This window comes from Sapajus apella, unplaced genomic scaffold (assembly GCF_009761245.1).
Source record: "Sapajus apella isolate SASKATOON/1434 unplaced genomic scaffold, GSC_monkey_1.0 scaffold43, whole genome shotgun sequence".
Taxonomy (NCBI): Eukaryota; Metazoa; Chordata; class Mammalia; order Primates; family Cebidae; genus Sapajus; species Sapajus apella.
In genome coordinates, this window is record NW_022436983.1 from 19,352,008 (window position 1) to 19,423,064 (window position 71,057).

The following is a 71,057-nucleotide window of genomic DNA, read 5'->3' on the forward strand; positions in this document are numbered from 1 at the left end:
AAAGAAACCTTGTCTCTACTAAAAATACAAAATTAGCCGGGCATGGTGGTGCATACCTGTAGTCCCAGCTACTCTGGAGGCTGAGTCAGGAGAATCGCTTGAACCCGGGAGGCAGAGGTTGCAGTGAGCCGAGATTGCATCATTGTACTCCAGCTTGGGCAACAAGAGCAAAACTCTGTCTCAAAAAAAAGAAAAAGGGAAAGGGAAAGGGGAAGGGGAAGGGGAAGGGGAAAGAAAGGAAAGGAAAGGAAAGGAAGAGAGAGAAAGAAAATGCAGGTTGATCACCTGAGGTCCAGAGTTCAAAACCAGCCTGGCCAACATGGTAAAACCCCATCTCTACTAAAAATATAAAAAATTAGCTGGGTGTGGATGAGCATGCCTGTAATCCCAGCTACTCAGGAGGCTGAGGCAGGAGAATCACTTGAACGTAGAAAGCAGACGTTGCAGTGAACTGAGATCACGCCACTGCAGTCCAGCCTGGGCAATAAAAGCGAAACTCCATCTCAAAAAAAATAAATAGTGGCCAGGAGCAGTGGCTCACGCCTGTAATCCCACCACTTTGGGAGGCCGAGACGGGCAGATCACAAGATCAAGAAATTGAGACTATCCTAGCCAAGATGGTGAAACCCAGTCTCTACTAAAAATACAAAAATTAGCTGGGCATGGTGGTGAGCGCCTGTAATCCCAGCTACTCGGGAGGCTGAGGAAGGAGAATCACTTGAACCTGGGAGGCAGAGGCTGTAGTGAGCCGAGATTGTGCCACTGCACCTAGCCTGGCGACAGAGCGAGACTCTGTCTCAAAAATAAATGAATAAATAAATAGAATAAAATAAAACACAAAAATTAACTGGGCATGGTGGTGCATGCTTGCAGTCTCAGCTACTCAGGAGGCTAAAGTGGGAGGATCTCTTGAGCCCAGGGGCAGAGGTTGCAGTGGCCGAGATTGTGCCGCTGTACTCCAGCCTAGGTGACAGAGCGAGACCCTGTCTCAAAAAAAAAAAATCTCATTTGCACACATCATTTAATTCCTTCCAAGGAGAAGCCTTGAAGCTTAAGCTAAGTCTACCTCTGTTCCACTCATTTCTGGAAGACAAGTTTGAGTTTGATTACTCTGGAAAGACCTCAGGTCTGCTGGCTGGCTGTCCTCGCCTTCTGCTTAAAAAAAAAAGAAAAAAGCAATTACTTAGGAAGTGGGGGCCCCGGCTCTGCGTGTGTGTGTGTGTGTGTGTGCACGCGCATGTCTGCACGTGTGCATTCTGCAATTTAAAGGGTTAAACCTCTGACCAAAGCTGAATCCAGCCACGTACAGGCTTCTCTGTTCATCTCACCAAAGGAGCCCTGATCTTTTCTGCTTCAAGTTCTTTACAAATTGTTCCCTCTGCCTGAAACACACCCTTAACACATACACAAACATACACACACCCCCTCTTCACCTCTTTTCCATGTTTTCTTTGGTCAAGATTTAGGTATCAGTATGTCTCTGTTTCAAAGTCAGTTTCTGGGGAAAGCTTTTTTCTGATCTCCTTTCCCTTAAATTAAATCACTGTAACTATTTGTTCACTGTAATCCTGCCCTGCTCGTGCCACAAGACCGGGAACCTCATTTGTCTGTGTGTCTGCCTTGTTCATGCCTGTATTTTTCCTGTCTGTGTCATGGTATCTCTTACATAATGGCACTCAAACAACATTTCAATGAATGAATGAATGAATGAATGAACAAAGGAACTTACTGATGGTGGATGAGAAAAAGGGTCATGTGGGGTAAGGGTGTCCCCTGCTGGATATTGAGAGTACCAGGGACTAAGGACATCCTCTCTGGGCTGGGAAGAATGACTTCGGTTGGTAAATTTCCTCCCCGAGGGGCAGCGTTGGGGAAACCCACCTTATGCCCAGACTCCTAATGCGTGCTTCTTCTTACCTCTATCAGCCCTTCCAGCCTTCAGAGCATCCATCCCCACCCCCAATGGCCTGACTCCTATACCCATCCTCCCCCGCACTGCAGACCATGTCAGCTAAGCTGTGGAGCTTCACAGCGACCAACCACTCCTACATCCTCTCCACAATGAATATCCCCCCGCTCTTGGAACTTTTGCTTTGAATAAGAATAGGCCCAGAGTCCTCCATCGATCCTCTTTTCCCCTCCTCCCAAATCAATCAATCAGTAGTGATTGGCTGGGGCACTGGGGTGGAGGTGGACAAGGAATGGTGGGTGAAGGGCACAGAAAGTTGGTGGGGTGGGGGTGGGGTAGGTGAGTGTCTTTCTGAAACAGGGTCCTGCTAAAAATATGGCAAAACAGTGGATTTCTCTGGAAGGGAATAATTGGTGAGAAGACACCTAGAATGAGGTTTTGTTTTTTGTTTTTTGTTTTTTGGGTTTTTTTGAGACGGAGTTTCGCTCTTGTTACCCAAGCTGGAGTGCAATGGCATGATCTCGGCTCACCGCAACCTCCACCTCCTGGGTTCAGGCAATTCTCCTGCCTCAGCCTCCTGAGTAGCTGGGATTACAGGCACGCGCCACCATGCCCAGCTACTTTTTGGAGTTTTAGTAGAGACGGGGTTTCACCGTGTTGACCAGGATGGTCTCGATCTCTTGACCTGGTGATCCACCCGCCTCGGCCTCCCAAAGTGCTGGGATTACAGGCGTGAGCCACCGCGCCCGGCCTTAGAATGAGGTATTTAGAAAGGTGAAGGAGGAATTCCTGACCACTGTCTCTTTTTTTCCGAGATAAAGTGTCCCTCTTGTTGCCCAGGCTGGAGTGCAATGGCTCGATCTTGGCTCACTGTAACCTTCGCCTCCTGGGTTCAAGCGATTCTCCTGCCTCAGCCTCCCAAGCAGCTGGCATTATAGGTGCCCGCCACCACACCTGACTAATTTTTTGTATTTTTAGTAGAGACAGGGTTTCATCATGTTGGCAAGGCTGGTCTCTTGAACTCCTGACCTCTGGTAATCCACCCACCTCGGCTTCCCAAAATTCTGGGATTACAGGAGTGAACCACCACACCCGGCCTCTGACTACTGTCTTGACTGACAAAGGGGTGAAATATCTCCAGTTTATATAAAGTGTAAGCACAATGGGAGGAGAGGGGGTTCATAGAAGATTGGACTAAGAGGAACATGGTGAGGAGCACAGGGATTCCATGAGGGGAGTCAGGGCTCAATGCTAAGGACATGGAGGGAGCAGAGAGGGCAGAAGGAAGCCTTCTTGGCCAAAGGTAAAAAGGGGTAGTGGGTGGGGGGGTCAATGAGAGATAGAGGTTACTCCTCCTCCAGTGAGGATGGGAAGAACCAGACCACACCTGTGACTCTCCATAAGGTTCCCATTCCTGGCCCCTCCCCAGCCATGTCCCAAAGTGGGGCCGGGGAAGAGTGACAGTTACTTAATGACCCTGGGTCCCGATAGCTCTTCTGGGCAGCCAGTGGTCACTGGGAGGCTAAAGGGGACTGAAGCCAAAGTCCAAGTTATTGATCTCTTGCCCCAAAGGTCAGCTTCAGGGGCAGAGGGAGTGGTGTTGCCATGGTGGGAGCCTCGAGGGACTCTACAACAGAAGGGCTATGCTGCAGCCCAGTTTTCATGTCTGTATCCTTGGCACCCCATGATCCTACACACACACACACACACACACACACCTCACACATCCATACACACACCCCCCCCATCCTGTCCTGCTTGAAATTTCTGCCTGGTAGAAATTTCAGACACAGCAGTCTCAGGACAGACTGCTGGGTGTCTAGCCTTATGGGTGTCTAGGGAGTATAAAAGGAGAGCCTTGGATGGAATTATTTATTTACTCCTACCTCCATCCCTAAGACAAAGCCCTGGGAGTCCATGAACTCTTTGGTGAATCCCATGAAAAAAGCACCAATCTGCTCATCAGGAAGAAAGGATGGCCACAATTTTGCTGTGTGGCCTTGGCAAAGCATTTAACTTCTATGAGTCTTAGTTCCCTTATCATAAAATGAAGGGATTGAATCAGATGAGCTCTAAGTTCCCTTCTGGATAAGCCACCTAAGATTCTAAGGAATTAGTAAGGACAGGGCTGACAGTAGGGGTTAGGAGTAGGAACTAGGTTAAGTTCAGGAGATTGTGAAAATTTCTTGATCAGGCACAGTGGCTCACAACTGTAATCGCAGGACTTTGGGAGGCTGAGGTGGGCAGATCATCTGAGGTCAGGAGCTCGAGACCACCCTGGCCAACGTGGAGAAATCCCATCTCTACTAAAAATACAAAATTAGCTGGGCATAGTGGTACATGCGTGTAATCCCAGCTACTTGGGAGGCTAAGGCAGGAGAATCACTTGAACCCAGGAGCTGGAGGTTGCAGTGAACCAAGATCATGCTACTGTACTCCAGCCTGGACGACAGAGCCAGACTCTGTCTAAAAAAAAAAAAAAAGAAGAAGAAGAAGAAAGAAAGAAAGAGAGAAAGAGAGGCGAGAAAGAGAGAAAGGGAGAAAGGAAGAAAGGAAGAAAAAAAGGAAAGAAAGAAAGAAAGAAAAAGAAAGAAAGAGAAAGAAAGGTAGGTAAAGGAAAGAAAAAAGGAAGGAAGGAAAATGAGGTGATGAGGTGGCTGGGCACAGTGGCTCACGCCCATAATCCCAGCACTTTGAGAGACTGAGGCATGCAGATCACCTGAGGTCAGGAGTTCAAGACCAGCCTGGCCAACATGGTGAAGCCCCATCTTTACTAAAAATACAAAAATTAGCCGGGTGGTAGCGGCACGCACCTGTAATCCTAGCTTCTCAGGAGGCTGAGGCAGGAGAATGGCTTGAGCCTGGGAGGCAGAGGTTCTGAGCCAATATCACGTCACTACACTCCAGTCTGGACAACAGAGTGATACCCTGTCTCAAAAAAAAATTAGTAATAATAAAAAAGAAAATGAGGCCTGGTTCAGTGGCTCACGCCTATAATCCCAGCACTTTGGGAGGTCGAGGCAGGCAGATCACTTGAGGCCAGGAGTTCAAGACCAGCCTGGCCAACATGATAAAACCTCATCTCTACTAAAAATACAAAAATTAGCCAGGCCTGGTGGCACATACCTGTAATCTCAGTTACTCAGGAGGCTGAGGTGGGAGGATTGCTTGAACCTATGAAGTGGAGGCTGCAGTGAGCCGTGACCATGCCATTTCTCTCCATCTTTTTTTTTTTTTTTTTTTGGGGGGGGGGACGGAGTTTCGCTCTTGTTACCCAGGCTGGAGTGCAATGGCACGATCTCGGCTCACCGCAACCTCCGCCTCCCGGGTTCAGGCGATTCTCCTGCCTCAGCCTCCCGAGTAGCTGGGATTACAGGCATGCGCCACCATGCCCAGCTAATTTTTTGTATTTTTAGTAGAGACGGGGTTTCACCGTGTTGACCAGGATGGTCTCGATCTTTTGACCTCGTGATCCACCCGCCTCGGCCTCCCAAAGTGCTGGGATTACAGGCTTGAGCCACCGCGCCCGGCCTGCTCTCCATGTTTGAAGACAGAGCAAGACTCCGTCTCCAAAATAAAAATTAAAAAAAAAAAAAAAGAGAATGAATAGTGATCAGCAAAGTGAAAGTAAGGGAAATGGTGCTTCAAGCAGAGGGGTAATTATGGAGAAAACTTAGGGAGAAAGAGAGTCAAGTTAATGGAGGCCCTAGAGTGTGCATTGTGACAGAAGTGAGAAGGGGAAGGACAAGGAGTACAAACTTGGCATTAAGGCTGGTACTGGGAGCAGAGACCTGCCTCATCTGCAAAAATTCAATAACTACGTGGCCACCTTATCTCTCTCTTTTCCTGGCAGCCTTGTTTTCCAGGGCCTAGTGATATAATGAACGGGAAAATACTTTGTGGTCTGAAAAAGCACTGTATAAAGTAGTACGTAGACTCCAGAAAAGAGCTGAGGAACACCAGGCGGATGCTGTAACCAGCACTTTGGGAGGTCAAGGCAGGCAGATCCCCTGAGGTCAGGATTTCGAGACCAGCCTGACCAACGTGAAAAAACCCTGCCTCTACTAAAAATACAAAATTAGCTGGGTGTGGTGGCGCACCCCTGTAATCCCAGCTACTTGGGAGGCTGAGGCAGGAGAATCACTTAAACACAGGAGGAGGCCGGGCGCGGTGGCTCAAGCCTGTAATCCCAGCACTTTGGGAGGCCGAGGCGGGTGGATCACGAGGTCAAGAGATCGAGACCATCCTGGTCAACATAGTGAAACCCCGTCTCTACTAAAAATACAAAAAATTAGCTGGGCATGGTGGCGCTTGCCTGTAATCCCAGCTACTCAGGAGGCTGAGGCAGGAGAATTGCCTGAACCCAGGAGACGGAGGTTGCGGTGAGCCGAGATTGCGCCATTGCACTCCAGCCTGGGTAACAAGAGCGAAACTCTGTCTCAAACAAACAAACAAACAAACAAACAAAAAAAAAAACATAGGAGGCAGAGGTTGCAGTGAGCAGAGATTGCGCTGTTGCACTCCAGCCTGGGCAACAGAGCTTAACCCTGCCTCAAAAAGAAAAAAAAGAAAAGAGCTGTGGATCGCTGAGGACCAAGCTGAGTAAATCTGGCTTTCGGCTAACTTCCAGAAAAACATTGGAAAATTAAACAAAATTGAGACATTGAGCCTCTAAAAACTTAGGTCACAAAACTAGAGAAGGACTTGAGTTTGAACAGAAAGCATGACCCCAGAGTCTTTGCAAAAGTGGAAGGGGACTTGTTCTATGGACCTCAGTGGATAGAAGCTACAGAGATTAGGTTGAATTCAATGGAAGAAAGAACTTTTTATTTATTTATTTATTTTTGAGGTGGAGTTTGTTGCTCAGGCTGGAGTGTAGTGGCATGATCTCCACTCACTGCAACCTTCGCCTTCTGGATTCAAGCAATTATCTTGCCTAAGCCTCTCCAGTAGCTGGGATTACAGGCATGAACCACTATGCCCAGCTGTGTGTGTGTGTGTGTGTGTGTGTGTGTGTGTGTGTTTGTGTATTTTTAGTAGAGATGGGGTTTTGCCATGTTAGCCAGGCTGGTCTATAATTCCTGACCTTAGGTGATCCGCCTGCCTTGGCGTCTCAGAGTGCTGGGATTACAGGTGTGAGCCACTGCACCTGGCCAGAAGAAAGAACTTTCTAACAATCCCAACTATCTGTGGATGGGCAAGGCATTCACAGCAGTAAGTTCCCTGTTGCTGGAAATTTGCAAGCTGATCTGGACAATGGTTGATGTCAAGCTTGGAGTATGACAGAGGGTCAGCAGACCTGCAAGGTCTATTTGACTTTGAGAGTCTTGGAATCAAGGATCTTGAAATGTCCATTTCCTTTGTTCCATTCTCTCTCCTTTAATAGAACAGGAGTGGAGGCTCTTTTCAGACCCTCACGATGCTGCTTGCATTCAGGAGAGGCTGGAAAGGAAAAGGGACAGCTCCATGCATCTGTCTTTCTGTCATTCTTCCTCCACCATGGCCGAACCACAGGGACCCAGTGGTAAGGAGCGGGAAGGGACAGACCCCTATCATTTGGAGGCCTTGAGTCCAGTATGGCTTATACAGTTTGGCGTCATCTCAGATGCTACTGCTGAAGTGCAGTGTACCCTAGTGGTTAGGAGCATGGACTGCAGCATGTGACTGACCTGGATGGGTCACTTCCTGTCAGTTACCTTGAGCAAATTAAATTGTTTAATCTCAGGCTATGTTAAAAGGATTTTAGTAACTTAAAATGTAATAATGGAAATGTGGAAAATATTGCAGGTAAAGGGAAATACCTCATTCTCTGAAGGTTTTGTAGAAGCACAATTAAACATTCTAAAATGGCTTTGTTACACCAGAGCCATCTGGTGTGAAAAACTCTATATTTGTATGTTGAAAGGGCATGGAATAATTGTATTTTGCTGGCAATAGACACATTCTTTATTATTTGCAGGTTCCTCATCAAATCTGTAATTATGCACAGTTTCTGTTATCAATAAAACAAAAGAATCCTGAAGTAAATAAATAAATAAATAGTTTAATCTCTGAGACTTTGTTTTCTCACTTTAAAAATGGAGACAATAATTCCCACATCAGGAAGTTTTGCAGAGGGATTACATGAGCTAAGGTAGGGTCTAGATACAATGTCTGTCACATAGTAGGCACTCATACATTTTAGCTGTTAACATGCTGAAAACATTTACATTAGCCTACAGTTGGACAAAATCATTTAACAGAGCCCATTTTATAATGAAGTGTTGACCGTTTCATGTAACTTATTGAATACTGGACTGAAAGTGAAAAACAGAATGATTGTATGGGTACTCAAAATACAGTGTCTACTGAATAGGTAGCATTTTGGTTCCATCGTAAAGTCAAAAAATGGTAAATTAAACCATCATAAGTCAGTGACTATCTGTATTTTATTGTTGTCACTTGCTGGGGAAATTTGAAGAAGTTATTTAAACACTCTGAACTTCAGTTTTCTCTTCTGTTAAATGGGGAGAATAACACCTCACTCATAAGGTAATTGGAGGGAGCTGTGTCCAGCACATCTGCCTCCTGGATTCAAGCGATTTTCCTGCCTCAGCTTCCTAACTGGGATTACAGGCACGTGCCACCATGCCCAGCTAATTTTGTATTTTTAGTAGAGATGGGTTTTCTCCATGTTGGTCAGGCTGGTCTCAAACTCCCGACCTCAGGTGATCTGCCCACCTTGGCATCCCAAAGTGCTGGGATTACAGGCAGGAGCCACTGCTCCCGGCCACCTAAACCTCTTCTAATTGAAGTGTAGATTATTGACTCTGAATGCTCATTCTAGAGTCAACCTACGAGACTTTGAATCCTATCACTTACTCTGCGACCTTGAGTAAGCTACTTAACCCGTCTGTGCCTCACCTTTACCTATAAAATGAGAATAGAAAACCATGCCTGTCTCATAAGAGTTGTAAGGATTTGAGCAAATAATTCATATATAAAGCACTTAGCACAGTACCTGGTGCACATGGTGAGCCTTGGAAAAGATTAAGCTATCATTATTTTTTATTATTTTTGTTCTATTAACTCCGTGTTCACAGCTCAGAATCTAGAAAAGATATCTCCAACTTTAATGTCCCCAAAGCAAGGTGAGAGTCTGTCTTCATTCTAGAAGGGTTCTACAGAGCAGAGTGATAAACAGCATGGGTCTGAAACCATCCAAAAATAGGGGCAAAACAATAATATGCTCAGACATGTGGGGTCCAGGAAATTGCACTCCTATTCACCCTTTCCTGGGCAGTTACTTGAAGATGTGCTTCTCAAGTGTGAAAAAAAATAAAGGTGTTGGCATGAGATCCAGAAAACAGTCTCCAACCTGGAAAGCACTGAGAAGGAAGCCTGAAGGTGACTCCTGGGAAGCAGGCCAGGAGAACATCCAGAATGGAAGGGGGTCTGGGAAAAGGGACTTAATGGAAAAGGTAATATGATGGAGGCTTTGAAAACAACTGAGGGAGGCCAGGTGCGGTGGCTCACACCTGTAAGTGCAGCACTTTGGGAGGCTGAGGCAGGCGGATCACCTGCGGTCAGGAGTTTGAGACCAGCCTGGCCAACATTGTGAAACCCTGTCTCTACTAAAAATACAAAAATTCGCTTGTTCTCTAATCTTGCCTTTAAATTAAAAAAAAAAAAAAATCACTAGGCATTGTAGTGGGTGCCTGTAATCCCAGCTACTCGAGAGGCTGAGGCAGGCAGAATTGCTTGGACCCAGGAGACAGAGGGTACAGTGAGCTGAGATTGAACCATTGCACTCCAGCCTGGGCAACAAGAGCAAAAACTCCAACTCAAACAAAAAAAGAAAAAAGAAAACAACAAAGGATATTATTTTAATGACAAACAAGACAGTAAAGGGAGAAAGGCAGTTGGAGAGTCCAGGGAAAATAGAAAGTGGTGGGAGAAAGGAAATTTTCCTGTAGTCCCAGCTACTAGGGAGGTCGAGGTGGGAGGATCACTTGAGCCCAGGGCTTTGAGGCCAGCATGGGAAACATAGCCAGACCCCATCCTCAAAAACAAAAGAAAGAAAGAAAGAAAATTTTCACCTAGTATACTACTTGGCAATGCAATGAACATTACCATAATCATGAGAGTGTAAACATTGGTTAATTTAGTTGAAAGTGAGTATTTAACTACATTGGGAGGAAGGGGATAGGGAACGCGGACCCTGTAAGAGAGGAAAGTCCTCATATACCGTAACAGGAAATCAATAGATAGTATCTAAAATTGATAAATCAAAGAACAGACATACATATTTATTATTTAGAGATATAAAAATGTCCTCCAGAAGAAATGGCCGAAAGAGTAGTTGCCTCATGAGAGTGGAGGGGGTGGAGAGGCCAGAGGACTGTTTTTATTATAATTATTTCAATATTAATTGAACTGCATGCATTAATTACTTTACAGTATTTTTTTCATTTTTAATTGTTGTGGGTATGTAGTTGGTATCCATATTTGTGAGGAACTACAGTATTTCTTAAAAAGTAAAGAAGAAGAATATTGGAGTGAGCTCTACCTGGGATCCACCCCTTGTGTTCCATAAGTTGAGACAAGTCACTTAACTTCAGTAAGTCTCAGTTTCCTCTCCAGTAAAATGGGGACCATATTAGGATGTTTGAGGACTGAAAGAGACAATACACACAAAGCACTTGATGCATGCCTGGTGTATAATCAGCACTCACGAAACAGTAGCTGCAGAACCATGGGAGAGTCAGTTAAAGGCCCAGACCAAAGTAGCATTGGGAAATGAAAGCATTTTGATATACCTGCCTCCCACCTCCATGGCACATGACAGCCATTGGATACAAACAAATGGGCACCAGGTGAATGACAGTTGTGTGGGTTGTGACCCACAAACCAGACTAGGGGATTGCTGGAAGGATCAGCAGTCGTGAGGAAATCACAGTTGTGTATCATGAGTTCCACTGCAAGAGGACACCTGGAGAGTTACAGTTCCTGGACAGTGAGCTATAGCGGGATCATCATTTTCTCTTCCTGCCTATGCCTTGTGGGGATATGTCAAAAGAAAAAGATTTGGAGGCTGTCAGGGTGAGGGTCGGAGGTCAGCTGGGGTCAGGAAGTCTATTTCACTGAGGTCACTCTCGTCTCCTTTCAATCTAATGAAGCCATTATTGGTGAAAGCAAGTGCTTGGCATCCTGCTCTGTGAAGCAGGACCAGCATGGGGAGCACTCTGAAAGAAGGGTGGGACTCCCTTAGCTTGTTCTCCTGCTGCTACCAACTCAATAGGCCTGAGAGGCAAGAGGCGCTAGTCCCTGAGTGGGATGAGGATGACAGCATGGGACGAAAACAGATTGTTTCTCTGTGTTATAGAAATGGAGGATCTCTCTCTCCTTCTCAAACACACACACACACTCACACTTACAGAAATCATATCATCTAAAAATGTCAATGTCAGAAATGGAAGAAGAAACATTTGTCTAACAGCAAATCCCACTCTCATTTTACCCTGAAAGGATACAACTGGGTGCTTTTTTTTTTTTTTTTTTTGAGATGGACTCTTGCTCTGTCACCTAGGATGGAGTGCAGGGGTGCAATCTTGGCTCACTGCAACCTCCACCTCTCAGGTTCAAGCAGTTCTCCTGCCTCAGCTTCCCAAGTACCTGAAATTACAGGCACATGCCACCACTCCCAGCTAATTGTTTTGTATTTTTAGTAAAGACAGGTTTTCACCATGTTGGCCAGACTGGTTTCAAACTCCTGATCTCAAGTGATTCACCTGCCTTGGACTCCCAAAGTGCTGGGATTACAGGCATGAGCTACCATGCTAAGCTTTTTTTTTGAAATGGAGTCTCGCTCTGTCACTAGGCTGGAGTGCAATGGCGTGATCTCAGCTAACTGCAACCTCTGCCTCCTCAGTTCAAGCGATCCTCCTGCCCCAGCCTCCCAAGTAGCTGGGACTGCAGGCACATGCCACCATGCCCAGCTGATTTTTGTATTTTTTTGTAGAGACAGGGTCTCACCATGTTGGCCAGGAGGATCTCTATCTCCTGACCTCGTGATCTGTCCACCTCCAACCCCCAAAATGCTGAGATTACAGGTGTGAGCCACTGTACCCAGCCAACTGGGTGCTTTTCTTGAGATCACAGAGCAAATCAGCAGGCTGGGACCGGGTGTGGTGGCTCAAGCCTGTTATCTCAGCACTTTGGGAGACCAAGGCAGAAGGATTGCTTGAGCCCAGGAGTTCAAGATCAGCTTGGACAGCATAGCAAGAACTTTCCACAAAGTTTTTTATTTTTTTAAATTTAGCTGGGCATGGTGGTACACACCTGCAGCCCCGGCTACTCAGGAATCTGAGGCAGGCAGGATTGCTTGAGACTGGGAGGTCAAGGCTGCAGGAAGCATGATTTTGAAACTGCACTCCAACTCAGACAACAGAGCAATGTCTCAAAAAAAAAAAAAAATTAGGCTGTAACACAAACAAAAATCAGGCTGGGGCCAGGCACAGTGGCTCATGCCTGTAATCCCAGCACTTTGGGAGGCTGGGGTGGGGGGGCGGATCATCTGAGGTCGGGAGTTCAAGACCAGCCTGACCAACATGGAGAAACCCCATCTCTACTAAAAATACAAAAAATGCTTGGCGTGGTGGTGTATACCTGTAATCCCAGCTACTCAGGAGGCTGAGGCAGGAAAATCGCTTGAATCCAGGAGGCAGAGGCTGCAGTGAGCCAAGATCAAGCCATTGCACTCTAGCTTAGGAAATAAGATCGAGGCCGGGCGCGGTGGCTCAAGCCTGTAATCCCAGCACTTTGGGAGGCCGAGGCGGGTGGATCACGAGGTCAAGAGATCGAGACCATCCTGGTCAACATGGTGAAACCCTGTCTCCACTAAAACTACAAAAGATCAGCTGGGCATGGTGGCGCATGCCTGTAATCCCAGCTACTCAGGAGGCTGAGGCAGGAGAATTGCCTGAACCCAGGAGGCGGAGGTTGCGGTGAGCCGAGATCGCGCCATTGCACTCCAGCCTGGGTAACAAGAGTGAAACTCTGTCTCAAAAAAAAAAAAGAGAAAAGAAAAAAAAAAAGGAAATAAGATCGAAACAACTCCATCTCAAAAAAGGAAAAAGTGCCTGTATTCCTGATAGATGCTTATTATTATTATCTAGAAGAATGCCCATTCTACAAAGGCAGGAAGTTTTGTTTGTATTGCTCTTTGATGTATTCTCAACAATTAAAACAATGTCTGCCACAGAAAAGTGCTCAACAAATATTTGTTAATTGTTGATTAAATTGTTATTATTACTAAGACCTCTTGCAGCTCTTTCATGAAGTTATGAACCTGCACAAAAGGAACTTAGCAAAATGCCTTAAGGAGAGGGATGTTCTTCATGTTGATACTAGACACCCATGTCTTCTCTAAAGAGTACATTTACCCTCCTTTTACCTAGATATTGTTACTCTCAGAAACTAGTACACAAGAAATCTACAATGCTTAGCTCTTTCAGTCCTGTCTCCCTTACTAGACTATAACTTCCTGGAAGGCAGGGAATGTTTTTTCTGTCCTTTTTTTATTTTTGTAAATCCTCAAACTACTTAGTGTGTACTCAGACTGGTGAACTAGCATAATGCCTGGATCATAGGTACCTAATAAGTTCCACTAAGACAGGGACTCAAGACAGGAAGAAGATTTGGTCAAGAGTCCCCACTGCCCACATGAGAAAACCCATTGAGGAAGAGGAATCAATTATGTTGGGAGCCATGCATCCCTTCCAAAATCATCCTCTGCCTCTGCCTAAGCAACTTAATGAGGCCTTGAACATTTCCTGGGTTGTTCTGGGAATAGATTTAAAAGAGGCAGCCTAGAAGAATAAGTATATTTTACTCATGTATATTATTCATATTAAAGCCTATTCAGGAAACTCTTTTTAGGGGACTTATGAGGTCCAGGCACCATACTAGGTACTGGGAAAGATGCTGGGGAAGATGCAGAAATAAAACACATGAATGGTGCCAGTCCTCAGGGAGCAAATGATCCTGTACGTTCTAGATCATAGAGACAAGCATGTGCACAATAGCTATAATAATAGTAATAGTTTACATCATTAAGAACTAACTACATGTCAACCGGGCATGGCGGCTCACGCCTATAATTGCAGCATTTTGGGAGGCCAAGGCGGGCAGATTACAAGGTCAGGAGTTTGAGACCAGCCTGGCCAATATGGTGAAACCCCATCTCTACTAAAAATACAAAAATTGGCCAGGCATGATGGTGCGTGCCTGTAATCCCGGCTACTCAGGAGGTTGAAGCAGAAGAATTGCCTGGGAGACAGAGGTTGCAGTGAGCCAAGATCGCACCATTGCACTCCAGCCTGGCTAACAGAGCGAGACTCCATCTCAAAAAAAAAAGAACTAAGTACATGTCAAGCACTGTCTCAAAAGCTTTACCTACATGATGTAACTTCATTTTCACATATCTCTGAGAGCTCAGTATTCTCATTACCCCCATTGGAGAGAGGAAGAAATGGAGACGTATAGAGGTTAAGGAAGAGCTGTAAATAGTAGAGCTGACATTCATACATGGGTAATCTTACTCTAACACCGTGTACTCATAAAAAGTGGTAATAATTAGGAAAATAAGGCTGGAGCAGTAGCTCATGCCTGTAATCCCAGCACTTTGGGAGGTCAAGGTGGATGGATCACCTGAGACCAGGAGTTTGATACCAACCTGACCAACACGGTGAAACCCCCCTCTCTACTAAAAATACAAAAATTAATCGGGGGGCGTGGTGGGCACCTGTAATCACAGCTACTCGGGAGGCTGAGGCAGGAGAATTGCTTCAACCCGGGAGGCAGAGGTTACAAGTGAGCTGAGATCATGCCACTGCACTCCAGCCTGGGCAGTAGAGTGAGACTCCATCTCTAAAAAAAATAATAATAATAAATAAAAAATAAATTAAAAACAGATTAGTTTTTCTTTTACTCTGGTCTTCTTTGACTCAAAAAATATCATTTCTTCTTTCCTAACCTTTTACAGCCATATGAGGAAGTAGATTTACCCATTTTTTCTGAAAAGGAGTTTGAGATATTGCACCACTCTCACAAAATCATATACTACTGGGAATGCCTCTCGTTCTCGCTCTTTGAGACAAGGCCTGGGTGAGTCTGTGACCCAGGCTAGAGTGCAATGGCACTATCTAATCATTGCAACCTCAGCCTCCTGGGCTCAAGCGATCCTCCCACCTCAGCCTCCCAAGTAGCTGGCATGTGACACCACATTCGGTTAATTTTTGTATTTTTTGTAGAGGTGGGTTTCAATATGTTGCCCAGGCTGGTCTCAAACTCCTGGGCTCAAGCGATCCTCCTACCTTGGCCTCCAAAGTGCTGGGATTACAGGTGTGAGTCACTGCTTTAGCGTTCGACAATGACATCTCTTTGACATTCAAAAAAACTCTTTTAGGCACGGCACAGTGACTCACACCTACAATCCCCACACTCTGGGAGGCCGAGGTGGCCGGATCACTTGAGGTCAGGAGGTTAAGACCAGTCGAACCAACATGATTTAACCTCATCTCTACTAAAAATGCACAAATTAGCCAGGCGTGGTAGCATGTGCCTGTAATACCAGCTACTCGGGGGCTGAGGCAGGAGAATTTCTTGAACCTGGGAGGCGGAAGTTGCCGTGAGCAGAGATCACACCACTGCACTCCATCCAGCCCAGGCAACAGAGCAAGACTCCGTCTCAAAAAAAAAAAAAATGTGAAATGTGTCATTTTTACCAGGGAGGGAAGCGGCATTGAGGAAAATCAGGTTTTCTGGGAAAGACTTGGAGATGGGCACTCAGGAAGGTATTCTCAAAACTGTGAGCTGGGATCCAAGAAAGCGTGACTCAATTCAGCACCGTGGACAGAGCTCCGGAGTCCTCAGGACCCTGGACAGAGAAGCAGGACGCACATTCCCGGGTAACCGAAATCCCATCACCAGAGAACCCTCCAAGTGAAGCCAGAGCGTTCAATTCCTGTTTCCCTCCGTTTTTTTCAGCCAGACCTCAGCCACCTGCTCCTGAATCTTAGGAACAGAGGTACAGGGAGCGAATCTATTTTAAGAGCACTACTAACAGAGAGAGACAACGCCTTTGGCCGATGTGCTAGGAGAACTCTTGAAAAATCTAAATTAGAGTCCTCAGTTGGGAGTGGGGCACTGCTAATAATATTTGTTAAGGATATGTATTTTTTAGGCTGAGCAGCAAAGGGCCACAGTTGTCCTTTTTATCCCCCGAAGTCCCACCTCCCATTCCTTACGCTCAAGTTTTCGTTTCTTGGAGAGCACTCCGTAGGAGAGAAAGGGAAGTAATTTCTTGCAGTTTCTTGCTTTCCTCCTCATCTTCTCCCTCCCTACCCACACTCATCCGGTCTCTCTGAAATACACATGTGCCCACGCCCGCGCGTGCACACACACACACACACACACACATACAGAGCCACAGCATGAGAAGCCTAAGAGGTTCTGCACACTCGGTGAGATTGAAGACTGAATGCAGAGCTAGCGGATGCCCCCGAAAGCAGGCTCTGTCCCTTTAAAAGGGTTGTAGTGGTGGGGGAGGGGAACTGGCCGGAGCTGGCATTGTCCAGTTTGAACTGAGCACCGGAAGTGAAGGGGCAGGGCCAGGGCCGTGCACTGAGCCCCGGGCCATTGTCCATCTCCGACCAGGGCAGTAGCCACCCCCACTGGCCAGCCCTCATTATTTCCTAGAAGGGGAGGCCACCTCTTTAAATGAGGAGACTCCCCCCAGTCCAGTTCCTCCACCAACCCCACTATGGGGACGGCAGCGAATTTTAGGGTGGTGACTCTGAAACAAGGAGGGCCTGGGAATCTAAGAATTTGAGGCGTACAGAGGAAGTACCTCTACCCACCTACCCATCCCGTCCCTCTCCCAGCAGGGAATGGGGATCGGGTCGGGGTAGGATGAGAAGGCAGCTGGTGGAGAAACAGCTTCAAGGCTCTTTGGGTTCCTCCTGCTCTCCAGGGAGCTTACCTGGGGCTAACTTTAGACACACAGGTTTGGAGGGAGGAAAGAAGGAATAATTCTTTATAAAGAATCAACTGAGAGCACTTTCTCTTTTCGAACTGGGGGAGGCCCAGAAAAACTCCGAGTCGGAAACTCCGAAAGGCAGACACTCAGATGCAGTCAGTGGCAGACAGACTTTGGAAGGCAGCGCCTTGGTCAGGACAGATCAGTCCTGTGTGTCCCTAGCCTCTCCCCTGCTCCCCCATCCCGGGCTTCCTAGTGTCCAGAACTCCAGGTCTATCTAAGCACACAGGGGTGGGGGGTGAGAGCGGGTCAGCGCCAAGCAGCCGGGTCAGCTCAGAGGCCTGAGGGGGAAGAGAGGGGGAGGGGCGCTCAAGGGCTGGGGGAGGGGGAGGGCCCATCCATTTCTCCCTTGACAGGTGGTTTGTGTTTCTGATTGGCCAGCGCCGCCAGGCTCACACCTCCCTCCCCCAACTCTCTGGAATGTATAATTATCTGCGCGGGGGGTGGGGGTGGTGTGTGACTGTGTGTGGGAGCAGTCACGTGGTTTTAAAACTACCCCCCCCACCAGGTCCCCCACCTGTTTCTTCTTTGGGGACCCCTATTGAGTCCTAAGTGCAGGATCCCAAATTCCGGGGTACTCAAGACTTCTAGGACAGACAGCCCCATTTCCAGATGTGTGTATGGGGAGGGGGTGTCAAACCTCAAGGTTCTGAGAAGGGACACCCCAGAGGTGTCAGAGACCCGAGCGGTGGGGGAGGGCCGGAGCTGGAGCCGGAGGGAAAGGGAGGGGAGAGAAGGGAGAGGGGAGGGGAGGGGGCTGCCCGCGGGGGGTTGGGTCATTGTCTTTTAGAATTTGGGAGCCTTTGAAAAGCCGTGGGCCCTCCCACCGCTATTGTGCGGGGGAAGATGTAGCAGCCTCTTCTCCGAACCACCCCTTTGCCTTCGGACTTCTCTGGGGCCAGCAGCCGCCCGACCAGGGGCCCGGGGCCACCGGCTCAGCCGACTACCATGGGCTCCGTGTCCAACCAACAGTTTACAGGTTCGAGCTTGGGACTTAGCGGGGACACCTTAGGATGCAGGGGCGGCCAGGAGCCACGTAGAAGGGAGGTGGGAAAGTGACCCCTAGGCTGCTCAAAGGACCCCAAGACGGTGCGGCCTCCTGCTTCATGGGGCCATCTCTGGAGGAAGGAACCTTGGTGTCCCAGTGGCGTGCGCGCCAGACTACGTGGGTGGATGGAGAAGAGAGGCCTGTCCCGCCTTGAGTCGCCGGGAAACACGTTATGGGAAGAGGAGCAAAACTTTCGGGGCACCACTGTCCCGGTGTACGCTAGGGGAGCGCGGGAGGCGACCGGGACAGGTTTCTTCTCTTCCGTTGCTTGGTAGCTTCCCCCTCCTAGTTGTCCACTTGTGGGGCTGGACACTCGGGTCTCCCTGCCCGGGGCCCGAGACGGCCCTCCGATTCGGTGCCCTCTAGCTGAGTGCCCGGACCTCCCTATCTCCAGGTGGCTGCACCAAGGCGGCGGAAGAGGCGCCCGAGGAGGCGCCGGAGGACGCGGCCCGGGCGGCGGACGAGCCTCAGCTGCTGCACGGTGCAGGCATCTGTAAGTGGTTCAACGTGCGCATGGGGTTCGGCTTCCTGTCCATGACCGCCCGCGCCGGGGTCGCGCTCGACCCCCCAGTGGACGTCTTTGTGCACCAGGTGAGACTGATTCCGGTAACTTTGCCCGGGGAAGGGCATCTAGGCGCTCATGTCCATGGGTGGGCGCCGGGTTTGCTGTTGATTTGTGGGACATCAAGAGGCCTCGTTATGCGTCCCTGTCTTTGCCTGGGCACCCCGATTCTGAGTCCCTATTAACTATCTCGGGGGAAGTAATGGGAGGCAGCACCAATTATCAGCACCCCCGCCCCCTTCCGGGAACCCCTCCGGCTTACCACGTGTCTATTACCTCTTTCCCCTGGGAAGGGGCAGGGGGCAGGGAGGTGACCCCATGTGGCAGAAACTAAGGTTGTATTGTGCTTGCCGGTGGGGGGAGGGCGAGCAGGCCGGCCAGGGAAGCACACACCAGGACTAAGCCGGGCGCCCAGCGCCTCCAATGTCTGAATGGAGCTCAGAGGGCGGGAGAGAGTGAGGGCAACTGGCTACTGGACCCAAGGGGGCGTAAAGCCGAGAAGTCAGCCTCGCCCCCTTTTTAATGCAGACCTCACCCGGCTGGTCACTAAAAACTGGGTTTGGCAGATCCCTGAAGGATCCATTTGGGAGACTGAAAGCTCAGGACTGGGGTCTTTGCTATCCAGTTCCCATGAGGAAGGAAAACCCAAGGCCTTCCTTACGTCCCTGGGCCAGGCTGGGAGGGAAGTGGGTAGGTCGCAACCCCAAGTTCTCAGTTAAAGCAGGACAGCGCGGTAGGGGGTGAAATTCAGTGTCGCAGGGCAGGGGGTGGAGGGAGGCTGGCCTCTGGACCTATTCTCCGCTTGGCATTTATGGCCCCAGACAGCCATTGATTGCTGTCTTAACATTCCTGGCCTCAAACAAGGAGCCAGAGACTTCAGGTCTCCCTCCTCCCAGGCTTCCCCTTCCTGAATATCTTAGAGGCATTCCGGTGGTCCTAAGGCACCAGCTACCCATAAAGACCATGGAAAGGAAGTTGCTTGCTGCCTGTGGGCCTTCCATCTTTGGAGGTTTGGGGCTGGATCTCGAAAGAAGAAATTGCTAATCCCAGATCCTGTAGGTTGACACCCAGGCCGGGCAGGGAGGGGTTACTTCAGGGAGGCTGGCTTTAGGAGGTGTGGGGGAGGGGAAAGGAGGATGTGGGGATTAAGGGTTGGAGCCTGAGGGATGGCATTCTAGGGGGAGGGGTGGGGAAGGGAGATGCTGGGTGGACTGGTTGGAGGCAGCAGGGAAGTCTTTGAGCATAGCCTTCAGCGAGGAGCAAACAAGGGAGATGGAGGATGCAGGGAGATGGGGAGCCGCCACTTGCTCTTGGAGCCATGGAGTCAGTGGGCTACTCAAACATCTACCAAGAGGACCTGCAGCAGGATACTTAGCTGCCTCCTTGCAGCACCCTAATCCCCCCAACCCCCCATTAGACAGCAAGTTTCCCACTGGTGGCTTTTCTCCCTTCCCTGTCTCATTTACATATGTGAATGATAACCCACAGGAAGTAATTGTGGGAGAAAGAAGGGAATTGGCCTCTTTAGATCTATTAAATCACTTTATTACAGGAACCAGCTTTGAATGGCCCTCCTCAGCAGGGTAGCAAGCTTCCCCCACTCTCCCATTTATCTGATCACAAAGAGATTAAAATCTTTCCTGGTCTGGGGACTGGACAGCTCCTCCAACTTTGAGAGGCTGGAATAAAAGAGTCAGATCCAACATTTTCTCATCTCCCATCCAAAGCCTGCCAGATAGGGAGGGGCTGAGGGGAATGTATCCCCTCATATTCTGGGGCTTCTTGGTGATATACATACCCCAAGGAAGGTTTTTTTTGTTTGTTTTTTTTTCTGAGCAAATGGGGACTTGGGCCTCAGCAGGCTTTACCTTAGGATCTAGAGCAATCGGGAAACTGTTGGGTGGCATAGAGCAGGCATTGAGTCTACAATATGCTGGGTCAGGTGTACTAGCTGGCTTGGAAATACTCTGGATTTTAGGGTCTTGGAGCATCCAGGAACCCACAGTTGAGTATATTATCAAGAGGGAGCTGAGCTGGGAGAGAATTAAGAATTTGTAGCCGGGCGCGGTGGCTCAAGCCTGTAATCCCAGCACTTTGGGAGGCCGAGGCGGGTGGATCACAAGGTCAAGAGATCGAGACCATCCTGGTCAACATGGTGAAACCCCGTCTCTACTAAAGCTACAAAAAATTAGCTGGGCATGGTGGTGTGTGCCTGTAATCCCAGCTACTCAGGAGGCTGAGGCAGGAGAATTGCTTGAACCCAGGAGGCGGAGGTTGCGGTGAGCCGAGATCGCGCCATTGCACTCCAGCCTGGGTAACAAGAGCGAAACTCCTTCTCAAAAAAAAAAAAAAAAAAATTAAAAAGAATTTATAACCCCCAGCTCTTCCCATTCTACTCATAAAGCACGATGATGGGTGGAAATTCCCTGAGCCTTTACCTGGTAGCTCTGATAATGGTGGCATGCAGGGGAGGCTTGGTTCAGTGGTCCTCCAACCCCACCTTAGAGGTAAGTTAGACTAGTGATTCTAGTCTTTGCACTTGAGAAATTAGCGATAACTCTCTGGAAATCTAAAGGTAAAGGGGTTTAGTAAACACAGGATAAATTGTTAACTGGGGGAGAAATGTGTTCCCGAAGCAAAGAATAAGAAATCTTTAACAAAACTTCCCATTATTTGGCTACTGGGGTTGGGCACCCTGGGGTTGGGGTGGGCTGGTGAGAAGGTAATTGTCCTAAGACAGCATCTACCAGAGGGAGGGGGTTGGGGAGCCCCTTTGCAAGTAAAGAGGAAGGGGGAAAGGCAATTTAAAAACATTTCCTTTCCAAAGTTGGGATTATTAGAATCCCAACACCCTGTTCACTAACGCTCTTATGCTCTCTCCCAATTGGATATAATGCTGTAATATCCTCAAGTGTAGATGAGTGGAATAAAAAGCCCACTCCCTAGCCAAAAACAAACAAAACAACAACAAAACATAAAGCAAAGAGATTTCTCTAACAACTCTTTTCCTTAGGTATACATCTTTAGATCTAGAAATCTGCCTGTCTCTAGAGTCAGTGAAAGAAATAGCAAGCCCTTCAATTAGGTTTTCTTGACCTCAGCACTACTGATATGTTTTGAGCAGGATAATTTGCTCTGGGGAGTCTGTCCTGTACATTATGGGATGTACAGCAGTATTCCTGGCCTCTACCCACTAGAAGCCAGTTGCATCTCAGTTGTGACAACCAGAAACATCTCCATACATTGTCAAATGTCCCCCTGGGAGTCAAAATCTCATCCCTGCTTGAAAAGCACAGTTATACAGGAGCTGGAATAAAAAAGCTAAACTGTCAACTATTTTCCTGAGATTCATCAAGGATTCAAAAATCTTCATTTTGGGCCATTTTCAAGAGTTTTGGCTTAAGTCGTGTTTCCTATGGCTCAATTTTCAAACTCTCCAGACCTGTAGAAATTTGGAAATAGGAAAAATTCTGTGCTTTCCCATTGCTCCTCAGAATCCAGATATGTTTAAATTGCTTTCTAGCTAAAATGCTACATTAGAAGAGTTGGAGTTCAAAGAAAATCCCAAATTTGTCCAAGGGACCAAGTTGGGTTAGGAGAAAACAATACCTAGACAAACTGCTGAAACTGCCCTGAAGCCATGTGGCCTGCTTTTTCTGAAAGCCATGAGTGAGGAGGTAGGAAGAGCAGCCTTATTCAGGGTCTAGGTTAGGATGGGTTTGGTTGGTGGTGGGGGTTGCAGGGGCGGATGGTGGAATAGACGGGATCTCCTGATTTGTGACAGTGCACCTCTCTGATTACTCAACACATGTCTAGTTATTGATGTACTGGTCTTACACCCCTCTCTATGTAACCCATAAGCTCTTTGCAGGGAAGAACTTAACTGCCTGGTTAATTTTCCAGTATGCACTTGGTGGGCTGAAGGAATGCATAAAAAAAGGGGCATCTTGAGGAACCTGGTGAATTAGACATACACTTAGCAGTCTGGGGTCCATGTCGGCAGAGGTCTTTGTCCAGAGAAAAAAGCTATAGAGATGGAGGGGTGTTAGCTGTAGCTGCGTGCTTCCTGGGCTGGCTAGAATATGGCCTGCACACAACATAGCACTATGAAGGTTTGTGGAGTGAATGTCAGTAGATTACAACTCTGAGCTCAGAAAGGATCCTCTTGTTTTTGTTGATAAATTGGAAGCCACAGATTTAGTGGCCATCCATGAGTTATTTCTGTCTTAATAGGAAAAGGCAGCTTAAAAATAAACTGACTTGATTTTTCAGAAAGTTGGTAGAGAGGTAGGAAGGTTAACGAAGACATTGTGGAATCTTCTGGGGTCCTCCTCTTTCCGAGACATGCTTCTAGACAATGTCTTAAGTAAAGGCCATGCTGCCATCCTGAACAAAGCTTCAAATATGGAAAGTTTCTACCCCGTGGTTGTTGACATTGCTGCTTGCCTTATACATGGTTTTCAGTGACATTCACCAAGGCCATTTAGTTTCTTGAACATTTCTAATCAAACAATCATACTCTACTGTAATTGTTTTTTGGATTAACTGCCCTAAGTAAAATTACTCCTCCTGTCTTCCTGCAGGCATGAATAGCAACCACTGCCCATAAACACAATCAGTCTGGGAGGTCAAAGGAGTTGGGGGAGAATACATAGTTGTTACAGACTTATTTAACATAATTTCAGCGTGGAGTTATTCAATTTAGACATGAAACTAAAATCCAGGGTGAGTACTTGGCTTTTCTAAGCAGTAGAATATAAGAACTGAGTTTCTGGCCTTAAACTCTAGGAACCCTTCATTCTTATCCTTGATCGAGCAGGTGGTTGGGTGAGGGCAGACTGGGACAAGGAGGACAAGATGACTGTCCTAAGGAGCTGTGGAGATACATCTGCCTGAACACTTGGATTCACAGCTCAGAACCAGGTAGCTACTCAATCCCTCCTGGTCTAGGCTCCATCTGGCTTGCCTTTGGGCAAACAGGCTGAGCAGCGCCATCTGGTGGAGAGCTCTACGCAGGTGCTAGAGGGCCTGGCTGTGGCTGAGCAGAGATCAGAGGGATTCGGTTCCAGACACCCCTTTCACCACCCTCCTTGACACACACACCATCCAATCAATAACTGCTCTGGGAGAGCCGGTTGGTTTCCTAACCCTTACCAAATCTTACCTCCAGGAATGAAGTTAAGATAGAGCTGTGACATCACAGGACTGAGTCATTAAAATTATTTTCATCTGCTGCTTTTTTAAATGTGACTACTAGAAAGTTTTCTTTCTTTTTTTTTTTTCAGATGGAGTTTCACTCTTGCTGCCCAGGCTGGAGTGCAGTGGTGCAATCTCGGCTCACCACAACCTCTGCCTTCCGGGTTCAAATGATTCTCCTCCCTCAGCCTCCCAAGTAGCTGGGATTACAGGCATGCGCCACCACCCCCAGCTAATTTTGTATTTTTAGTGGAGATGGGTTTTCTCCAAGTTGGTCAGGCTGGTCTGGAACTCCCGACCTCAGGTGATCTGCCACCTCTGCCTCCCAAAGTGCTGGGATTACAGGTGTAAGCCACCACACCTGGCTGAAAGTTATCAATTATATATGTGACTTGCATTATATTGGATTGCACTGGCGAGTTAGGCTAGCTGCACTCAGCTCAGCTCTTGCCTCTTATGGCGACTTTAACCAAGGTGCTTATTAACCCCTCTGCCTCCATGTCCTCAAGCTGTAACATAATGGTCTTCATAACACCCTACTGCACAGGTTTGATATGAAGGTTAAATGAGTTACAACATGTATAGTGGTTAGAGCACCACTTAGCCCACAGTAAGCATCAATTAGTAACAGTTATTTTGGATAGTACTTGGACTGTTCAACAAATGTTTGTGCAAGCTAGGAACTTAGAACTGAGGTAGAGACCAGCATTATGTAATCTTGAACTGGAATGGCCCCTCAAAGAAGAGCCAAGAACCCCAGCTTTAATCCACACAACTGTAGCAAGTACCCTGAAATTCTGACTCTGTTGCCACTTATGTAGAAAGAGAGACACTTATGTTCCTGCATGGGTTTTTTTCTGTTTCTTTTTGTTGTTGTTCATACTTTTTTCTTTTGTAATGATATTTTTTTAATTCTACATTTCCTAAGTGACCCCTTAGGCTTATTCTGTCTCTAAACTTGTAAAGGCATAAATTGAAGCTGGGATGAGGCACTTGGTGTGGGTTGGATAGGGCAGGGCAGGCAGTTACTGAGGTATTAAGAAGGGATCAGAAGGCCTAAGTACTTATAACTAGAGAGATTCCTTCCCTGCCATCAAAAAAAGAAAAAGAAATGCTTTCTGTTGCCTGATGCCACATTCCCCAACACAGTAGGCCCATGTAGGCTGCCCAGTCCTAACTTGAAGAAATTGGGAAAGGATGGTGTGAGTTGTACCTCCTCTCCCCCTCCCCTTTAAAATAATTTATCTGAATCAATAATTCAGGATTGGACTGAAGGGACCCAAAGGGAGGGGGTCTTGTTTGATTCTATCCATGAAGTGGGCGGTGAGCAACCCAGAGAAGGGAAGATGACCGCTGATGGTTACTTTGGCAAGACTGCCTGGGGAAGGAAGGAGTTTCTATATCTAGTCTCACTGTGACCATAACCCCAACAAGGAGAGGAAGGAAGAAACTGTTGAATGTAGGGAGGAGGGAGGGGGGATGCAAGAGCGATCTGCGCCTTGGAACTCCAGGAATCTGACCACCAGAACCAGCCAGTGTCAACTCTTTGTTTCCTGGGGCTGGGCTCTATTGGGGGAGCTCAAGCCATGCCCCTCCCCCTAAGTTCTTTTCTTTTTGGAGGGGATGGGGAGAGGGGCGTGGCCCTGCTTTGTGTGTGGTTGGGGGTGGTACAAGAATTTCAGGCCCTTTTCAGATGCATGCCCTGGGAGGCTGGCTCTGTGGGGCTGCACGCTGATTACCTATCTGATAAGAGAGGAATTCAAACTATGTGTTTTAGAAGGGGGCGGGAGATGGGGGCAGGGAGCCACCCCTGGAGACCACCAGTTTAAATCTTGGTGCCTGCAGGGGTGGGGGGTTTACTCTGTAAAAGTCTTAAAACAGACCTGAGATCCTCCAGTGATGGAGTGAGTGACCTGAGAGGACTAGTCAGTTTCTTGTTGCATGTCCCATTTATATTATCCTCTTCTTCTCAAAATAAGCCTATGAGGTGTCCATAGAGGAGGGTGTTACTCTTCAGTACACTGGGGCTCAGAGAGGGGCTATTCTTCTGCGTTTCCACAGCTAGTTAGGATAAAACCAGATGCTCAGCACTTAGTTCTCTCTGTTAACCTGCCCCATCCCGTCTGAAGAGGTTGATAATTGCCACTCCTTGAGGATTTATGTGTGGCAGGCGAAGTGCTAACTACTTTCCATGCATAAAACCTCATAGCACTACCATAAAATTAGTATTTACTCCATTTTATAGACGATTAAAGAAAGGACAGAACAGGCTCTCAAGACTCAATCAACCCTTGTTCTTAACCACTTACCTGATGAATTACAGCTAGAACTAGGAGCCTCCCAGCCTAAAGCTGAAATTGCCTGGGTCAAGAAGGCTCTTGGTCTGGCTTTTCTAGGACCTCTCGACTCACCCACTAATCGCATCTCTTGTCCCACCCAGCTCAATAAGAAATAAGTCAAATCTAACTTAAATTTACACTTTTTGAGATGGGGTGTTGCTCTGTCACACAGGCAGTAGTGCAGTTGCGCAATCTCGGCTTACTACAACTTCTGCCTTCTGGGTTCAACCGATCCTTCTACCTCAGCCTCCCAGACAGCTAGAACCACAGGCACACGCCATCAGTCTGAGCTAATTTTTGTATATTTTGTAGAGACAGGGTTTCGCCATGTTGCCCAGGCTGGTTTCCCGACTCCTGAGCTCAAGCTCAGGATCCATCCGCCTCAGCCACCCAAATGGCTGGGATTACAGTTGTAAGCCACCATGCCTGACCTTACAAATCTAACTAACTTTAAACTGTGCAACAGCGAGAAAGAAAGGCCCTTTTGCCTTTGCAGTGTTTTCATTTCCTGCTTTAATGTTTTGCCCCTTTGCCCACATTAAGTTGGGGTGGGTGGTCATGACATCCCTGGATGTTCCTGTGGGCATAAAACAAGTGCAAGGATCCCGTATCTTTGGAATATTTCTGTAGTGGGACAGCTACAAATAATAATACATGAAGTATTTACTGAACACTTGCTATGTCCACACCTGTATAATCTTCACTAGAACCTGTTAGGTTGATAGTACTGTTTTCCCATTCTCTGAAGGATCTGAGGCCCAGAGGTGAGTGACTGACCAAGGTCACACAGCCAGTAATTGACAGAACCAGTATTACATGAGCCAGGATGTGTCTGGCTCCAGAGCCTATGGTCTTAACCAATTATCTAAAATGGAAATTTATCTTTTGCAATACTGTCTTTTTTTTTTTTTCTTTTGAGACAGAGTCTCTTGTCCCCAGGCTAGAGTGCTGTGGTGCAATCTAGGTGCACTGCAGCCTTGACCTGAATTTTTTTTTAACCTGTAGCTGAGACTACAGGTGCACACCACCACCACACCTGGCTAATTTTGTGATGCTGTAGAGATGGGGGAGGGGCATCTCACTGTCTTCCTCAGGCTGGTCTCAAACTCCTGGGCTCAAGTGATCCTCCAGCCTTAGCCTCCCAAAGTGCTGGGATTACAGGCATGAACCACCACTCCCAGCCTGCAATATCATCTTAATACAAAAATTACCCAGGCACGGCAGCTCACACCGGTAATCCCAAACTTTGGGAGACTGAGGCAGGCAGATCATGAGGTCAGGAGCTCAAGACCAGCCTGTCCAATACGGTGAAACCTCACCTCTACTAAAAATACAAAAATTAGCCAGGCGTGGTGGCAGGCACCTGTAATCCTAGCTACTGGGGAGGCTGAAGCAGAAGAATTGCTTGAACCTGGGAGGTAGAGGTTACAGTGAGGAAAGATGGCACCACTGCACTCCAGCCTGGGTGACAGAGCGAGACCCTATCTCAAAATGACAACAACAAAACATGAAAAATGTAAGTGATTGAGTAATCTATGTTTCCCCATCTTGCTGAAGAGCATGTTTTATCTCAGTTCCAGTTTGGAATACTCCCCGCTAAGGCACCAAAATAAAATACTAATGCTACTTACTGATGTTCCCTTGAGCCAGGACTAGGTAAATGCACAGTGATCCCTTTTGCTCCTCCATTTTCTATGATGACTACTCTTTGTTGACATATTTGACACACTGTTGTTTTACTATAATAGATGAAGCTGTAATAAAGTCTATTCTGGGGTCTGAAATGCTGTCACCTCCACTAATGTCAAGTCGGTGGTACAGTAAGTGACATGATAGAATGTGCTCTGAACTTTAAATCAGTAAGTCTGGGTTTGTCTGACCCTGGCTTTGCTGCAAAACTAGCTGTATGAATAACTTCTTTTTTTCTTTTTCTTGGTGGCTGCTGGCTGTTTGCAAACTGCTTTATAAGTATCAGTGTTCTTAAATTTTGGTATAAACATGCAGTGTTCTAATGGGATTATTCCATACATATTGTTCTAGCTCTTTTTTTCCTTCTTTAACAATATTATTTGATTGTCTTTGTCAGCTGAATGATTAAAAATCTGCCTCTTGGTTCATTAATTCATTCAAAATGTGCTAGGCATGATTTCAGGTACCAAAATGTGGCTGTCAACAAACAAGAGACTTTACATTGTTTTTAATGGCTGCATGGTATTCATTATTATGAATGTACCATATTTATTCAACCATTTCCCTTCAAATAAACTGGTAGATTATTTCCTTTTTTTTGTTTGTTTATATGTTTGTTTGAGACAGAGTCTTGCACTGTCACCAGGCTGGAGTGCAGTGGCGCAATCTCAGCTTATTGCAACCTCTGTCTCACGGGTTCAAGTGATTCTCCTGCCTCAGCCTCCTGAGTAGCTGGGATTATAGGTGTGCACCACCACACCCAGCTGATTTTTGTATTTTTAGTAGAAACGGTATTTCACCATGTTGGCTAGGATGGTCTTGATCCCTTGACCTTGTGATCTGCCCACCTCAGCCTCCCAAAATGCTAGGATTACAGGCATGAGCCACCGCACCCAGCATATTTCCTTTTTTTGAGTCTCATTCTGTCACCAGGCTGTGGGGTGCAGCGGTGCGATCCTGGCTCACTGCAACCTCCTCCTCCTGGGTTCAAGCGATTCCCTGTCTCAGCTTCCCGAACAGCTGGGATTCCAGGTGTGTGCCACCACGCCCAGCTAATTCTTGTATTTTTAGTAGAGACAGGGTTTTACCATGTTGGTCAGGCTGGTCTCAGACTCCTGATCTTGTGATCCACCTGCCTCAGCCTCCCAAAGTGCTGGGATTACAGGCATAAGCCACCTGGCCTGACCCCTCCATTTTTTTTTTAACCAACAATGAGATACCGAGTATATGTGTGGTGCTAAGGCTTCCTTCTTATATCTACTTATGTTGCGTAGTTCTTTTTTCTTACTGATTATGATATGTTTTTATAGCTTTATTAGTCTGATTAGCCATCTTAAATTTTTATCATTTTTCTGAACAATGAGGTGTTTAAATCCTCTGAAATGTATTTTGCATATGTATCATACAAAGTGTATAGGAATCTGGCTTCCTTTCCAAATGGATTTAATTTTTATAGCAGCATTTATTGAATTATTTTCCTTACCTATTGATCTCTCCATATATTATTCTCAGATCTCTCTCTGTGATTTTCCATTTTAATCCCCTGATCCATCTGCTTGGGTTATACTGTCTTTCAGTAACATTATTTTGATATAATTTCAAACTTTAAAAAGGCTGCAAGAACAATACCCAACACCCCCACATAACCTTTACCCAGATTCTTAAGAATCTGGGTAAAGGTTATGTGGGGGTGTTGGGTATTGTCACTCTCTATCTTGGTAGAGATAGTTTTATTCTTTTATTTTTAACCATAAGGTGGAGACAGTAAGCACTTTTATTTCTAAATATTTCAGTGTGTATTTTCTAAGAATGGGAATATTGATCTTCTTTTGTTTTTGAGACAGGGTCTCACTCTGTCACCCAGCCTGGAGCACATTGGTATGATTTCTACTCACTGTAACCTCTGCCTCCTGGGCTCAGGGGATCCTCACACCTCAGCATCCCCAGTAGCTGTGACTCCAGGTATGCACCACCATGCCTGGCTAATTTTTCTGTTATTTTGTCGAGACAGGTTTTTGCCATGTTGCCCAAGATGGTCTTGAACTCCTGGGCTCAAGCAATCCACCCACCTCGGCCTCCCACAGTGCTGGGGATTACACACGTGAGCCACTGTGCCTGGCTGGGAATGTTAATCTTACATAATTTCAGTACAGTAATCATAATCAGGAAATTAAACACCAATACGTTTATCTATATACTATATGCAAATTTTGTCAATTGTCCTATTTTTTTTCCTGTTTCAAGATCTAATCTGGAATCTTGGATTGCATTGAACTGTTCAGTTCTTCAGGCTGTCTTTTTATGACCTTGACATTTTTGAAATCCTGTTTTATAGGAATGTCCCTCGGTTTGGACTTGTCTGATGTTCCCTCAAGTTGAGATTCAGGATGTGCATTTTTAAAGTCATATGTCCTTAGTGAGGAGATACATGTGTCCCACTGTAGGCAAAGCTAAACTCAAAGAAATTGACTAGGGTATTATCTGCCAGTTTTCTCTACTGTAAACTTGCTGTTTTTCCCTTTATAGTTGCTAATCTGCTAATTATATCCAATTTAAAGTAAATTGTAATATCTGGTATTCTTGGCACTTTATATTTTCCCATAGCTTTTAGAATCACTGAATCGTCCAATCCAAGATGGTGGTATATTTTTCATTTTTTTCTTTAATATAATTTGAGCTTTTTCCTCATCTAGGCTTTTTACCTTGTTAAATATATTCTGAGGGTTTTGATGTTTTTGTTTGTTTCTGAGACAGGGTCTCACTCTGTCACCCAGGCTGGAGTGCAGTGACATAATATTGGCTCACTACAACCTCCGGCCCCTGGGCTCAAGCGGTGTTCCCACCTCCATTGGGATTCCAGGGGTGAGCCACCCGTGCCTGCCCTCTCCACCCTCTTGTTGTTGGAGACAGAGGCTCGCTCTGTCACCCAGGCAGTGGTATAAGTATTCTACTTATTTGGTTTTTTGATGATGGTATAAATACTAAGGGAGGCATTATGTGAAAAATAAATGTTTCAGTGCTTTATAGCATGACACTTTATTTTTATTTTATTTATTTTGAGATGAAGTCTCACTGTGTCACCCAGGCTGGGGGTGTAAAGGCGCCATCACAGTTTATGACTCACTGCAACTTCTATAGCGCGACACCTTAAATTTTGTAATTTTATATTTGTTGATTTCTTTTTTTTTTTTTTTTTTTTTTTTTTTGAGATGGAGTTTCACTCATGTTACCCAGGCTGGAGTGCAATGGCGCGATCTCGGCTCACCGCAACCTTCGCCTCCTGGGTTCAGGCAATTCTCCTGCCTCAGCCTCCTGAGTAGCTGGGATTACAGGCACGCGCCACCATGCCCAGCTAATTTTTTGTAGTTTTAGTAGAGACGGGGTTTCACCATGTTGACCAGGATGGTCTCGATCTCTTGACCTCGTGATCCACCCGCCTCGGCCTCCCAAAGTGCTGGGATTACAGGCTTGAGCCACCGCGCCTGGCCTGTTGATTTCTTATAAATATTTATATTTAGAAATTTTTCTCTTTTTTTTTGAAACAGTCTCTCTCTGTCACCGAGGCTGGAGTGTGATCTCGGTTCACTGCAACATCTGCTTCCTGGGTTCAAGCAATTCTCCTGCCTCAGCTTCCCAACTAGCTAGGATTACAGGCGCTTGCCACCATGCCTGGCTAATTTTTTGTATTTTTAGTAGAAATGGAATTTCACCGTGTTGGCCAAGCTGGTCTCAAACTCCTGACCTCAGGTGATCCACTCGCCTCCACCTCCCAAAGTGCTGGGATTACAGACATGAGCCCCCCTGTTCTGATTTATTAAGAACTTTAAATCTGAATAGCTAAAAAGTGGTATCTGCTTATATAATTACGATTTTTGTTAATGTACTAGTAGACTTCTGTAGTTCTTAATCATGGTGACTCTTTGAGTCAGTTTCCTTACCAGTAAAATAGGAGTACCATCACATTTAATCTTCCTACCCTACAGGAATAAGTGTGTTCCTTGTCTTTTGGTATAATAATGTAAACTATGTTAAAGTTTTCTGCGTTTCCCTTCACCAGAGTAAGCTGCACATGGAGGGCTTCCGGAGCTTGAAGGAGGGTGAGGCCGTGGAGTTCACCTTTAAGAAGTCAGCCAAGGGTCTGGAATCCATCCGTGTCACTGGACCTGGTGGGGTGTTCTGCATTGGGAGTGAGAGGCGGCCAAAGGGGAAGAACATGCAGAAGCGCAGATCAAAAGGAGACAGGTATGGATTGGAAGGCAGCTTATATAGTTTGCTAGGGGCATCCCCTGTCTCCCAGTCCTGCCACTTTTTGGGTCTCATTGCCAGAGATGAAGGGAAGCCTGTGGTTCCTGGCAGCATTTAGGTGACTGAGTCTCTGCAATAGGTGTGAGCAAGGGCAGCAGGTGAGGATGGCACTGGGGGTAACTTAGTGCTTCCACTTGGGACAATTAACTTTGCTCTAGCCTCAATTGTTTTTTTGTTTTGAGATGGAGTCTCACAGTATTGCCCAAGCTGGAGTGCAGTGGCCTGATCTCAGCTCACTGCAACCTCCACCTCCCGGGTTCAAGCAGTTCTCTTCCTCAGCCTCCCTAGTAGCTGGGATTACAGGCACTCGCCACCAATGCTTGGCTAATTTTTGTATTTTTAGTAGAGACAGGGTTTTACCGTCTTGGCCAAGCTGGTCGTGAACTCCTGACCTTGTGATCCACTTGCTTCAGCCTCCCAAAGTGCTGGGATTATAGGTATAAGCCACCGCGCCCAGCCCTAGCCTCAATTGTTAAGTGAAGGCAGTGATACTAACCTCATAGGGTAGTTTTAAAATTAATGGAGACCATGGATTTGCAAATGATGGGACAAGATAGCATTAGCTATATCTGTTGCTTTTTTTTTTTTTTTTTTTTTTAGTGCAATGGCGTGATCTTGGCTTACCGCAACCTCCGCCTCCTGGGTTCAGGCAATTCTCCTGCCTCAGCCTCCTGAGTAGCTGGGATTACAGGCACACGCCACCATGCCCAGCTAATTTTTTTGTATTTTTAGTAGAGACGGGGTTTCACCATGTTGACCAGGATGGTCTCGATCTCTTGACCTCGTGATCCACCCGCCTCAGCCTCCCACAGTGCTGGGATTACAGGCGTGAGCCACCGCGCCCAGCTTCTGTTGCTTTTTTATAAGGTCTACAAACAGCTGTTTCCTTAATCTTGCTTGGCCTTAAAGCACCTTAGCTCTGAACAGATACTATAATTTGGCTTCTTTAATTTCTCCTATATTAAGGGCATGGAAGAATCTCTCCTATCCTCCAAGTTTCAGTTCCCATTTCGGGTCAGTAACTTCTAATTTCTGGTATCTTGGTATTTTCAAGTTGACATGAATCTGAAGAGCTCACCTAGACAATTAGATGTGGAAAGCACTTAAAGCTCATTTGGTAATAGTCCTCCTTTTGTAAGTGGGAAGTTTGGTCGCTGGGAAGGGAAGTAAGTGACAAACCTGTACCAGAGCCCAGGTGTCCTCATTCATGGAGGCATCTGGCCTCTTCTTGCTCCTTTCTCTCACTTACCATCTTGCTTTGTACTAGGTGCTACAACTGTGGAGGTCTAGACCATCATGCCAAGGAATGCAAGCTGCCACCCCAGCCCAAGAAATGTCACTTCTGCCAGAGCATCAGCCATATGGTAGCCTCATGTCCACTGAAGGCCCAGCAGGCCCCTAGTGCACAGGGAAAGCCAACATACTTTCGGGAGGAAGAAGAAGAAATCCACAGCCCTGCCCTGCTCCCGGAGGCCCAGAATTGAGCCCCAATGGGTGGGGGCTGTTCTTTTGCTATCAGGAAGTTTCGAGGAGCAGGCAGAGTGGAGAAAGTGGGAATAGGGTGCATTGGGGCTGGTTGGCACTGCCATATATCTCAGGCTGGGGTTCACACCATCACCCTTTCTTCCCTCTAGGTTGGGGGAAAGGGTGAGTCAAAGGAACTCCATCCATGCTCTGTCCAAATGCAAGTGAGGGTTCTGGGGGCGACCAGGAGGAGGGAATCACCCTACAACCTGCACGCTTTATCTGAGGCTCCATCCCAGAATTTCCAGCTTTTGAAAGTGGCCTGGAAAGGGAAGCTGTTTTCCTTTTAAAGAAGGATGTATAATAATAATTCCCATGCCAGAGTGAAATGATTAAGTATAAGACCAGATTCATGGAGCCAAGCCACTACATTCTGTGGAAGGGAATCTCTCAGGAATAAGGCAGTTTTTTTTTCCCACATCTTATATCCTCATACCCACTTTTGGGATAGGGTGCTGGCAACTGTCCCAAGCAATGGGTAGTGATGATGGCAAAAAGGGTGTTTGGGGGAACAGCTGCAGACCTGCTGCTCCTACACTCACCCTGCCCCGTTCTGGGTCAATGTGATTTTATTTATTTGCTCCCTTGGATACTGCACCTTGGGTCCCACTTTCTCCAGGATGCCAACTGCACTAGCTGTGTGCGAATGACGTATCTTGTGCATTTTAACTTTTTTTTTCCTTAATATAAATGTTCTGGTTTTGTATTTTTGTATATTTTAATCTAAGGCCCTCATTTCCTGCACTGTGTTCTCAGGTACATGAGCAATCTCAGGGATAAGTCGGCAGCAGCTCCAGGTCTGCACAGCAGGAAAACTTTTTGTTGTTTTTGCCACCGTGGAGAGCAACTATTTGGAGTGCACAGCCTATTGAACTACCTCATTTTTGCCAATGAGAGCTGGCTTTTCTGCCATAGTGTCCTCTTGAAACCCCCTCTGCCTTGAAAATGTTTTATGGGAGACTAGGTTTTAACTGGGTTGCCCCATGACTTGATTGCCTCCTACTGGAAGATTGGAAATTAGTCTAAACAGGAAATGGTGGTACAGAGGCTGGGCCAGGTGAAAGGCCCAGAGAGGAAGCCAAGATTAGGTGAGGGTTGTCTAATCCTAGGGGCACAGGACGTGCTTTACATCCCAGATCCATTCTTCACCAGATTAGATGAGGCCTACCATGCACAACAGGGTGTGTGTGTTCATAAAACCGGAGTTGGTAAGGATAAGTTTTAAGACCAGTACCCCTGTACTTAATCCTGTGCTGTCAAGGGATGGCTACATGAAGTAAGGTCTAAAATCCTTAACCTGTCAAAATTCTTGGGTTCCAGGAAGACACACGAGCAGGGCTTTGTGGTGCCTGGGGCCCGTGTCCTGCCCTGCTGCAGTAGTGATTAGTAATGTCATGGTAGCTAAAAGAGAAAACGGGGTTTCGTTTACATGCTGTGAGATCACCGCAAACCTACCTCACTGTGTTGAAACGGGACAAATGCAATAGAACACACTGGGTGGTGTGTGTCTGCTCCCGGGTTCTTGTCTCCCCTAAATACTGCCCCCCTCTAGTTATTGTATTTGTCTGGGCTTTGTAGGACTTCACTAATTTGGTGATTGCTAGGTGGCCTAGTTTGTGTAAATATAATGTATTGGTCTTTCTCCCTATTCTTTGGGGTTTTGTTTACAAACTTTTTTGTATTGAGAGAAAAATAGCCAAAGCATCTTTGACAGAAGGTTCTGCACCAGGCAAAAAGATCTGAAACATTAGTTTGGGGGGCCCTCTTCTTAAAGTGGGGATCTTGAACCATCCTTTCTTTTGTATTCCTCCTTACCTACCAGACCAGATCTTCTGTCCTAAAAACGTGTCTTCCACCCTGCCCTCTTTTCTGTTCACCCCCAAAAGAAAACCTACACACCCACACTCGTACACAGTTAATGCTTGGAGTGTCTCCACAACTTCTAAACAATGTATGCAAAAATCCGGAAGAAGCTAGAAACCCTCCATTCCTTGTTCCAGCCTCCTGAATCAAGACCAATAAATTTGTTTTGGTGAGCCACCATGTCCGGCCGACCATTTCATGATGTATTCATGACAAATACTTAAGACACTGCTGTAGGCCAGGCGTGGTGCCTCACGCCTGTAATCCCAGTACTTAAGACCATCCTGGCCAACACAGTGAAACCCCATCTCTACTAAAATACAAAAAATTGGCCAGGCATGGTGGTGTGTGCCTGTAATCCCAGCTACTCGGGAGGCGGAGGCAGGGGAATCACTTGAAACTGGGAGGTAGAGGTTGCAGTAAGTTGAGATCGCGCCACTGCACTCCAGCCTGGGTGACAGAGCAAGACTCCGTCTCAAAAAAAAAAAAAAAAAAGACACTGCTGTATTTAAGATGGATCAAACCTACTTAATTTTTAATCCTAAAGTAGAGAGATGCAATTGGGGGCCTTCCATGTAGAAAGTGGGGTCAGGAGGCCAAGAAAGGGAATATGAATGTATATCCAAGTCACTCAGGAACTTTAATGCAGGTGCTAGAAACTTATGTCAAAGTGGCCACAAGATTGTTTAATAGGAGACGAACGAATGTAACTCCATGTTTACTGCTAGAAACCAAAGCTTTGTGTAAAATCTTGAATTTATGGGAGGGAGGGTAGGAAAGCCTGTACCTGTCTATCCTTCTCCTGATCCCTTTCCCTCATTCCTAAACTGCAGGAGATTGAGCCCCTTTGGGCTTTGGTGACCCCATCACTGGGGTGTGTTTATTTGATGGTTGATTTTGCTGTACTGGGTATTTCCAATTTTCTAATCATTTATTAACACATGCTGACTCTTCCCTTCCCTTCTCCTTTCCCTGGGAAAATACAATGAATAAATAAAGACTTATTGGTACTCAAACTGTCATCCCCTTGTCAGATGTTTCTTGCCTTTCCCATGATTCCCACTTTCTTGAATTGGGACTCAGAAGTCACAGAAGAACCATTAAGTTTCTCTGTTCAGCCACTTTGTTAGGAATGAACCTTGAAAGTTCAGTCCTCTTAGCACCTCATTACAGTGGATTTTTTGTTTCTAGTTAAGGCCTCTTGTCCTTTCCTTGGAAGCTTCCACATTCAAGAGGGGATTAGGGGCTTGGCATGCATAAGAATGGGGTTGCCTGTGCCACTGGCTGGGATGAAAGGATGGGGCCATGGCTTGGGGCATGAGACCCTAATAATACTTTGTCCCCTACTATTCAAAGCCTTTTACAAATCTTAATTAATTAAGCCCTTGCAGCACCCCAAGGAGAGAAATGTGTTGTGGAACTGGGGAAATTGAGGCCAGAGGAGATTCACTGACTAGCTATAAATGCAACATTTTCTTCGAGCCAAAGTTTGTTGGCTTTTTGATGAACACCGATTTTTTTTTAAATACATATCACAAGTCATCAAGCAAAAACACTGAATTTTAAACATCTATTCCCACTAAGGGAAGGAGGATTTTAAAAAAAACAAAAACTTTATTGGAGGCAAACCAAGTATATTAATAAAGTACAGGGAAACCGGTTTAAATCCTCAGTCCTGACATCAGAGCAAGGGTAAGAAGTTTCATACATCCATTCCAGGGACTCTGTGGCTCCTTAATTGCATCAAAAGTCAAAGCTAACAGGAGAATCTCATGAAGCAGCAAACTACTAGCGGGCTTCGTTAAATTGTCTTGCTGCAAAATGAAGTAACTTGGGCTGAAATTTACTCCCCAGGTTGCAAAGCCGGGCATGGTGGTGTGTGGAAGAATGGAAAAGCTCAATACTATTCATTTCTACTCATCTTTAGGGCTTTCTTTGATCATGTTGCTGTATTAAAATAGCCCCTTTCATTAGAAAGAGTGGAAGACATCAATTAGACATTGCCAGTAAAACGTCTCTTCCTTGCCTCATTTCTTTAATAATGTAAGGTGAAATGCGACAAAAGGTTCTTATGACAATTGTGAATTTCTATTCCACTCAAAACATTCAGATGGAAGTTGTATTATGCTTTGCAAGAAATATTGGTTGTATCAGAATCTGTTAAGAATTTTTTCCTCCTTTTTCAATTTTGAGAAAACTGAACGAATTTCTTTTGTGAGCCTAAAATTCTTGCAACCCTTTTCTCGTAAAGGTTCAGTACAGAGCTAATGCCCTTAGCTTTTCTGCTAGGGTTAATTTGTTATTTTCGTTTATGTGCTGCCAAAGCGAGTACCTTTCTGTTATTTTAGAAGTCATTCTTTGGCAGAGGTTCTTCTGGCCTTATCCCTTCTCTTGAGTTCTTTGGGATGGGTCTTGGGAATCCACAAAGCCCAAAACACGGGTGCCTCAAAATAGATTCATATTCTGCGCGTCTGTAAAGATTGGCTGCGGCTGGGAACTTCTTCCCAGAGGATTAAATCCACTAAATAAAACACGAAAGGTTAACAAAATAATTTTCAAGAGTATGTACTAGTGCTCTAATGAAGGCCGGTTCTGCGGCATTCCAAGGTAAGGACGCTGCCTTGCTCCGTTTCTCAGCAGTCCTAACCGGCCTTCGAAGGCCGAGAAACGCCTCGATTCTTGCCCCCTGACACATTTCCCTGGCGCGTTTTCCAGAGGCCTCCTAATATGTGAGTCTACCGACCCCTCCGCTGACCACGCTGTGCTCAACCCCGCCTTCCCCAGCCTGTCCCCTAGAACGTGGCCTGGAGCCCGGCCTCCTGCCCCGCTGAGTCACAGGACCCTGCCTCTGACCCACACCCCCTTCCACGTCCCGCGGGACTGAGAACTGCAGCCCCAAAACGCTCGCTGCGCCCTCCCCTCCTAGCCCGCAGGCACAGGCGCAGGGCAGGGCCCCACCCCTTGAGTGACGGAGGGGGCGTGCCCCAGCGCCCAAAGATGACGTATTCTTCTGGCGCCACGTCGTGAGGAAGTGCCGGCCCACTTAAGCAGTGAGGACGCGCCTAGCGGAGCGAATCAGGTGCGGGTGAACTGAAGGGATGAACTAGAGGAAGAGAGAGTGAGTGGGCGCGGGGCAGCTGCGGGAGAAGCAGAAGGACGGCAGAGGGAATAACCAGGAGACCACTGAGGCGTGAAGTAGCAGGGGTGCGATAACTGAAGGGGTTAGTAACTGGGAGCGCAGAGTGGGAAACAGCTTGGGGGTAAGATGGAGAAGGAAGAAATGGGGAATGATCAAGATGTGGTCACCATGATATGGCAGGAAACCGACTTAGATGTTCAGAAGAAGTCAGTGCAGATACTGAGGAAATGGGAATGGGAACAAGTCCGCAAAACCAGGAGAACCGAGAAAAGGCTTTTGCCCTCCAAAGGTCTCACTGGCTTATGATACTCTGAGTGGTAAAAGATGAGAGGCTTAGACCAATGACTTTGGATTCTAATGCTGACTGCTCTCCACAGTCCAGCTGATTCCCCAGAAGTCAGTTATAGCTCTTTACAAATCTTGGTGTCTTATTTTCTTTCTTGTTTATCCAAGATTACCTGGCTGGTGTTTGGTTGTTTTGGGGTGATCTTCTGACTGGAAAATAACTATGTCATGGATCAAGGAAGGAGAGCTCTCACTCTGGGAGCGGTTCTGTGCCAACATCATAAAGGTGAGCAATGCCCCAGAGCATCAGTTGGCCTTCTGGTCTTATGTCAGAATCTGTTATTAAGGTTAAGTGGAATTTGGCAAGGAAACCAAAGTGTCTTAGAATAGTAACTTCCAGGTCTACATTTCTGGTAGACTTTTGTCCTAACTCTGACATTTTCAGGAAGCCCAGGCCTCTCAATATCATTGGGCAGCCTATACTGCTAAATTTTTCTTATAGAGAACTGAAATTTGTTTCCCTGGAACTTGAATCCATTGTTCCTTATACTTTCCTCTGGATTTAAATAGGTTAATCTTTGATTTATTCTTAGATCTGGCAGCAGAGCAATGGCTAAGAGTGGGCCTGGTTGCTTATGCCTGTAATCCCAGAAATTTAGGAGGCCAAAGTGGGCAGAGTGTTTGAGCTCAGGAGTCGAGACCACCCTGGGCAACATGGCAAAACCCCGATTCTACAAATAATACAAAAATTAGCCGGGCTTGGTGGTATGCACCTGTAGTCCCAGCTACTTGGAAGGTTGAAGTGGGAGAATTTCTTGAGCTGAGGTCAAAGCTGCAGTGAGTCATGATTGTATCACTGCACTTCAGCCTGGGTGACAGAATGAGACCCTGTCTCAAAAAAAAAAGTTTGGGCTCTGGAGTCAGACAAACATGAATGAAAGTCCTGTTCTTTTTTTTATTTTGAGACAGTCTTGCTCTGTTACCCAGACTGGAGTGCAATGGTGCAGTCTTAGCTCACCGCAACCTTCACCTCCCAGGTTTAAGCAATTCTCTTGCCTTAGCCACCCAAGTAGCTGGAGTTACAAGTGTGTGCTACCACACATGGCTAATTTTTATATTTTTAGTAGAGATGGGGTTTCACCTTGTTGGCCAGGCTGGTCTTGAATTCCTGACCTCAGGTGATCTACCTATCTCAGCCTCCCAAAGTGCTGGGATTACAGGCCTGAGCCACTGCACCTGGCCTGAAAGTCCTGTTCCATCATTTAGTAACCCTGTGAATTTAACAGTTGTAGAATTGTTATGAGAATTAAATGAGACATTAATATAAAGCACTTAGCAAAATGTCTAGCAGTTCTTAATTATTAGTAGGGTTGTCTTTCAGCCATTTGAAGACTATGATCTCCCCTCTTCCCCAAATCTTTCCTCACCTTTTTCTCTAGGAATCACAGCAATATTATATCTGCCTAAGACAGGTTTGAGATTGGGGCCAGTCCACTTGGTTTTGTTTTTCAGCCACAGGCTGTCAAGCAGCAGGTAGTAATGAATTTATGAGTCAGTAACCTTTATACAAGCCTCACACATGCCCACACACAAATGCCAAGTGATCTCAAGCAGTCCAGGAAATGGGAAGTATCTCTCTGGGGAACTACTGCAGTGGTAGGTTTGGAAGAACAAGCTGCATAACTTGAATGGATTTTGGGGTACAGAAAGGCTGTTTGTGGTAGACAAAAGTAGAAAATGAAGAAGTATTGAGGAAGCAGTCAGGGAAGAGCCCACCCAGGTAAGGAAAAAAAATAGGCCAAGGAGTCCATTTTTGCTATGGTACACAACTCACAGCTGCTCCAAGCCAAATAAGGGTTTTGTTTTTTGCTTTTTTTTTTTTTTGATATGGAGTCTCACTTTGTTGCCCAGGCTGGAGTGCAGTGGCATGATCTTGGCTCACTGCAACCTTCACCTTCCAGGTTCAAGCAGTTCTCCTGCCTCAGCCTCCTGAGTAGCTGGGACTATAGGTGCATGGCACCACGCCTGGCTCATTTTTGTACTTTTAGTAGAGACGGGGTTTCACCGTATTGGTCAGGCTGGTCTTGAACTCCTGATCTCATGATCCACCTGCCTCGGCCTCCCAAAGTGCTGGGATTACAGGCCTGAGCCACTGCACCCAGCCAAGTTTTGTTTGTTTTGTTTTTTTTTTTTTAGATGGAGTCTTACTTTGTTGCGCAGGCTGGAGTGCATCCGGCCAAGTTTTGTTTTGGGGTTTTTTAAGATGGAGTCTTACTCTCTTGCGCAGGCTAGAGTGCAGTGGTGTGATCCTGGCTCACTGCAACCTCCGCCTCCTGGGTTCAAGTGATTCTCCCACCTGAGACTCCCCGAGTAGCTGGGATTATAGGCGTGTGCCACCACGCCCGACTAATTTTTTTTTTTTTTTTTTTTTTTTTTGTATTCTTAGTAGAGTCAGGGTTTCACTATGTTGGCCAGGCTGGTCTCAAACTCCTGGCCTCAAGTGATCTGCCCACCTCAGCCTCCCAAAGTTCTGGGATTACAGGTATGAGCCACCATGCCTGGCTCCAAGTAAGTTTTGTTTGGCTCAGAAAAAGTGTTCTGTTTGCGTCGAAAAACAAAATTTTTATAAAAATCCTGATGTTTGGTTTTCTTGCAAAATCAGCAGATCCAACAATATTGGGCCCCAGGTCCTGTGTGTCAGCAGTTGGCTAGAGATCAGGAATGAGTGCCTTTTTTTTTTTTGAGACAGTTTCTCTCTGTCACCCAGGCTGGAGTGCAGTGGTGTGATCTCAGCTCACTGCAACCTCAGCCTCCTGAGTAGCTGGGATTACAGGCTCCCACCACCACTCCCGGCTAATTTGTGTGTGTGTGTGTGTGTGTGTGTGTGTGTGTGTGTGTGTGTGTGTGTGTTTTGTTTTCTTTTCTTTTCTTTTCTTTTGTTTGAGATGGAGTCTTGCTCTGTTGCTCAGGCTGGAGTGCAGTGGCCTGATCTTGGCTCACTGCAACCCCTGCCTTCCAGGTTCAAGCAGTTCTCCTGCCTCAGCTTCCCAAGTAGTTGAGATTACAGCAACCCGCCACCACACCTGTCTAATTTTTATATTTTTAGTAGAGATAGGGTTTCACCATCTTGGCCAGGCTGGTGTCAAACTCCTGACCTCGTGATCTGCCCTCCTTGGCCTCCCTAAGTGTTGAGATTACAGGCATGAGCCACCGCACATGGCCCTAATTTTCACATTTTTAGTAGAGACAGGGCTTCAACATGCTGGCCAGGCTGGTCCTGAACTCCTGACCTCAAGTGATCTGCCTGCCTTGTCCTACCAAAGTGCTGGGATTATAGGGATGAGCCACTGCACCCAGCCCTATGAGTGCCTTTTTTTCTGTAGAAGGCACCATCTTCATTTGACTATATCCATCAGTATTTTTCCTGGCCAGGTATGATGGCTCACACCTGTAATCCCAGCACTTTGAGAGGCCAAGTCGAGCAGATCTCTTGAGGCCAGGAGTTCAAGAGCAGCCTGGCCAACATGGTGAGACCCCTGTCTCTACAAAAAATAAAAAAAATTAGCTGGGTGTGGTGGTACATTCCTATAGTCCCAACTACTTGGGAGATTGAAGTGGGAGGATCTTTCTCATTCCAAAAGGTGGAGGTTGCAAATGAGCCGAGATCATGCCACCACACTTCATCCAGCTTGGGTAACAGAGTAAGACCCTGTCTCAAGGAGAAAGAAAAAAAATTGTTTTCCCTTTGTTCTCTAGTTGGAGACTGATTAAACCAAGCCTGTAGTTAAGAGCATATGTTTAACTCTGGAAACAGATCGACATCAGTTTGAATCCCCATTTGCCTCTTTTTAACTGTGTGATTAATGCAAGTCACTAGAACTCTCTGAACCTGTTTTCCCACCTGTAAAATGAAGATAATACTATTTCCTTTATAGACCTATATGGTAAGATGAAATATAAGAAGCCCAGCATAGTATTTGGCATGTAGTAAGTGCTCAGTAAACATGTAAATAAAAATAAATAGGCCAGCTGTGGTGGCTCATGCCTGTAATCCCAGCACTATGGGAGACTGATGAAGAGGATTGCTTGAGCCCAGGAGTTTGAGACATGGGCAACACAGGGAGATCCCATCTCTCTTTTTTTGGAATTTTTTTTTTTTTTGAGACAGAATCTTGCTCTGTCACCGAGGCTGGAGAGGCTGGAGTGCAGTGGCGCAATCTTGGCTCACTACAACCTCTGCTTCCAGGGTTCAATCGATTCTCCTCCCTCAGCCTCCTAAGTAGCTGGGACTACAGGCATACAACACCACGCCTGACTAATTTTTGTAATTTTAGTAGAGACAGGGTTTCACCATGTTGGCCAGGATGGTCTCCATATCCTGACCTCATCATCCACCCGCCTTGGCCTCCCAAAGTGCTGGGATTACAGGCCTAAGCCACCATGCCCAGCTGACCCCATCTCTTAAAAAAGAAAAAGGGCTAGGTAGGTGTGGTGGCCTGTGCTGGTAGTCCTGGCTACTCAGCAGGAGGCAGAGGTGGGAAGATCACTTGAGCCCAGGAGGCCAAGGCTATAGTCTGGGTGACTGAGTGCTGCCTCAAAATAAATAAATAAGTAACTAAGTAAGTAAGTAAGTAAACTTTAATATCTTTTTACTGAGCTCAAAGCACAAAGTACCCAATTCCCTTCGTCAGGGCTTTCATCACATAGCCCAAACCTGTCACCTTGGGATGTAGTGTCTTCCTTTATCCCTGAAGCATATGAGACCTGTTCATCATTTGTCTTCATATTCCACAGGCAGGCCCAATGCCAAAACACATTGCATTCATAATGGACGGGAACCGTCGCTATGCCAAGAAGTGCCAGGTGGAGCGGCAGGAAGGCCATTCACAGGGCTTCAACAAGCTAGCTGAGGTGGGTGTGTATGGCAGAGCCCAAAATGAATAGTCTGTGGAGAGATGGATTATAGCTAGAAAACCAGGCCCTGAGTTTGCTGTGGTTGAAGAGTGTTTTTTTATATCTGTCTCTGTGTTTTATTGTTTTCTTGCTAGCTATACATCTCATCTTGACGTTGGCCAGACATGGTTGTTCATGCCTGTCATCTAGGCACTTTGGGAGGCAAAGGCAGGAGGATTGCTTGAGCCCAGGGGTTCAGGACCAGCCTGGGCAACATAGTCAGACCCCGTCTCTACAAAAAATTTAAAAACTAACCAGACTTGGTGGTGCACACCTATACCCCCAGCTACTCAGGAGGTTGGGGTGGGAGGACTACCTGAGCCCAGGGAGTTTGAGGCTGCTGTGAACAGAGATTGTGACACTGCACTCTAGCCTGGGTAACAGAGCCACACCATCTCAAGGAAAAAAAATGACATTAACAAAGAAGTAATCATCCAGTGAATTACCATAAAATACTGGAAATAAGAACAAAATTGCCTCTTCTTACTATTTTTTTTTTTTTTTTTTTTTTTTTTTTTTTGAGACGGAGTTTCACTCTTGTTACCCAGGCTGGAGTGCAATGGCGCGATCTCGGCTCACCGCAACCTCCGCCTCCTGGGTTCAGGCAATTCTCCTGCCTCAGCCTCCTGGGTAGCTGGGATTACAGGCACGCGCCACCATGCCCGGCTAATGTTTTTGTATTTTTAGTAGAGACGGGGTTTCACCATGTTGACCAGGATGGTCTCGATCTCTTGACCTCGTGATCCACCCGCCTCGGCCTCCCAAAGTGCTGGGATTACAGGCTTGAGCCACCGCGCCCGGCCTCTTCTTACTATTTTAATAAATCAATAGTTTATATTCTATGCCTCATCCAATCCTTATTTGATGTTCTACATGACTTAACATTGATAAAATTGCATCTATAGCTTCAGTAACCTTATTTTTACTTATCATTTTGGTTGTTTGTTTGGTTGTTTTTTTTTTTTTGAGACAGAGTCTTGCCCTGTCACCCAGGCCGGAGTATAGTGGCATGATTGCTCACTGCAACCTCTGCCTCCTGGGTTCAAGCGATTGTCTGCCTCAGCCTCCTGAGTAGCTGAGATTGCGGGCACCCACCACCACATCCAGCTAATTTTCTTGTATATTTAGTAGACGTGGGGTTTCACCATGTTGGCCAGCCTGGTCTCGAACTCCTGATCTCAGGTGATCCACCACCTCAGCCTCCCAAAGTGCTGGGATTACAGGCAGGAGCCACTGCATCCGGCCAACATTTGGGGAAGTATTTTTTTTTTTTTTTTGAGATGGAATTTCACTCTTGTTGCCCAGGCTGGAGTGTAATGGTTGCCATCTCGGCTCACCTCAACCTTCACCTCCCGGGTTCAAGCAGTTCTCCTGCCTCAGCCTCCCGAGTAGCTGGGATTACAGGGATGCCCCACCACACCCGGCTAATTTTGTATTTTTGGTAGAGAGGAGGTTTCTCCATGTTGTTCAGGCTGGTCTTGAACTGCCAACCTCAGGTGATCCATGTGCCTCTGCCTCCCAAAGTGCTAGGATTGCAGGCGTGAGCCCCCTCACCTGGCCTGGAGGAGTCTTTTTCAAAGTGTATATATAAGCTTTCTCACTGTATGTTTCAATGACTGTAGAACATTTTATCAAGAGGATCTGATATAATTTAACTGCTCCACTATTACTTGACATTATAATAAGTATTATAAATAGTACTGTTTCAGCCTGGGGCAACATGGTGAGATCCTGTTTCTACAAAAAAAAAAAGTTAACCAAGCCCGGTGGTGCATGCCTATGGTCCCACCTACTTACTGAGGTGGAAGGGTCACTTGAGCCCTGGAGGTTAAGGCTGTAGTGAACTGTGTTCATGTCATTGCACTCCAGCCTGGTGACAGAGCAAGACCCTGTCTATTTAAAAAAAAAAAAAAAAAAAAGTACTCTTTTTGGATAAATTCTTAGAAGTAACATTTCTGGACTATCATCGGGTGACTACTCATTCTGCTTTGTCAAAGATGAGGGATTTCTTAGGACTCAGGCCTTTTAGTGCTAAAACTGGGGAAAGTGCCAGGCAAACCAGTTCATCACTCTACACTGAGGTCATGAACATTTTATGGTATAATGCATATTATAAATTAGAAAACATTAAGTTTAACAAAAGAATGGAATATGACAATCTTGGTGAAACTTTTAAGAAGAATGGAAATGTGGTCTGTAGTTCACAGGTCCCAGTCTCCTAGCACAGAGACACAGCTTGATGCCAGGGCAGTGATTATGTTTTTCCTTTAGTGAGTGGCAGTGGGGTTCTCACCAGCACCCTGTAGAAGTCTTTACATTTGTTGACTCTGGCTTCTCTTTTGCAACTGAGAGGAGTTTTGCATAATGCTTAGGAGCTTAAGCTCTGGAGTCACTTAGAACTCATTGGCAGCCCTGCTCTGCCACTGTCTGGCTTTGTGAACTGCAGCGAGTTACGTAGCTTTCCTTTGCCTTAGTTTCTTCATCTATAAAATGGGGTTGGCAGTCTCTATCTGAGTAGATTATTTGAAGGTAGAGGGCACGATGAAAAACATGTAGCGCAGTCCCTGACAAAGGAAGTACTCAAAAAATTGAAATTTGTTATTAGCAACTATATTGACTGATGTCAGTGGTGGATTCCAACCCAGATGTGCCGTCCATGGTAGCTGCCTTGAAAGGTCTTTAGGGGCCTGAGGCTACTCAAGTGTCAGGTTCTCACTGGTAATTTTCCTAAGATGACAGTAGAGTTGTTTGCTTATATGTTTGTTAAGAGGTTCAGCTTTGTTTGTTCTGTTCTGTTTGAATGTCTTGAATGTCTTCTGTTGTCTACATTTAACCTCCAGCTCCCCATCTCTCAACACTGTTCTCCACCTTTAGTGGTACAGGATTAGAGCAGCTCCAGAGGACTCAAATTAAGTCTGAGTTTCATTTCTTTTTCTTTGTTCGTTTTGTTTTTGTTTTTGTTTTTTATATGAGAAAAAGTCTCATTTTGTTGCCCAGGCTGGAGTGCAATCTTGGCTCACTGCAACCTCCGCCTTCCAGGTTCACATAATTCTCCTGGCTCAGTCTCCTGAGTAGCTGGGATTACAGGCATGCCCCACTGCACCCGGCAGTATTTTTAGTAGAGATGGGGTTTTACCATGTTGGCCAGGCTGGTCTTTTTTTTTTTTTTTTTTTTTTTTGAGACGGAGTTTCACTCTTGTTACCCAGGCTAGAGTGCAATGGCGCGATCTCGGCTCACCGCAACCTCCGCCTCCTGGGTTCAGGCAATTCTCCTGCCTCAGCCTCCTGAGTAGCTGAGATTACAGGCACGTACCACCATGCCCAGCTAATTTTTTGTATTTTTAGTAGAGACGGGGTTTCACCATGTTGACCAGGATGGTCTCGATCTCTTGACCTCGTGATCCACCCGCCTCGGCCTCCCAAAGTGCTGGGATTACAGGCTTGAGCCACCGCGCCTGGCCCTATTTATTTATTTTTTTTTTGAGATGGAGTCTTGCTCTGTAGCCCAGGCTGGAGTGCAGTGGTGCAATCTTGGCTCACTGCAACCTCCGCCTCCTGGGTCCCGGTTCAAGCAATTCTCCTACCTTAGCCTCCCAAGTAGCTAGGATTACAGGCATGAGCCACCATGCCCAGCTAATTTTTGTTTTTTTTTAGTAGCAGTAGGGTTTCATCATGTTGGCCGGTCTGGTCTTAAACTCCTGACCTCGTGATCCGCCCACCTCGGCCTCCCAAAGTTCTGGGATTATAGGCATGAGCCACTGTACCCAGCCGAAATGCACAGATTTTAAGTTTTGACAATTGCATTCATTTATCCAACCCACACCCCTATCAAGATACAGGACATTTCCGGCCAGGTGCCGTGGTTCACACCTGTAATCCCAGCACTTTGGGAAGCTGAGGCAGACATATCACCTGAGGTCAGGAGTTTGAGACCAGCATGGCGAAACCCTGTCTCTACTAAAAATACAAATAGTTAGCCAGGTTTGGTGGCACATGCCTATAGTCCCAGGTACTCGGGAGGCTGAGACAGAAGAATCACTTGAATCGAGAGGCTGAGGTTGCAGTGAGCCCAGATTGTGCCACTGCACTCCAGCCTAGGTGACAAAGCGAGACTCCAGCTCAAAAAAAATACACACACACACACACACACACGTATATATACATACACAGCACACACACACAAACATATATACGTGTATACACACACACACACACGTATATGTAGGACATTTCCATCTCTCCGAAAGGTGCCCCTTCTCAATCAACTTCTGTTCCACCTCCTCCTTTTCCTCTCTAGGCAACTACCGTTCTGATTTCTGTAACTATAAATTCATTTTTTCCTGTTCTTGAACTCCATATAATAGAATCAGACAGTTGAGTTGAGGATTTTTGACATATTCTTCAACTCTGAGCCTGTTTTATCATCTATAAAGTAAGCACGAAAACAATAGTGTCATTTTAAAGTGGTTGTTCAAAGAATCAAAATGAAATTATGTGAAAACCCTTTGCAGACTATTAAATGCTACACAGCTGTCCAGTTGTTGCTTTTATTCTTTTAACTCATCAGTCCCTCAATCTACAAGAATAATGAAGTTATGCTGTGAGTAATAACACCTTGTGTTTGTATATTGTTCATTAGCCACCTTGTAAGGGATGGATTGTGATCCCGTGTTACAGGTAAGGAGACTTAAACCCAGAGAAATTAAATGATTTGATTACAGTAACATAGCAAGTGCATGATGGAGTCAGGGACTAGAACCTAGTTCTTTACCCTCTCAGTGCAGAGTTCTTTCTTGTAATGCACAATGCCATCAACATTCACTAAGATCACATTTTTCAGTTTCTTCAGTGGTGGTTTTCTGCTAATTTGATTAGTTAATTCTGACATAAACATTGGTGTTATCCTAGCTTTACCCAGCTTTGGCGAGGAGAAAAGTCTGTCTCCCATCTCCAACTCTGAGTCAGGGCCAAAAAGTATGTCTTATTTCCCTTCCCAATCTTCCTTGTATCCTAGCTCCTTGCCTTCTCCCCTCTCAGACTCTGCGGTGGTGTTTGAACCTGGGCATCCCAGAGGTGACGGTCTACGCATTCAGCATTGAGAACTTCAAACGATCCAAGAGTGAGGTAGATGGGCTTATGGATCTGGCCCGGCAGAAGTTCAGCCGCTTGATGGAAGAACAGTAAGATGCTATCATAAGGGAGAGCATGTTTTTCCACCATCCCCAGCCTTATCTTAACCCTTGAAAGTCTTATCTGAGGCTTACTTAAGGGACTCCCAACTCTTTTTAATGTTAATTAGATATCTTGGGTGGCAAATATCAGAAATAGAAGGTAGTCTTTATTTCTTCCTTTTATTTTTAAAATAAAAAAAGGGGCATTTATTTGAGGATATTGAGGTGTGTCACATGATTCAAGAACAAGTACAGCTGGCCTCAAGCAAAACTGAAACCAGGAATTAAAATCCACTAGGTAGAACCTCTGTATACATTTATACATGAAGCATTCAGTTTCTGCATAGCATTTCCAGGTGAGAGAAGCTGGTTGAATTCATTCTTACTGTATGCAGATTTTGGGAGTTATTGCATGGAAGCAATATAATGTCATAATTAAGAAGACAAGCTCTGGAGGCTGACTCCCTAGGTGCAAATCCTGGTTCTCCATTCATCAGCTGTCTGAACATATTAACCTCCCTGTGCCTCAATTTCCTCATCTGTAAAAGGGGAATAATAATGGTATGTATCTCAGAGGTTAGTGTAAGGATGGAGTGTGTTGGTACATATAAAGCACTTAGACCAGTATCTGGCATTTAGGAAACATAGAATGTTAGCTGTCATCATTATCATACTTCACTAGAACATAACAAAAGTAACCAGTAATACAGCTCCTTTCCTTGAGGAGTTTATTCACTTCTCAAATGGGACAAACTTCAAAGATACATAAAAAGCAGCTTCCCAACAAAGACACATGAGGTCACGTGATGCACAGTCAAGAGTTTGGGTTCTTGCCGGACATGGTGGCTGACACCTGTAATCCTAGCACTTTGGGAGGCTCAGGCAGGAGGATCACTTGAGGCCAGGAGTTTGAGACCACCTTGGGCAACATAGTGAGACCCGATCTTCACAAAAAAATATAAAAATTAGCTGGGCATGGTGGTGCATGCCTTTAGTCCCAGCTACTTGGGAGGCTGAGGCAGGAGGATTACTTGAGCCCAGGATTTGTAAGTTACATTGAACCATGAGTATACCACTGCACTCCAGCCTGAGTGAGAGTGAGACCCTGTCTCCAAAAAAGGAAAAAAAAAAAAAGAGTTTGGGGCTGGGTGCTCTGGCTCTCGCCTGTAATCTCAGAACTTTGGGAAGCCGAGGCAGGCAGATCACTTGAGGTCAAGAGTTCAAGACCAAAACATGGTGAAAACCTGTCTCTACTAAAAATATGTAAATTAGCCAGGCGTGGTAGTGGGCACCTGTAATCCTAGCTACTTAGTAGGCGGAGGTGGGAAGATCACTTGAACTTGGGAGGCAGAGGTTGCAGTGAGCTGAAATCACACCAGTGGACTCCAGCCTGGGGGACAGAGCAAGACTCTGTCTTAAAAAAAAAAAAAAAAAAAAGTTTGGGTTCTCAAATCAAACAGGCTGGGTTTCAATCCTGCCAGAGCACTTGATGGCCATATGACCTTAGGCAGTCCATAGCTGACTGTCCTGTCTGAGCCTCAGCACTGAAGTAAGCTTCTTTGAGAGTTGTTGAGGGGATGCAGTGAAATAATACATGTAGAACAGTGTCTGATACATAGGAAAGCACTCAAAAAACTGGTGATCAGTTATTACCTAAGCAGCTTGCTCACTGCAGCTCAGCAGGGGCTCTATCCCAACACTGCCTCTTTTCCCTAATCAGGGAGAAACTGCAGAAGCATGGGGTGTGTATCCGGGTCCTGGGTGATCTGCACTTGTTACCCTTGGATCTCCAGGAGCTGATTGCACAAGCTGTACAGGCCACGAAGAACTATAACAAGTAAGTTCGCAGATTTTCCTCTAGGGACCTGTTTCAATCTTTAACTTGCTGCTGGCTTTAGGGAGAGATCCTGGGCCTTCCTTGGTCGGCATTGGTGCAGGGAGCAATGAGAGAGTAGGTGGAGCAGCTTAGAAACTTTCCCCTTCCGTCTGCAGGGCACACCAGACATGATTCTGCAATACCATGTTATATGTGTACATACTGACATATACACAGTTTCTCTTTCTTTTCTGTGCCCATCCCCCACAGAATAAATATGTGTGTTTTTTTGCTTGACAGGGGATGGGGTCAGAATATAGCAGTTCTCATCCTTGTCTCTGAAGACATCCTTCAAGAAATTCTTTTTCTGTTCCACTCCTTTAACCTATGGATAGGATGACCTTGGGAGGTCATACAGATGCACAGGGGAAATAGAGTTCAATAATCCAAACTCCATGATGTAAGGCTTTGAAATATAATGTGTGTTTTGGCAGTGGACTTGTTTTACATCAAATCTCCTTCCTATTTTCCTTTGTTTGTGCCAGTATCATAGTGGAGTCTTCCTCTGAAAGCCAGTGTACAGTAGAAGGGAAGAGGGTTAGGAGGGCAATAGGAGCCATTTAGTGGCTGGGCATGGTGGCTTACACCTATAATCCTAGCACTTTGGGAGGCCAAGGCGGGTGGATTACCCGAGGTCAGGAGTTCGAGACCAGCCTGGCCAACATGGTGAAACCCTGTCTCTACTAAACATACAAAAATTAGCCAGGCATGGTTGTATGCGCCTGTAATGCCAGCTACTTGGGAGGCTGAGGCAGGAGAATCGCTTGAACCCAGGAGGTGGAGATTGCAGTGACCTGGAATCATACCATTGGACTTCAGCCTGGTGACAAGAACAAAAGTCTATCTCAAAAAAAAAAAAAGGAGCCATTTAGTATTTGTCTTATTATAAAATTAGTAACATGTTTATTCCAAGAAAACTTGGAAACCACAAAAAACTCATAATTTCACCTTTCAGAGGTATCCATGGTTAACATTCAGTGTGTATTTGTTTTGCTAGGGAAAGGCTGGAAGTGCTGCCCTATAATCAGTGACTTCAGTCATCAGTCCCTGTCCCCCTTTGATAAATTATTCTCTTCTTACCTCCTCAGGTGTTTCCTGAATGTCTGTTTCGCATACACATCCCGTCATGAGATCAGCAATGCCGTGAGAGAGATGGCCTGGGGCGTGGAGCAAGGCCTGTTGGATCCCAGGTATACTGAGTTGTTTTCCATAGTAACTGATAAGGAAAACAGTTCTGGCCAGCATGACAGCTCACATCTGTAATTCCAGCACACTGGGAGGCTAAGGTGGGCAGACCACTTCAGGCAGGCCAGGAGTTCAAGACCAGCCTGGCCAACATGATGAAACCCCATCTCAAAAAAACAGGCTGTACCAAACCATAAAACCCCTCTTTGCCATGTACTTGGCCAGAGGTCTGATTAGGGGAGCAGGTGGAAAGATTTAGGGTTATCTCCCAAATTTAGAGATTAGGATTGGCTTATTACAACCTGCTTCAAACTAGAGGTCACTACATACCAAGAAACCCCAGAGAAAGAGCAAAGCAGGTGACAAAGCCATGTTATTATTCCTTTACAAATTCTACCCTCCTGACCCTTTGGTAGTATTTTTTCAAGAATGACTTTTCATGAATGCAGTTTGTTGGGGCTAGAGTTATTTAGGTCCCTAATGTTATGGTTTCACACAAGATTCAGGTGTTTTTCTTTTTTCTTTCTTTTTTTTTTTTTTTTTTTTTTGGGACCAGGTCTCTCTCTGTCACCCAGGCTGGAGTGCAATGGTGCAATCTTGGCTCACTGCAACCTCCTTCTCCCAGGTTCAAGCGATTCTCCTGCCTCAACCTCCCTAATAGCTGGGATTACAGGCGCCTGCCACCATGCCCAGCTAATTTTTGTATTTTTAGTAGAAATGGGGTTTCACTATGTTAGCCGGGCTGGTCTCAAACTCCTGACCTCAGGTGATCTACCCACCTCAGCCTCCCAAAATGCCAGAATACAGGCATAAGCCACCACGCCCAGCACAAAAAGAAAATTATTAATTGTTGTCAACATAGTAGAATCCTAATTATTAGCGCTGAAGGGACTATAGAAGCCATTTAAATATTTGGTCCCTCTCAAGTTATTATTCATGTAACTTTTAGTAATATTTGTAAACCAATAGCAACAGTAAAATAATAGTAGCGAAAAATAACCCAGGAGATGTGTTATGTTCTGTATTTCATTAAGTCATTAACCTTATATCTGAGAGATTGAAGGCTGTTGTCCATTTTGTAGATGAGAAAACTGAGCTCAGCATTGAAGTGACTTGCCCTGTCACTCTACTAGTAAGTGCCAGAGCTGGGACTCATACCTAAACCTGTTTGATTTTAGAGTTCTTATCCTTTACCTCTATTATGTGGGACCTTCGGAACCAGGAATTTTTCTGGTTCCCTTCCCAATTTGATTGTCCTAGGAAACTAGGATCTTGGTTCACTGCAACCTCCGCATCCTGGACTCAAGCAATTCTTCTGCCTTAGCCTCCTGAGTAGCAGAGATTACAGGCACTTGCTACCATGCCTGGCTAATTTGGTGGCATGAGCCACCGTGCCTGGCCACTTGGTTAATTTTTTTTTTGAGACTTACTCTGTTACCCAGGCTAGAGTGCAATGGGGCGATCTCAGCACACTGCAACTTCTGCGTCCCAGATTCAAGTGATTCTTGTGCCTCAGTCTCCTGAGTAGCTGGGTTTACAGGCTTGCACCACCACACTGGGCTAATTTTTGTACGTTTAGTAGAGATGAGATTTCACCATGTTTGCCAGGCTGGTCTTGAACTCCTGACCTCAAGTGATCCACCTGCTTCAGCCTTCCAAAGTGCTGGGATTACAGGTATGAGCCACTGCACCTGGCCTCTTAATTCAAATATTTTTTAAGTGTGAACTATAGGTAGGCACATTGCTGTACACAGAAGATAAAAATACATATTTCCTGCCTCGTGGAGCTCTGGTAAAGGAAACAAATGTTAATCAAGATTATACAAGTTAGCATAAAATTATAATGATGACAACTGCTATAAAGGCAGTGGTGCATGGTACAACAAGAATTTTTCTTTCAGTATTTTCTTGTTTTTTGTTTTGTTTTGAGACAGTGCCCCACTCTGTCATCCAGGCTGCAGTGCAGTGGTGTGATCTCGGCTCTCCACCACCTCTCAGGTTGAAGTGATTCTCCTGCCTCAGCCTCCCTAGTAGCTTGGATTACAGGGAACCACCACCACGCCTAGCTAAATTTTGTATTTTTTAGTTGAGATGCGATTTCACCATCTTGGCCAGGCTGGTCTCAAACTCCTGACCTCAAATGACCCGCCCACCTCGGCCTCCTGTAGTGCTGGGATTATAGGCATGAGCCATCTCACCCGACCCTTGTGTTTGCTTTTTTACCCTACCTGCAAGCTAAACAAGAATTTATAATAAGAAGAATGGACCTGATAGGGAAGCCTCTCTGAGAAAATGGTAAGTGACCTAAAGAGGAAGAATAAGCAATAACCAGGGAAAGAGGCAGGAGAGTGAGGAGCTACTTAGTTGCTGAACGGCTGTTGGAACAATTTAAGTAGAGAATACCTGGAAGGCAGCTTGGATTATGGTGGTGGTGTTAGAATGGTGCTGGTAGTGGTGCTGACGTCGTAGACTACATGAAGAGTTATGAAATAGTGGCGAGGCACGGTGGCTCATGCCTGTAATCCCAGCACTTTGGGAGGCTGAGGCCGGCAGATCACCTGAGGTCAGCAACATGGTGGCCAGGTTGCTTCCTACCTCTGCCAACTGAGTTGTTTTGCATAGTAACTGATAAGGAAAACAGGCCTGGCCAGCATGGCAGCTCACACCTGTAATTCCAGCACACTGGGAGGCTAAGGTGGGCAGACCACTTCAGGCAGGCCAGGAGTTCAAGACCAGCCTGGCCAACGTGATGAAACCCCATCTCAAAAAAACAGGCTGTACCAAACCATAAAACCCCTCTTTGCCGTGTACTTGGCCAGAGGTCTGATTAGGGGAGCAGGTGGAAAGATTTAGGGTTATCTCCCAAATTTAGAGATTAGGATTGGCTTATTACAACCTGCTTCAAACTAGAGTTCACTATACACCAAGAAACCCCAGGGAAAGAGCAAAGCAGGTGACAAAGCCATGTTATTCCTTTACAAATTCTACCCTCCTGACCCTTTGGTAGTATTTTTTCAAGAATGACTTTTCACTAATGCAGTTTTGTTGGGGCTAGAGTTTAGGTCTCTCATGTTATGGTTTCACACAAGATTCAGGTGTCAAATGTTCTTGTATGTATGAAATAAATAATAAGGTACAAGTATTGGTGCTAGAATGAAAGAAAGCCATTTGACAAGCAGATCTAATACGGATTATGCTTGACAAGCAGATCTAATATGGATTATGCCTAGGACTCTTGACTCCTAGTCCAGTATGCTCTACCTTCATACCACATTGCAATAATCCAGCAAGTTTTTCCATATCCTTGTCTGTCCTGCATGGTTTAGTAACTTGCCTCTCTGGGGTTAGTTATGCAGACAGGGTGTGGGCTGGGCAGTATCACCAGGGTCAAGAGGCTGATGTCTCAGTCCACCAACTCCTTAAGCCTGGTGTTCTCAGACTGGGCTAATCAGGGCCTGAGGCGATACACTTTATATTATTCAGAGTCAGACAAACCCACATTTATAACAAAGTCAGTGTATTAATTACAATTAGGTTTTATGCTTCTAATAGCTGGAATTTTCTTGATTTCTCACTATCACCATCCAACTCCTCATTTTTTTCTTCCAGGTTATATATGTGTGTGTACGTATGTATGTATTTTTGTTTTGTTTTGTTTTTCTGAGACAAAGTCTTGCTCTGTTGCCCTCGGTGAAGTGCAGTGGTGCACTCTAAGCTCACTGCAACCTCTACCTTATAGGGTCAAGGGATTCTCATGCCTCAGCCTCCTGAGTATCTGGAATTACAGGCACATATCACCACACCTGGCTTATTTGTATATATTTAGTAGTGATGGGGTTTTGCCATGTTGGCCAGGCTGATCGTAGCCTCCCAAAGTGCTGGGATTACAGGTGTAAGCCATAGTGCCTGGCCTGTTTTGTTTTTGGAGACAGGGTTTTACTCTGTCGCTGAGGCTGAAGCGCAGTGGTGCGAACATGGCTCACTGTAATCTAGGGCTCAAGAGATCCTTCCACCTCAGCTTCCTGAGTATTTGGGGCCACAGGTGCCTGCTACACATCTGGCTAATTTTTTAACTTTTCTGTAGAGATAGGGTTTTGCCATGTTGCCCAGGCTGGTCTCAAACTTCTGGGCTCAAGTGATCCTCCTGCCTTAGCCTCCCAAAGTGCTGGGATTACAGAGCCATCGCACCTGACCCAGGTATATATGTATATTTTTAGCAATTAAAATAATAGATTGTTTTGTGAATCTGGAAATTATAGAAGAAGGAACTAGATTAAGACCAAAGGATAGTTAATAAATTCTGTTCCACTGCGTTACCTTGAATGGGCTACTTGACTCCCTGTAGGCCTCTTGTCTTTCTTATAAAGCAATAGCGTTAATAATAGTAATTGCCAACACTTACTGAGCATTTACTTTGTTCCAAGCATTAAGCTTTCCACATACATTTAATCCTTAGGCCTTATCCTATAAGGTAGATACGGTTTTTATGCCTATTCTAAAGATGAGGATACTGGCTGGGCACGATGGCTCATGCCTGTAATCCTAGCACTTTGGGAGGCCAAAGTGGGTGGATCACAAGGTCAGGAGTTTAAGACCAGCCTGAAAAACATGATGAAACCCCATCTCTACTAAAAATTAGCCAGGTGTGGTGGCACACACCTGTAATCCCAGCTACCTGGGAGGCTGAGGCAGGAGAATTGCCTGAACTCAGGAGGCAGAGGTTGCAGTGAGCTTAGATCGCGCGGCTGCACTCCAGCCTGGGTGACAGAGTGAGACTCTGTCTCATAAATAAATACGAGAATACTGAGACATGAAGAGGAAAAGTAACTTGTGCAAGTTCACATAGTTGGCAAACCTTGGGGCCAAGATTTCAACCCGGCTTCAGAGCCTCTGTTCTCATTCACTGTAGTATGCTGACTTTCCTTGTAGAAAGGTTGAAATGAACAATAAGGCAGTAAAAAAGAAAAAATTAGCTGGGCATGGTGGTTTATGCCTGTAATTCCAAGACTTTGGGAAGCAGAGGCGGGAAAATCATTTGAGCCCTGGAGTATGAGACCAGCCCTGGCAACATGACAAAACCCTGTCTCTGTAAAAATAAAACAGTTAGCTGGGTGTGCTGGCACACGCTTGTAGCTACTTGGGAGGCTGAGTGAGGATTACTTGAGCCCAGCAGGTCAAGGCTGCAATGAGCTGTGATTACACCGTTGCCCTCTAGCCTGGACAACAGAGTGAAACCCTGTCTCAAACACACACATGAACACACACACATATTCACTTCTGACATAAATATTTATAACACATGAAATCACATTATGAATAGTTTTCACTCTGAATCATGCTTTTTTCATTCAGTGTTATGTTTTTCTACCACCCATGTTTTTAATAATTCTTCATATCACTATTTATAATGGCTATAAAATATTTCTTGCATTAAATTATTTAATCAGTCTTCTGTTTGTCGGGTATATAGGCAGTTTCTAATATTCATTGTTACAAATAATGCCACAATTAAATCTTTGACTAGTCTGCAGTTTGGACTGTTTCCTCACGATCTGAGTTTGAAAGTGCTCATTTCACCTTATTCTTGCCAAGATTGTCAAGACTTTTTTAAAGTAAACTGTTCTGACCAGGTGCAGTGGCTCATACCTGTAATCCCAGTACTTTGGGTGGCCAAGGTGGATTGGATTGGATTGCTTGAGCTCGTGATTTCAAGACCAGCCTGGGCAAAATGGTGAAACCCCATCTCTAAAAGTACAAAAATTAGCTGGGTGTGATGGCATGTGCCTATAGTCCCAGCTACTTGGGAGGCTAAGGTGGAAGGATGGCTTGAGTCAAGGAGGCTAAGATTACAGTGAGCCAAGATCACATCACTGTACTCCAGCCTGGATAACAGCCATATCCTGTTTCTTTTTTTTTTTTTTTTTTTTTTGAGACGGAGTTTTGCTCTTGTTACCCAGGCTGGAGTGCAATGGCGCGATCTCAGCTCACCGCAACCTCCGCCTCCTGGGTTCAGGCAATTCTCCTGCCTCAGCCTCCTTGAGTAGCTGGGATTACATGCACGTGCCACCAGGCCCAGCTAATTTTTGTATTTTTAGTAGAGACGGGGTTTCACTATGTTGACCAGGATGGTCTCGATCTCTTGACCTTGTGATCCACCCACCTCGGCCTCCCAAAGTGCTGGGATTACAGGCGTGAGCCACAGCGCCCGGCTATCCTGTTTCAAAAAACAAAAACAAACAAACCTATTCTCATAGGTAAAAACTGATATTTTACTGTTATTTAATGTAAGTCATTTCTGAAAAATCTTCACATAGAGAGCTTTAACTCACATTCCATTTACTGATGGATTTTTGTTGCCCAAAGTCTACAGATGTTCCATTTTGATTTTGTCAGTTTCATCTTTCCACCCTAGAGTTACCTCTTTTTTTTTTTTTTTTTTTTTTTTTTTGAGACAGGGTCCCACTGTATCACCCAGGCTGGAATGCACTGGCATGATCTCAGCTTTTTCCATAAGAACTCTGCCCACTGTCTAAAGTAGGTAGGACAAACTCTTTGCAGATAAATTGGAAACTCAGAGAGACTGAGTCTTTTAAGTCACACTGCAAGTTGATGGGACTGAAAATAATTTTTTTTTTTTTTTTTTTTTTTTAATGAAGTCTCACCCTATCACCAGGCTGGAGTGCAGTGGTGCCATCTCAGCTCACTGCAACCTCCACCTCCCAGGTTCAAGCAATTCTCCTGCCTCAGCCTCCCAAGTAGCTGAGACTACAGGCGCACACCACCACACCTGGCTAATTTTTGTATTTTAAGTAGAGACGGGGTTTCACCATGTTAGCTAGGATGGTCTCGATCTCCCGACCTTGTGATCTGCCCACCTTTGCCTCCCAAAGTACTGGGATTACGGGCGTGAGCCACTGTGCCCGGCAGTCTCTTTCTTACTTCTTAGCCAAGCCACTGTTAATAGTATGATGTGTCTTTTTAGACTTTGTTCTTTATGTATACTCATATGCACATGTGAATGTTTGAATGTGTATGTATGTGTGTGTTTTATATTATATGTTTTCTGAAATTTGCCTCTTTCATTTAACATTAGATTATGAACATCTTTCCAAATCAGTGCATTTAGATTTATCTTTATTTTTAGAACGCAGTTGCATAGTATTTCATCAAATCCTGGGTCATAGAATGTATGTATTTAAAAAAAAAAAAAGATATTTCAAGCAAAAGACAACAGATATTCTTGTGGGTACATCTGGTTTTAGGCCTGAGGCTAAATGACTTTCAGCAAATTATTCTTTGACTCAGTTTCCTTATCTATAAAACAAAGACGTATATGTATCAGAACATGTCGGAAAAGGCAAAAAATAAAGAGAAAAGAAAGAATTTTACATTGTATGATCTAAAAAAAATGTAAAACCTTAAATAGTTGTGAAAATTCATTCATTAATTTAACAAACATTTGTTGAGGGCCTTCTGTGTACCATGTAGTATTGGCTAGAGTATTTGATGGTATTGTACAAACTGGGAACCCTTATGTATGGAAGTTCACCAGGAAAATACTACAGAAAGAGAATACTACAGGATGTGTGCCTCTCTTTGTCTCCTCTTGCTCACCTTAGTGATATCTCTGAGTCTCTGCTTGATAAGTGCCTCTATACCAACCGCTCTCCTTATCCTGACATCTTGATACGGACTTCTGGAGAAGTGCGACTGAGTGACTTCTTGCTATGGCAGGTAGGTCATTTCCAGGTACTATTATGTTTGTGTCATGGGGAAAACCAGTACAGTCTATCCACAGAATGGATTAGAGTGGTCCATCCCCACTCCCAGATAGTCTGGGGCCAGAGTACTTTGGGGGAAAGCTAAAATCTGGAGAAGCATCTCTAGGCTGTGTCTGATAACATTTGCTATCCATTCCTCATCTGTCACTGGCTTTGCACCTTTGCAAATCCAACTGTAGTGAAAACTTCATTGTGTTCCTATTCAAGGAATGGGACTTCTGTCTTGCATCCCTGAGCATAAGCTCTTGCCTTGGTAACCTGCCAGGGACCCTAGCCCCTCTGGGTTAGAAGCTTGCCTTGCAGTTACTAGTCCCTCTCCTTCAGGATAAAGGGTCATACCTATGTAAGCATGATCCATGAAGGATGTAAACACTCAAGTCTCCATTCCCTGTTAACCTGGTCCCTGAATAGCACATAACTAGGGAAAGCCCTTGTTCTAGGAGAAGCTGGAGGGAGAGACTCCATTTGGAAGCAGCTCACATGATAAAGTTCCAGAAATTTTAATGGACCACAATCTTAAAAGTGAGCTAATGCCGGGCATGCTGGCTCACGCCTGTAGTCCCAGCACTTTGGGAAGCTGAGGCAGGTGGATCACTTGAGGCCAGGAGTTCGAGACCAATCCGGCCAACATGATGAACCGTCGTCTCTACTAAAAATACAAAAATTAGCTCAGCACAGTGGCAGGTGCCTGTAGTCCCAACTACTCAGATGGCTAAGGTGGGAGAATCACTTGAACCCAGGAGGCGGAAGTTGCAGTTAGCCAAGATCATGCCACTGCACTCTAGCCTGGGTGACAGGGCGAGATTCTGTCTCAAAAAAAAAAAAAAAAAACAAGAAATAAGTACAATGTGCACCTACTGGTTCTGTGGTCCACTGTGCTGCTCAGATCACATTTGGGAAATTTACTGATGGACTTAGTTTTAAGAGATTACAGAGTCAGTTACTCTGTACAAATTAGTTACATTGACAAACTAGAGGACTTCTTGGAAGAGGTCAAACTAGAAAGCAAGGAATCTCATGTCTTACAAAAAATAAGGAAAGGATAGTGTTCTGGAAAAGGGAAAGAAATGACAATGTATTCTCTTTGAAAAAAATGTTGTTGAGTTCCTTCTTTATGCAGGAAATATAGCAATGACCAAGTCAGAAATGATCCCTACTATCTTGAAACTTATAGTTTCTTAGCAAAGACAAACTCTCTGAACAAGTCATTACAACCTTAGGAACTGATAATAGGCAGCTCACATAGCCCTGAGATATTTGAAAGAATGTCACTTTGAAAAAGAAACTGGTTCCAGAGAAGATACCTGGGACCTTGGTAGAAGTTGTAGAGAAGGAGGCCGGGTGCGGTGGCTCACGCCTGTAATCCCAGCACTTTGGGAGGCCGAGGCGGGTGGATCACGAGGTCAAGAGATCGAGACCATCCCGGTCAACATGGTGAAACCCCGTCTCTACTAAAAATACAAAAAACATTAGCTGGGCATGGTGGCGCATGCCTGTAATCCCAGCTACTCAGGAGGTTGAGGCAGGAGAATTGCCTGAACCCAGGAGGCGGAGGTTGCGGTGAGCTGAGATCGCGCCATTGCACTCCAGCCTGGGTAGCAAGAGTGAAACTCCGTCTCAAAAAAAAAAAAAAAAGAAGTTGTAGAGAAGGAGACATTGGTTTACCATAACAAGCCAAAGAGGCTATCTGACAACTAGTTATTCCTCCATGAGGTACTGAATTCCTCACTACTACAGATATCAAGCAGTGGCTGTCAAGAGTGTTCCAAAAGAGATTCTTCATCAGTGATTATTACTAAAGTATACCTGTCTCTCTACTATACATATGTTAGCTCATTTAAACTCAATAGTACACTGAAAGTTAGGTATTCCTATCATGCAGTTTTATATTTGAGGAATCTCAGGCCCAGGTGAAATTACCCCTGCCCAAATAAATGGTAAATGGTTGGAGCCAAAATTCAAAGCCAAGCATTCTGGCTCCAGAGCCCATACTCTCAACCACTATACCCTACCGATGCTGCTTAAAAATAACAATGGTGGCTACCATTTGTTCATCGCTGACCTTTATCAGACAGCATGTTTCCCAGATGCCCTCTAAGGGCCAAGAGCCAATAACATAATCCAGATGTTATTTCATGGTCCTAAAATTGTCTCTTAGAAAAATCCTGGTGGAATTGTTGATCTGGTCTCACCACAGGCAGGTGATCTGGCTGCCTCAGGTGACTCCCCCCCCTATTAGTGAGTGAATCAGGGCCAGCAGCAGCTGCAGCTTCAGCTCAGGATGCCTGTACCGTCTCATCTCTGGGTGTCTCGGTCCTGCTCAGCTTGCTTTTTCCTTGGAGGACTGACAAGGGATGCAGCCCAGCAACATGTTACTAAATCATACTCTTCCTTCTCTGCTTTTCCCAGACCTCTCACTCCTGCCTAGTGTTCCAACCTGTTCTATGGCCAGAATACACATTTTGGAACCTCTTTGAGGCCATCCTGCAGTTCCAGATGAACCATAGCGTGCTTCAGGTAAGAGTTCAGGGCTGCCCAGACTGAATGGGATGGAAGAAAAGATTAGCATTGATTGATGACCACCTTACTATATACCAGGCACTTCCTAATAAGATGATGATAATGATGATAGTAGCTATCACCTACTGACTATCTACTGCTTACCAGGCACTGTGAACATTTTACATGCTACATCTCAATGTTCCCATGACCCAATGAGGGAACCCTTATTAGCCCTTCCCTTATGTAAGTAAGCAAATAGAAGAGAAACAATTTAGTTAAGGACATGTAATCATTAAAAGGTAGGAAGAGGATTTGAGCTACAAGTCTTTTATCTTTTAAAGACTCAGGAAAAGGCTTTTCAGAGAAATTGGCCATTATTCCTTTAAAGTATTAGTCTAATAAAAGATCGTAGCAGTATTAAGGGATTAAGAACTAAATAGCATTGTCTTTCCATTGTGTAAATCTATGTTGTGTCAAGACTTGAAGTTCAACTTTCAATGTTTATCACCAAATCTAACAGGTTTTATTAGCAGGTAGCATCACCTGTATATAATTAGGTCTCTTCATAATAATGGTGGTGTGGGTTGGTGGTAGCTAACATATTGAGGATCTGCTAGGGCACTTAGGTGATTTCATGTAAGTTTTCTTATTTAACTTAACAACCCAGCAGGTTTGATATCCTCATTTTTCACATATAGAAACAGGGGGACAGAGACACTTAAGTAACTGTCCCAAGAACCTGAATTTTATGTTATTTATTTTTTTGAGATGGAGCTTTGCTCTTCTCACCCAGGCCCAAGTGCAGTAGCGTGGTCTCGGCTCACTGCAACCTCCACCTCCTGGGTTTGAGCTTTTCACCTGTCTCAGTCTCCCAACTAGCTGGAATTACAGGCGTGCGCCACCATGCCTGGCTAATTTTTCTATTTTTTTTTTTTTTTTTTTTTTTGAGACGGAGTTTCGCTCTTGTTACCCAGGCTGGAGTGCAATGGCGCGATCTCGGCTCACCGCAACCTCCGCCTCCTGGGTTCAGGCAATTCTCCTGCCTCAGCCTCCTGAGTAGCTGGGACTACAGGCACGCGCCACCATGCCCAGCTAATTTTTTGTAGCTTTAGTAGAGACGGGGTTTCACCATGTTGACCAGGATGGTCTTGATCTCTTGACCTTGTGATCCGCCCGCCTCGGCCTCCCAAAGTGCTGGGATTACAGGCTTGAGCCACCGCTCCCAGCTAATTTTTCTATTTTTAGTAGAGACAGGGTTTTGCCATGTTGGCCAGGATAGTCTCAACTTCTGACCTCAGGTGATCCGCCCACCTTGGCCTCTCAAAGTGCTGGGATTACAGGCGTGAACCACCACACCTGGCCTAAGGAACCTGAATTTTAAAATCAAAGCTGGTCCTGCTTCTTGAGTCTGGAGAGCTAATACCAGGAGGAAATAATGATATGAGTCAGGGATTCTTAAACTCCTTGGTATTGGGGTCCCTTTGGAGAATCTAATGAAAGCCACAGACCATCTCCCTAGGAAAATCGCAGATCACTCAAATATGGAATTTTGCATAGAATTGCAAACTTACCATGGAAACACATAGAATACTTTTTTTTTTGAGACTGAGTTTCATTCTTGTTGCCCAGGCCAGAGTGCAATGGCGCCATCTTGGCTCACCGCAACCTCCGCCTCCCAGTTTCAAGTGATTTTCCTGCCTCAACCTCCTGAGTAGCTGGGATTACAGGCATGTGCCATCACGCCCAGCTAATTTTGTATTTTTCATAGAGATGGAGTTTCTCCTTGTTGGTCGGGCTGGTCTCGAACTCCCTACCTCAGGTGATCCACCCGCCTGAGCCTCCCAAAGTGCTAGGATTACAGGTGTGAGCCAGCGCACCTGGACACACATAGAATACTTTAGAGGGGTTCACATAACCCCTGAAATCTGTCCCTGAATCCCAAGTCCTGAACTCCTGGTGTAAGTCAATCAAATCACAAAGATTTGATAATGTATTTCATTACTTAGTCTTAGAGTATGAGGAAATTGAAAGAAGTTTAGAATTAGTGAAAAGAAAAACGGCAAAGGCACAATTACCCACTGTCAGTGGGGAATAAATATCAGATTTTTCCATATGACCAAAGCCCCCTCTAAAAGCTAAAACTTTACCCTTTTTTGATGGAAAAGTTTCTAAAATGCATCTTGTACATAATTCATTTACATCTACTTCATAGTAGGCACTTGCTAATAATGATGATTAGGATAATCACATTCTATTTTTTTTTAGAGACAGGGTCTCACTCTGTTGCCCAGGCTGGACTATAGTTGTGCAACCTTGGCTTACTGCAGCCTTGACCTCCCAGCCTCAAGTAGCTTGCCAGCCTTACGAGTAGCTGGGACTACAGGTGCACACTATCATGCCTGGCTAATTTTTGTATTTTTTGTAGAGATAAGGTCTCACTATGTTGCCTAGGCTGGTCTTGAACTCTTAAGCTCAAGCAATCCTCCTGCTTTGTCCCCCCCAAGAGCTGGGATTCTAGACGTGAGACATCATGCCTAGCCATCATATTTTAATGATTACGATAATTATTATGTTTAAACATATCAGTGTACAACAATATCCTTGAGGGGCAGGAATGTTTGCTCTAAGTTAGATGGTCTCAAAATACCTGGGTTTGGGATTTCATGTATATTTTTCTGTGTCTTCCCTCTTTCATTTTTTACTGCTGTCAACAGTTAATTTTGACAGTATCTCTCCTCTTCCTTCGTATTTACTGTTTTAAATCGGCTATAGACAAGAACACCAGTTAGTCAAGCTTGTTGGGATTATGTATATAAAATGAGAGTGAAGTGGCTCTGTGTGAAGACCAGAGGAGCATGGTGCATGAGTTTTTGTGTTTTTATCTCTAATTTGGCTGCTCAGAAGTCTTTTATAGTAATTTCACGTTTTTCAGATACTTTGCACATGGTTGTCAGAGGAGTTAACTCAAGTTTCATTCATTCCATAAGTATTTATTGAATAGTATGAATCAGGCACTGTATTAGGCACAGGAGAGTCAACAGTTAGCCAGTGAGACAAGATCTCTACCTTTGTGGAACTTGTATTCTTGAGGAGACAGAAATAAGAAAGTAAACAAATAAGTTCTGATTATAATAAGGCAATGAAGAATACAGAGTGATGTGCTAGAAAGTAATGAAGAGAATGCAAAGAGACTGAGGTTTAAGTTTGGGTCTTAGAAGAACAAAAAAGAGGTCAGTGTGCCAAGGGAGAAGGGCATGAAATGAGGCTAGAGTCAGACGTCGGCTCATACAGAGACTTGTAGGTCATGGTAACAAAGCTGAAGGTCTTTAATCAGGGGATGTCAATATCTGAGTTGCATTTTGTAAAACTCATTCAGAATTTTCAAAGCCAAGAGACAGAACTCCTGCAGTAGTCCAGGTGAGAGAGGATGTACCTCGAGGTAGGGTGGTGGCAGTAAGGAAGAGGAAGAGTTAAGCCGGGATAAAAACAAACGTTAAAACAGAAACAAGTGAAACTAACTATATTAAGGTGATAACCCCCCAGGAAAGGAATTAATTCAACTTACCTGAATACAGTTCTCTGCTGTTCAACTCTAGTGGAATCTCTTCTCAGGATAATACAAACTGCAACATTAACACAAACTTAAACATTACTTAAGAGGTTAACATAACACAACATAACATAACATAACATAAACTTAAACATTACTTAAGAGGTTTGTTAGTCTGGGCACTGTGGCTCACACCTGTAATCCCAGTACTTTGGGAGGCCAAGGTGGGTAGATCACCTGAGGTCAGGAGTTCGAGACCAGCCTGACCAACATGGTGAAACCCCATCTCTAAAAAAATACAACATAATTAGCTGGGTGTGGTGGTGGTCTATAATCCCAACTACTTGGGAGGCTGAGGTAGAAGAATTGCTTGAACCCGGGAGGCAGAGGTTGCAGTGGGCTGAGATCGTGCCATGGCACTCCAGTCTGGACAACAAGAGTGAAACTCCATCTCAAAAAAAAAAAAGGTTTGTAGTTAGTGGGAATGTTGGTAGTGTAATTGTGAAACTCTTATTTCTTGTAGAATAAAACAAGTAAGTACAAATAAATGTTATTAAGAACCAAGACATATAGGTGGCCTTAGCAATTGGGTGTATATTTCTGCTGTTTCCTGGAATGGGGTGAAGGCGTTTGGGGTCAATCCATTTGTACCTATGAATCATATTCGCAAACTTCTTTTGTTTTTTGAGACGGAGTCTCACTGTGTGGCTGGAGTGCAGTGGCGTGATCTCAGCTCACTGCAACCTCCATCTCCCGGGTTCAAGTGATTCTCCTGCCTCAGCCTCCCATGTAGCTGGGACTACAGGCACATGCTACCACGCCCAGCTAATTTTTATATTTTTAGTAGAGACAGGGTTTTGCCATGTTGGCCAGGCTGGTCTTGAACTCCTGACCTCAGGTAATCCTCCTGCCTCCTAAAGTGCTAGGATTACGGGCATGAGCCAGTACACCTGGCCTATATTTGCAAACTTATTGAGCTCTTATCATATGTCAGGCATCCTTTCATTAAATTATATGAACTGCTTTAAGGCAGATTCTATTATTATTGCCTCCATTTTTAAAGCAAGGAAACCAAAGTTATAATAGAGATATTGATTATTTTGAAGCCTTCTCCAGCAGGAGCCCCTGGAGGTTCTGGCCAGGCTTTCTCTACCCTGGAGTCTTCAAAGCTCTGTTTCTAGAAATTGTATCACCTTAACAGATGCAGTAAGGGGAGAATCCAGACTAACGGCATCCTCACCAGTCTGTTCTCAGACCAGAGAGGTCTTTCCAGGCTTTTCTCATGTCTTCCTTTTATAGACCCTGTATCATGGCCAAACTGGACTCTTCACAGTTCCTTGTTCCATGCCCTTCAGTTTCCTACCTCTATGTCTGTGCTCTTGCCCCATCACCCAAATTCCCATTATCAAAATTTGAGCTGCTCTGTCTCTAGGCCCTGCCCAATATGTCCCTGTTCTTTTCGGGAAGCCAGGGCAGGGGGCTTCTGGACCTAGAGTGGCTTAGTGGGAGGAAGGCAGCTGGTGGATCCTAAGGGAAGTGGGGACTTAACTACAAGTTGTTAGGAGCCAGACCTTGATATCTGAATGGACCATGACCGTCTGCAGATGGTCACCTAGCCAGTCTAAGAAGCTGGCAAAGGGAGATCTTGACTGTGATGCAGGAGGACTTGTCAGCCAGGAGTCAGGGACAAATAGGCAATCAGGCTAGGGAAGGGGTATGTAGCAGTGCAGAGCAGCTGATCCTCAATCATAAGTGGGATGGATAGTAGGCCCATGAGAGGTCATTGATGGAGATGAGTAAAAAGTGTTTTTCCACTTCATCTCCAAGGATGACATTAGTGAGGTAAAAGACCAATATTCCCATGAAGCTTCCTAAAGTACATTTGTCACAATTTAAACAGGCTGGATCAAACATTATATTTCTTGTGCTTTTCAGGTCGTCACTGTCTTCTCCTCAGGATAAGTTAAAAGCTTGAGTGATTTATTTATTTATTTATTTCTGTGGAAATGGGATCTCACCATGATGCCGAGGCTGGTCTCAAGCAGCTGGGCTCAAGCAGTCCTCCCACCTTAGCCTAAAAGCTTGAGTTACTGTCTCAGACATTCATGACTGAATCTTGGCACTGCCTATATAGCTATGTGACTGTACAGTTACTTAACCCCTCAGAGTATCATTTCCCTCACCTGTAAAATGAGAGAAGTAGCAATTACAGTAATACCTACCTTGCAGGTTTGTGATAGGGGTTCAGTAAGCTAATACATGTCAAGTGCTGAGTGCAGTGCCTGGAACAGAGTTTATTTCCTGAGAATGGTGGCCAATATTGTTCCCCACATGTGTGTCTCTGGGCCTTTCATCAGACTCCTGTCTCTGGAAAAGCAGCCTGCGCATCCTGTCCCTAGTACAACTCCCCAGGCAAGGAGACTCTGAAGATGCTTCAGAACATATTTCTGGTAGGAGGTACTCTGTCTGCCTGAGGGCAGCCCTCAGAAGTGCATTCCTCATGCTGCCGACCTAGACTGGCTGGTTGCAGCTTGGGGAAGAACTTTTCATTGGCTAATAAACGTTTTGAAGGCAAGGACCTGCAGCCTCTTTCCAGGCGCCAGCAGAGTGGTAGAGGACTTTTGGATTTAAGTACTGGAGGGACTTTGCATCTTGTTCTCTGATTCTACCAAGGAAAGAATAAGAGCAGAGAGGCATAATGCCCAGGAAGAATTTATATTCATAGGTTGGAACCACATTTCTCAAAGTGAGCTTCTTGGAGCCCTGGCACCAAGATTGGATAAGGTATGTACAAAAAGTCTCTTAAGGAAGCCAGGCATGGTGGTTCATGCCTGTAATCCCAGCACTTTGGGAGGCTGAGGTGGGTGGATCACCTGATGTCAGGAGTTCAAGACCAACCTGGCCAACATGGTGAAACCTCATGTCTACTAAAAATACAAAAATTAGGCGGGGGTGGTGGCACGTGCCTGTAATTCCAGCTACTTGGGAGGCTGAGGCAGGAGAATCACTTGAACCCAGGAGGTGGAGGTTGCAGTGAGCCAAGGTCATGCCATTGCCCTCCAGCCTGGGTGACAGAGTGAGACAGCCATCCCCCCCCCCAAAAAAAAAGGTCTCTAAGGAAAGAATTAATGCCCTCAACACTTACCCCTGATTGGTCATTATACAAGGAGAGTAGACAAATGGTCGGGGAGATAAAAGTTGACCTCTGGGACTTCTGTTAGCTTAGATTTCCCAAGGGTAAGCACTTGAGAAGAACTGAAAACACCTCTGAGATTGAAAAGGTAGATTCAGACCATGTGGAGGTTGGATAGACAGGTGTCCAGATACAGGTCACCGGCTTTTACACCCCTAGAAGGTACAGCTTATACACAGACACAAGATAACACGTCACATTGTCCTCTCAGGAAGTTACCTTAGTGGAAAAGCCAAGGGAACTTCAGTCTGATCTCAGCCTCGCTGTAATTTTCTGTAAAATGATAAGCAGGTACCCTCCCAACTCTGCCATCCTAAAAATGAACTGCTAATTCTTGGCAGACAGGGGCCAGGCTCTACCTGAGCTACAGCCCCCAATGCTGGCACTCACTCTGACCCCATGTGGAAGAAGCCTGCGCCTCATGAAGTGTCTTTAGCTAGCTCCGTATCTAGCTCTGTATCTCCTCCCTCTGTTACTGAGTGTCCCCCATCCTTTCTGTCCTGCTAGAACTTAGCCTGCTTAGCCCAGTTCACAAGTGGTGGTGATAGAACAGCTCTCAGTTAATAGCCAAGCAGTAGGCTGGAAATTCATTATCTCATTTTTCCTCAAACAACCCAGTGAGGTAGGTACTCTTGTCCCTGTTTTGCAGAGTAAGAAATGGCCTTAGAGAGGTGAGGGGGGCCTTAGGAACTTCTCGAACCCCAGTGCTCCAGGTGGATTTACTCTGGCCTCAACAGGCTCTTCAGTTTCCTGCATTTTTGCCCATTACTCCCACTGCTGGAATATCCTCCCCACCCCCCATACACCTCACCTGTTTGAATCCTCCTCATTGGTTAAAGAGCCCTCAAATTCTGTCTGTTCATGAAGGTCACTGCTCCATGACCTTCAGCCACACTTGCTTTCTCCTCTGAGCTTCCATGACCCTTACCACATTCTATTTTGTATCGTGGTGCTCTGTGTGCATGGCTTTATGATCAGCTTGTAAGCACCTGGATTGCTGGGACTGTGTCCTGCACGTCTCCATATCCTAAAAAAAAGTCCTGTATGTAGCACCCGGGGAGTCTCCTGACCAAGGCCAGGAAGAGGCCCTTCCAGCAAGATGGAGAGCTTTAGCAGCAAGTGCTCAAGCCCGAAGTCTTCATAGCTCCACATGTAATTTATTATAATAGCAGAAGAGAAGTACCCATGAAGGCCCGGGATTATTCAAGAGTGGAGGGGGGGAAATAGTCCAGAATTCTCATTCGTCATCCTTATTCATGCAGTAAACCTTTATTGCTGAGAGACAGCAAATCACTTCCCTGCTCCATGTCTGTCTCCAGCAGAAAGTACCTCCTTCACAGCTTCATTGTGAGGGTCAAGTGAGGCAACAGATGAAGTGCTTGTGCACATGTAAGATATTCTTTAAATCATGAAGACAGAGCAATCAAGGTGCTTACGGCTGATTAGGACAAAAACATGTATACAGGTTTACCGAAATACAAGGTAGAATGTGGGAAGGGTCATCAGGGTATAGGATACCATAGGTAAATGGAGTTCCTCACACATGGAATAGGTTTGGCAGGAGGAGCTCTGGTGCAAAGGCTTTGCAGGTCAGTTAGACTGGCAGGAACAGAGAGGATGAGCGAGGCATAGAAAAGCCTTGATTCTGCTCCAAAAGGATTTTCTCCTCTCCTGTGTCAGGAGTATCCTCACTGCTCTCATGTGGTCAGTAAGTTGAGTGTTTCACAGGTATAGGGCACCCCAAGTACTAGAGAGGAAGAAGCCCCGTCCCTGCTCTCTAGCACTTAGGGTGATGAGTGCTGCCAGGGAGTATGATCACCACCTGGTGTCAGAGCTGGTTCCAAGAGGCCTGGAGGCTCTCAAACCTCCAAGGGCTTATTTTCCTTTTTTTTTTTTTTTTGAGACGGA

The 71,057-nt window shown here is 45.5% G+C and overlaps 2 protein-coding genes across 8 annotated transcripts in view; both read left to right on the forward strand.

The window, feature by feature from the left end:
• The first annotated feature begins 7,408 nt into the window (after positions 1-7,408).
• On the forward strand, positions 7,409-35,291 carry LIN28A (lin-28 homolog A). Its single transcript, XM_032301216.1, has 6 exons — positions 7,409-7,483; positions 14,934-15,055; positions 17,779-17,945; positions 18,431-18,627; positions 31,880-32,064; positions 33,395-35,291. The coding sequence occupies exons 1-6, from the start codon at positions 7,409-7,411 to the stop codon at positions 33,609-33,611; spliced, it is 963 nt and encodes a 320-aa protein (XP_032157107.1). The 3' UTR covers positions 33,612-35,291.
• Positions 35,292-38,436: 3,145 nt separating this feature from the next.
• DHDDS (dehydrodolichyl diphosphate synthase subunit) overlaps positions 38,437-71,057 on the forward strand; it is a 40,769-nt gene continuing 8,148 nt past the window's right edge. For 3 of the 7 annotated variants that reach the window (XM_032300960.1, XM_032300957.1, XM_032300961.1), the window contains exons 1-8: positions 38,437-38,593; positions 39,107-39,224; positions 43,733-43,849; positions 48,929-49,071; positions 50,783-50,899; positions 52,027-52,128; positions 59,743-59,857; positions 62,314-62,421. In XM_032300960.1, coding sequence (XP_032156851.1) covers positions 39,162-39,224; positions 43,733-43,849; positions 48,929-49,071; positions 50,783-50,899; positions 52,027-52,128; positions 59,743-59,857; positions 62,314-62,421 — 765 coding nt within the window. In that variant the 5' untranslated portion in view covers positions 38,437-38,593; positions 39,107-39,161. Of the gene's footprint in view, positions 38,736-39,106; positions 39,225-43,732; positions 43,850-48,905; positions 49,072-50,782; positions 50,900-52,026; positions 52,129-59,742; positions 59,858-62,313; positions 62,422-71,057 lie in introns of all 7 variants that reach the window. The other 4 variants (XM_032300964.1, XM_032300958.1, XM_032300959.1 and 1 more) reach the window with 4 other exon arrangements.

Bases quoted from the DNA above. Each gene is read 5' to 3' on its own strand.
- LIN28A (XM_032301216.1), top strand. From the start codon at position 7,409: ATGGCCGAACCACAGGGACCCAGTGGTAAGGAGCGGGAAGGGACAGAC. The intron at 18,628-31,879 runs GTGAGACTGATT...TCCCTTCACCAG, and splicing joins TGGACGTCTTTGTGCACCAG to AGTAAGCTGCACATGGAGGG. The intron at 32,065-33,394 runs GTATGGATTGGA...GCTTTGTACTAG, and splicing joins CGCAGATCAAAAGGAGACAG to GTGCTACAACTGTGGAGGTC.